General features: G+C 45.0%; 1 long non-coding RNA gene across 2 annotated transcripts; it reads left to right on the top strand.

The window, feature by feature from the left end:
• The first annotated feature begins 22373 nt into the window (after positions 1-22373).
• Positions 22374-43362, top strand: LOC106840797 (uncharacterized). 2 transcript variants are annotated; one of them, XR_006521989.2, is made up of 4 exons: positions 22374-22468; positions 38295-38377; positions 38612-38706; positions 38831-43362. It is a non-coding gene; the product is annotated as an uncharacterized lncRNA (long non-coding RNA). The 2 variants fall into 2 exon arrangements; XR_011499235.1 differs by lacking the exon at positions 22374-22468 and adding an exon at positions 24113-24349.
• Positions 43363-72089: the final 28727 nt, after the last annotated feature.

The raw sequence follows: 72089 nt of genomic DNA, 5'->3' as shown, positions 1-72089 counted from the left end.
TGAGTTGCCCCTTTGAAAATAGAGATGGAGCTCGACTGAGGCGGACAAAGGCTGCAGTGGTTTGAACTTGAACGGGATGCAAGTTGACGCCCCCATTTCATTCTCCCCATCCCTTAAAAGGGTTGAGAAGTCTAACATCTGGAAGCAGGAAGACAAGCCTTTCAAAAATAAGTGGAAGGGGCTGGCCCCGTGGCCGAGTGGTTGAGTTTGTGCGCTCCGCTGCAGGCTGCCCAGTGTTTCGTTGGTTCGAATCCTGGGCGCGGACATGGCACTGCTCATCAAACCACGCTGAGGCAGCATCCCACATGCCACAACTGGAAGGACCCACAATGAAGAATATACAACTATGTACTGGGGGGCTTTGGGGAGAAAAAGGAAAAAAATAAAATCTTTAAAAAAATTAAAAAAAAAATATAAATGGAAATCTCTTACCCTCAAATATTGAGATTCGTTCTTATGAAGGTCAAGACCAGTGGTCCTCGTGTTGTTACGTCCTTAACCCTGTTGCCATGTGTTCTGATGTGGAGAGAGGTGGTTTGGACACCATTAAAATGACAACCTGTTCACCAAGGGACTCTGAGATGTCTCAAAGCAGTGTTTGCCCAAATAGTTTTATGGAACTGATCGCTCATTACTTTATTTCTGTTCTGATGCTAATTCTGAATTTCAAGTCAGCAAGCCCAGAAAACACTTCCCTTGGATGTGGGAGAAGTGCCCGGAGCCGTGTTGGCCGTGTGTGACCATATGTGTTTGTGTGAGTGCATGCATGTGCATTTCTCTGTATGTGTGTGTCTGTACGTGCATGTGTGCCTGTGTGCCTGTGTGTGTGTTGGGGAGGGAGGTGGTCCCTGAACTTATAAAGCAAAATAAATTTTTCCTAGAATGAAAACTTAGGGTTGCTCCAACACAGGAGGGGTGGGAGGAAGTGGGTGGGCCTGCGAGGCCCCCAGCAGCCCGGGTGGGACTGGAGACCCCAGGTTCCATGCTGTTGCAAACAAGCCCCTTCAGAGGCCAGAGTTTGGGTCAAACACAGGTCCTTGTAACAGAAATCTGTCTGATTTGCAAAACTAACATCATGCCCAGATTTTAATATATCAAGACTGACCATTTTTTCAATCTTTTTCCCCCAAAAGAAATGCTTCAGTTAAGAAAAAAGTGAAAATTGATTTTTCAAAGAGGTTTTGAAGATATTTTGTGGAATAATTGTCTATGGTTATAATTCTACCAAGATGCATCAATTTTAGTGAGGACTTTCACTGACATTTTTGCAAAACAGAGTTTTGTTCCCTTAGCAAAATGAAAAGAGCAAATATGGTTGAAATTCATGCTGTATTTACTTTCTTTGTGTAATTTTACTCTTTTCCTCACTGAAATGAGACACTGAAAAGTCTTGAATGTGATAAAGAGATTTCTATAATTTCTCTTTACCAAAATCGTTTATGAAGAGTGTTTATTATCTTTGCCAAATTGGCAAAATGAGATCAGGAATGCATCAATCCTGAAACATAACTGTCATTTATTCCATTGGTGTTGGGGTTGCTTCTTCATGAGATGTGGTGGGATGCAATGAAATAATTTGAGATTCCTTCGAAACTCAGATGCCCATGGTCAAGAAATAAGCAATCAGTGAATGGAGAAAATTATTCCCATTTCCATGAGAATTAAAGAAACATAAAAATAATTCTCAGTACAGTCGATCCTACTTTCTCCTCCAGAGAGAATCATAAATGTGGCCCCACTCTCCACTGGCTGGAGAGACAATGCAGGAATGGCAAATTCTCTACTATCTACAAACGCTGCTAGTTCAAAACCTAACGATTTAGTCACCCAATCAATTATTTGAATTTAATGTGATAGCAATCAAATGGTTTGGTAACTTAGTGTGTGTGCATGATATTTATTTCTAAATAATATTTTTATTCTAAAACAAATAATGCTTTGATCCTCGTAATGAATCTTTAGATGCATCTCTGACATGTCTTTAGAATAAATTTCTAGAAGAGTACTAGGCAGGCAGTACAAACATTTGAAGATTTTTGGCATCAATTTCAGATTTCCAATCAGAATCCTGCAAAGTTGTAAGTGCATTATGAATGTTTAATAAATCAACGATGAGTGTAAATGACTGATATTGTGCTCCTTAAGCTTATTTAAAATGGGATCAATTTACAGAATCTGAATTTACACAAGATGGCCGGGACTCCCCCATTGCCGACGATGGGCAATGTTTGCGCTGCCTCCTACTGGACGGGAGGACAGCAGGCCTGGAAGCCCAGGGTCCCAGACGCCCCTCCAGCAAGTACCCCCAGCAGGTGCCTTCTGTGAGTCTGTCTGTCTCTCTGAGGGTGATATTTCAAGATGGAATAGTCCTTTAAGCTCTTTATTTAGGGCAGTGTCAGCACACAGACTGAGAGAGAAATCCCGAATAAATATTAACTTACACGAAAAGGCAGAATCCGCATGATTGTCTCTGGAACGCAGTGCTTGAGCCTGAACGTTGAGCATCCGAACTCTGCCTTTGGAAAGGAAGAGGGAAATAATAGCGAATGCAGTCATTTGACCACACTGGTCACGGTTCTCCTTTCTTCTCCGGTGTGTCCCTGTGTTCTTAGGGCCAGAACCCGGGTGTGGGCAGCCTGATGTCTGCACCGCTCCAGGGCACCTGGTTCTCCGGTGCTCGGAGGCCATTAGAGACCTCATTTCAAAGTCCCAAAAACTCAGTCAGAGCTCCTCCATACACCATGAAATCTTCCCTGGTGATTTTATGTGTTTTTAATTCCCGGTACAAAATAAAAATAACGTCAGAATCTGTCCTGGAAGGATTCAGGACTCTATGCTTACATCACACACGGCTGCTTCTCACTCTTCCAGCTCTTGCTGTGGAACATGCATTTCCGTGGACAAGGGTGAGGAGTGAAGACAGACGAGATCCTTTAGATGAAGTTTGCAGAATGGGATTCTGGAGATGGTGGGAGCAGTGCTTGTAGGCTGTCCTGGAAGCCCTTTCCTGGCCACTTGGGTGCTTGTGGTTGAGCTTACGATGATGAGCAAGTGACTGAGAGCCTGGGCCCTGGAGCCCACGAAACCAGATTTGAACCTTGGCTCCGCGACGGGCTAGTTGCACAACTCTGGACAAGCTGAGTGACCTTGCTACCCTCCACGTCCTCACTGAAAGAAAGGATAATGTGTGTTGCACGGAGTCTTAAATAGCGGGTGCAGGTAGGGCACGCAGCGCCCTCCTCACAGGAACGTTCAATAAATAGCCGTTGTTAGCAGAGTCACCATATGGCTAATGCTTCTGCGTGATTTTGTACTTAACGTTCTTACTCAATGATGTTTACTGAACATTTTTATGTCTTTTTCTCTTTAAGCCCACACATTCCCTGTGGGAAAGACAAGGCCAATTTGATTATCGCCACGTTAAAGAACCAGTAGCTGAAACAAAAGGGTTAACATCAAAATTATTAATGTAAATGGGCTTATTTAATGAAGATAAAAAAGCAAAATAACCCATTAGAAAAAATAAGGATAGGGCCTAGAAGAGCAATTAACGAAAGAAGTGAAAGTGGCCAACACATATGTGATAAAAAATGCAACCTGATTCATCATCAAAAACTAAATTACGGGCTGGCCCCGTGGCCAAGTGGTTAAGTTTGCATGCTCTGCTTTGGCAGCCCGGGGTTTGCTGGTTTGGATCCTGGGTGCGGACCTAGACACTGCTCACTAAGCCACTCAGAGGCGATGTCCTACATAGAAGAATTAGAATAACCTACAACTAGAATATACAACTACATACTGGGGGGATTTAGGGAGGAAAAAAAAGAGGAAGATTGGCAACAAATGTTAGCTGAGGGCCAGTCTTCCTCACCAAAAAAAAGGCACTTAAAAAAAAGTTTTAAAAAACTAAATTAAAATAAGACAATGCTATATTAGATTATTTTAAAAGACAAGATTTGTAAGAAAATTACAGTGCTGTATTTGGGATTTTCTGGAGTAATTTGGCAATATAAATAAAGAATATTAAACCTAGCTATGCCTTTCACACTACTGTTACAATTCTAGGTGTGTCTTCAGAAAAAACGATCAGAGATGGACACAAAATTAATTTATAAAGATGTTTCCTACAGCAATGTATAGAATACTGGGAAATAGAAATTTCTTAAATAGCCAAAACAGGGAAATGACTCAATACTATGGGGTGTTAGCTGTTTGGCGTTTGATCCTACTATTAAAGTTTAATATCATATTTTCAAGGAACAGTTAATGAAACGGAAATATAATTTGTATTTTAACGTTAAGTAAAACATATGAGACAAGATGACAACATTATGTAAGTCCCAATCTTTTAAAAATATATGCATGTATACTTATATAGATGCAGACAACTATACACGAATAAAGAGATGTGCACCAAAATGTTGAGTATTTTATCTGGTTTATTTTCCTTATAGTTGTTAATAATTTCAAATTTATCACAATAAATATGTGTTCATTTTTATGGTCAGAAAACAAATCAGGAGAAAGAGAGAAGGAAGGTGACGTGGCGTGGGGAGTCGTTGGTGTAGACAAACCCATACCCTACCCAACGTGGGGCTTGCGAGTGACCTCACTGAGAATAGATGATGCTTCTCTGCCCTCAGTTTCAACTCTAACCATCAAATAAAGTATGTCCGAGCTTACATATTACTTAACTGATAACCAAGTCGGTTCTTAAAAACAGCGTTTAAAGCCACAGTTCTTATTAGCGGTTGTATTCCTTAGTTCACGTTAATGCTGGCAAACTAAAAGCATTAATTGTTTGCCAGGCTTGTCCTGTTGCATCTAAAACAAGTAGTCACTCTGCACAACACCGATGGGTGACAGGTGAATGTGCATAAATCCATCATGCCAGAGCATCCAACGTAAGGCTGCCGGTCACCCAGGGAACACGTTCCCACGCGAATACCTGGATGCGCAAATACCTGGATACACACATTGCTGTAGACCGAGCTCGGGGCTGGAGTCTGACATCCGGCCCAGCACTGCTACCACCTCACCTGTAACTCACTGATGCCAGACAGTCCTGTGAGCTCACCAATAGTTCATGTTTTCCTTCTTAGGTGCACACAACACAGACTTCTTAGGCCCCGTGCAGTAAGGGGCTCTGTAACCAGGTCTGGCCCGGGAAGTGTGGGCAGATGTGCAGGGCCATCCCTGCTGGGGAATAAAGAGGCCCAAGGCCACAGGCCTATCTCCTCCTTACCCGGTGCTACCTGGGGAGGCTGGCCTTGAGACACAGGCCACGAGAAGAGGCCGGAGTGGCGACTCGCATGGCAGAGACCCACAGCCTGGACCGCCACCTGTACCTGGAGTGGGTGCCCTCTGAGGAAGAAGCCAGTGTCAGCTGTGAAGAGCCGCTGGGGTTCAGAACTGACCTGCTATTTCAGCACAACCTTGCTCGTCCTGAAAGATACACCCCAGAAAGTCTGCTCCCCTCTGGAACCCTTATTACCGTGTCTCTGAAACAGGACGGCCCCATGCAGTCACTTGAAAAATGTGGCTCACAAAGTCCTTAGAGAGACGAAAAGGAACATGCATCGGGAGCAGCTGAGGTGCAGAACATGAAAAAAGAGTTTTTCTGGATGGAAAAAAAAAAGAAAAATTAAAAATAATCGGATAAAGTAATACTAAAGACCGCTTCTAGCTCTGGAATTGTAGTCTACAGTCTGTAAGTGTAACTGCTGAGTAAAACTTAAGAAGCACAAATTTCTGTAAATCCTGCCAGCTTTTGCTGAGGAGCCCACATCAGTTGCCAGAACTCTCCATCCTGGTGCCCCGGGTCACCCCCGCTGGCTTACTGTGCTGAGCAAAACCTGAAAGTGTCTCCAGCATGGGAAAAAAAAGCCCTTTTGTTTTGTTTTGAACTACAACTCATTGGAATCTGTTGAGTAATTACGAACTAGGGAATGGGGGAGGGGTGGAATGAGAACACACTCGGTGCTGAATAGTTTTTTGTGTGTTTGTGGTTTTTCCAGCCCTATTTCCTGCCCTTGGCGGACAGGATCCCCATGGAAGGCACCGGAGAACTGCCAATCCCATGAGGAGTCAGCCTTCTTGATGGGAGGGGGACAATGGGTGTGTGCTGTTTGGTCCTCTTCCAACATTTCTGTTAAATCAACCTGATATTTTCTGTGAAGTCCATCTGGAATGTTTGCCGAAGACACTTGCTCTTTACTGAGTGATTACTGAAAAGGCAGGTTGACACCATCACAGTAAGTGGGTTTATGACCAAGCGTGGTCGTGTTTTTCTCAGAGCTTTGGCCGTCTGAAGGCTACATATTCACAGACGTGTTTGCTGCTAACGTTAAAATAGCCTGAAATTCTTTCCTATCGGGGAACTTGAGCATTTTACCCTCACATGAGCCAGCATGTCGTAAGAGGACCCCAAAGGATGGTGGCTATCGACTTGAGTCGGCCGTCAGAGCTTCACCTGATGAAAACTGGCTTCCAGGCCACTCATACCTAAATGGGCATTTTTAGAAGCCAAAAATGCTTGTGTTTTTCAAACAGTATTATAACAGCGTTAGAAATGTAAAGTCTTTAATTCTGCAGCTCAAGGGCACTCAGAACAGTAACGTGCGTGCCGTTTAAGCCAGCGAGCGGGGGAGAGAGCTTTTTTTAAAATATCTTTAAAATGTTTGCATGTCTGACAAATTCAAAATGAATTCAGACCTTCTTTCCCAGAAAGACAAACTTGAAATGTTATTTCACAATAGGAGTAGGTAGTCACACTATTTTTACAACTCAGGCTAAAATAGCACAGAAATGAAGAGCAGCAGGCCATAATGACTAAATACGTAAACTGAGTAAAAACACAGTAAAATTCTTTACCTCCCCTGGAAGTCAGATCAGATAAAAGAGAGCAAGAGAGACAGAAACTAGCAGGTAATTTCCTTGGTTGAAGACATCACTGGCTCCTCTCCCACAGATGGACACAGACGTGGAGCAGCCGAACACCGAAGGGCCCGGAGCTGTGCGTGGGGATATTTGGGAGAGTGGCAAAGGAAGAACGCCTGCCAGGAGGGAAGACACGCTCAGGCGCACTCACCCTGAAAGATGCTCCCTTTCTGCCCGAAGCTGAGAACAGGCTGCACACACCGCCCTTCCTTCCTTGGAAAACTTGAAACCCCGCTCAGCTAACGACGACAAGAGAAGCTGGCGTTTTGTGGCGCACAGACTGGAGGAGGGACCCTTTCGAAGTTCCAGCATTTTACAGGACAGGTAGCAATAGAATTGGAGGGACTCTGGTTGCCGTGGCTACGCCCTGTCCGTCATTCATTCTGTGCTAAGTCCCGGGAGGACGGCTGAACCACTGGGTGGTGGCCTCTGCATCAGAAAACCTCACAGGAGCCAGAATTCACCAGTTCAAATGCCAAGAGGGGTCAGGAGGAAAAGAAGAGTAAAGTGACAGCCAGTGGTCTCCTGCAGGCGAGGGGACAAGCCTGGGACCCCCGCCTTCTGCACAGAGGAGGGCTGCTGTTCAGCATCTGCCCACGTTGCTCCAGGAAACGCTGCCCTAGATTTCCCAAGTTTAAAAAAAAAAAAAAAAATGGAAATTTCCATCTTAGGTGAAATACTTTGCTTTTTCACTGTTGACAAATAACTCACATTTTTAAAATAAAGTATTGTGTGGGACCAAAAAAAAGATACGTGTTCAGGCATCCTTAGCCTGAGACGCCCCCACGCCCCCTGCGTCTGATCTCTGACTTCAGAGATAAAGACCCAGGGGCAGAAAAGCAGCCGGAGTCTGTGCAGTCACCAGAAAGGCCATAAAAAGAAGAGGGTAATTCTGTGAACGTGGCCCAAAACAGGGCCCGGGGAAGACAGAGTGCATGCAACGAATAAAGAGAAATCAGCAGGACCAAGGCGCACGGGGTTCCTGCAGCCACACCTGAACCCGTGGTGACCAGCCCCCTGGGGAAAACATGCAAACACGTGGAGCCTCTATGGGGCCTGGGTTCACCCGTGAAATAGGTACAAATACCTCATGGTAGACAATTCACAGTCCACCCAATAACTTGCATTCGTAAATCCCGACTAATCCTTTCTGCTGTCCTCATAAAACCACGAATTAATAGGGAAAGTAGCTTTGTGTCTTTTTAAAGACAGGAATACGATCCAGCTGAGAAGCCCATAAACAGCTGCAACCAAGAGTAGGTGTCTGGAGGGGGCTGAGGAGATAAGTCCACTCCTCCTGGAACCCTGGGAAAGTAAGGCTGGATCCGAGTGATTGTCCCAAACACTTCACACTCAAGGGAGACATTATTGAATTTAGGAACAATGGGAAAAGATGCATGACTTTTTTTCTTTCTTTCTTTTTTTTTTTTTTGGTGAGGAAGATTGGCCCTGAGTTAACAGATGTTGCTAATCTTCCTCTTTTTGCTTGAGGAAGATTGTCACTGAGCTAACATCTGTGCCAGTCTTCCTCTATTTTGTATATGGGATGCCACCACAGCATGGTTTGATGAACAGTGTGTAGGTCCACACCTGGGATCCAAAGCTACAAACCCAGGGCTACCAAAGGGGAACACGAGAACTCAACCACTATGCCACTGGGCCTGCCCCCATAAAGATGCATGACTTTTGATATCCAAAGTCATTTTTCCTAAATTGCTATTCTATAATATTCAAGACAATTCCACATGCTTAGGGGAAATTTATCTTTATAAAATAAACAATCATATTTATTTTCATTTTAATGAAGAAAATCTAACGCTGGGTTTTTATTTTAAACACAGTATAAAGTTAGATAATGTGGAGATAGAAATGTGTAAGGCTGTGGGAATATAAGAAAAATACAAGAAAGTATCAGAAGTTTGCAACCTTGGGTGAGAACCAAGACTCCTTCTCTGGCACGAGGCATGCATGTGGATGTCCTCGTGATCACACCCTGACATCCTTCAGCGCAGGCCTCCAAAGCCAGGGTCAGGTCGCTTCCCAGAATGCAGAGAATGCTCTTCAGGCCTCACAGAGGGAGTCACCAGACCACTGCGCTGTAACCGCTGGGGAAGGTTTACTAATAAGGAGCCTGGAGTCCCTGCTGGAGACACTGAATGTGCGAGGTGGGCTGTGCTTGGGGACGAGGGCCTCCTCCCCGCTGGTGAGCAACGCCGGGCTCAGACTGCGCATCTCGGTGAACGCAGGCAAGGCCTTCCTGGGGGAGCTCCTAGCAGTCACCCCCTTAGCTCCGGTCCGCCTCCACGGAAAGTCCTGTTCGTCAGTAGCAATCACATTCTCTTTCTCAAGTCCTATGTACCAACGCAAGGTCAGTCTTATTATTATTAAAGAGGTAATATGGTTAAAAAAAACAAAAAAGGAGAGAGAGGACTTTGAAATATCACAGTGTCCTATTCCATGCGCATCACCTGCTGACGGCCTCCACGAGCACGCTGACCGCCCTCCCAGGCAATCAGAGCCTCTTTTTGGAGGAACGGCTCTAAGCACCTGTCCCTCACGAATAGGAGTTTTCCTCGTCTTCTATCACCTCTACCTGTCAGCGGAAAATTGACAAATTTGTTTGGAGAAAAGTCCTTTTTGAATTTTAAATACAGTGTAACATTAAAGAAAGAAGATTCATATCTCACCATGAACACACTTCAAAATGTAAGCAATTCATGGGCTAATTTAAAAGAGTCAAACACATTTTGAATAGGGCATAAAATAGAAATGCAAGACTGTTCCCCCATTCCAGTGGCAGTTTCTGTCCCCAGGGGATAAGACATTGCTTGTAGCTTCTTGTTTTTTTAAATGTAAAAATGCCAGGGGAGGGGAATAATAGATAAAGTTGTATAGGCATCTGTTCATATATTATTTCGTTATATCAAAATAATTATTGATCTTTTAAATAAGAATATATTTGTTGGAAGAACAAATTTGCAAGACTCAAACGACTTGATTTCAAGACTTGTGAAGCGCCCATAATCAATGCAGTGTGGTGTTGGCATAAAGATACAAAGGAGATCACAGTAATATAGTAGAAATTCCAGAAAGGCACTTGGCAAAGTGGAAACAAAATGTCTCTCAGCAAAGAGTGCTGAAGAGCCGGATCAAGAAGACCACGGGAAAGACGAACCTCAGACGCTACTTCGCACCACAAGAGAACAACGTAAATGCCAAAATCGTCACGCTTCTGGAAGAAAACGTAAGGAATATCTTCACGACTTTGAGGTAGGCAATGATTTCTTAGGACACAGAAAGCACGAACTATAAAAGGAAAAAAAAAAAAAACCACAATGAAACGAACTCCATCAGAATTAAGTTTTCTGTGAGTCAAAGTTAAGAAAATGAAAAGGGAACCCACAGACCAGGATCGTGTATTACGATTTGTAAATCTACAAAGAGAGTCGCGCCCAGAGTACATAGAGGACTGCTACGTACCAGCAATAAAAATATAGAAAAAATACAAAAATGGGCAAAAGGCCTGAAAAATTGAAGGTAAATATCAGTAAACCCATGAAAAGGTGTTCCACATCGTTAGCCATCAGAGAAATGCAAAATAAAAACGTAACGAGTGACGACCTCGCTAAGGTAGAAAGGACAATATGCAGCGCTGCCGAGGGCGTGGAGCGGGCGGAAACTTTCTTACATTAACAGTGAGTGTGTAAAATGGTACAGCCACTGTGGAAAACTGGCAGTTTCTTACTAAGTTAAACACGTTCCTACTCTATGATCCTGAAATTTCATTTCTAGTTATTTACTCAACAGAAAGGGAAACAAATGTTCACAAAAAACACTTGTACAAGACTCTTTATGGTATTTTTATTCATAATAGCCCAAAACTGAGAACCATCTAAATTTTCGTCAACATCGGAATGGATAACTGTGTTTGTACTGTGAGGCACTGACCAGCAATAAAAAAGAATGAATTGCGGATACATGCAACACTACCGATAAGTCACAAAGATTTGATCTAAGAAGCTGGACACAAGCGGAGATGTTCTGTGTGATCTCATTTATAGGAACTTCAAAAATAGACAAAATTAATTTTGATGACATAAATAAAAACAGTTGTTGCCAATAGGAATTTACTGGAAGGAACTGGGAATGAGTTTCTGGGGTCTCAGAAATGTGCTGCGTCTTGATTGGGTTGAATATGGGCATACATATTCATCAAAATACATGGAATTATACATTTAAGATCTGTGCATTTCTTTGTATGTAAATTTAAAAAATATGTCAGATAAAGCTTTCTGTATCAAGGCAAACCCATCAACCCCGTTGGTGAAAGCGCTTTTTAAAACACCCTCTAATATTAATAATCAGAAGTTAATTTAGAATCACGACAGTTAGAATCCGCTCCAAATCCAATTCTGTGTTTCTACATTAAACTCCGTTTGACTCTTTCAAGGCATATCAGGTTTTCTCATTGCTCTGACTGTGGAGTAATATGTCTTGTAAAAACGTACCTCAGTTCTTCACTCAGTTGTCTCCTTAGAATCTGGCAAACAGACAAAAGGGAAATACGTAAATTTGCTTTGTTTGGACATCCTTCATCTTGTTTGATCTGTCTGACCCGGCCTCAGGACGGCACCGGAAGATTGGTTCCATTGTACATTAGTGCTATTTTTAGAGGACTGTGGTGGGACCCCAGGGAAGCAATACACACAGCACAACAAAATTAATTCCTTAAATAAGTCAGAAACCCAACTAAAAGCTTTTGTGGGGAGGGTGGCTGCTGGCATGCTTTTTATGCTATATTTTAAGAGTAAAGATTTATTCAATTTCAGGTGGTTGAGGTGAAGAAAGGCATGAGAGAGAATTAATAAAAGTGGGACCAAAACAGAAACTGCAAAGTCAGGGCCAGCTGCTTGCCAATGTGAATGGAATTCCAGTAACCATTTGGATGAGTTGGAGGTCAAAGAAAAAAGCACAATAAATTCCCAGAAAACTAGATTACAGAGAGTGCCATTCAAAATTACAAAGCTACAGAAATCACAAATTTGAAATAAAGGGTATTTGTTTTTTATTAAACTTATACATTTAATTTTCATTTATTTTAAGGCCGTCATTAAAAAAAGAAATTCTATAGATAAATTATATATTTTATGTACCATTTATAATAATTATATGTTATATATACTTTTATAATTATATATAAATTTATAATAATTATATAATACATATTACATATATTTATATAAAATATATATAAAGTTATGTATATATAGAACTTTCTTATTCTGTCTATATTTTTTAATATCTTTGTTGACTGTATCCGTATTCAAGATCCTAAAGTTATACTCAACCTTTGATTTTTCTAAGCATTTTATCTCCCAGTAAGCTTAGTATTTTTGTTACCATGACAACATCTTGCATGACAATTCCTTTCTTTTTTTCTTTTGACAGTGCATACTAAGGATTGGTGGAGAAGCTGTAGTAAAAACTACTTTCCATTTCATTATACAGACCCATCTTCTTTTAGATCTAAGGAATTTTTCAAAGCCGTCGATCATAGGTTACCCGGATTCCAAGGACAGGAAGTCAGTGTGGTGTGATGGGTTTCTGAATGTGGGAATTTTACTCTGAAACATTTCCTGAGCGAATGGATGACAGGGCATGAGCTGCTAGAGAATTAAAAAGGAAATGTTGTAACTCCCTCCTTGATGACAGCGTTGTACCAGAAGAGGAGGCATAACCAGCAGATCGGCTTTTGGTACCAGTTGAGGACATTTTTAAAAAATTCTATTATCCGTGTGGATGACAAAGACGTCGGTTGAATACAATGAGAGAAATGTGACATTCTTACATCTCAATAACTTCCCCCTGGATTTGAGATATGATTCAATAGAGGGGTGAAAAGTAGGTTATTAAGCAGGAGACAGCTCTTTGCCAGTTCATCCTGAGAAAAGCATTTTTCTGCCCAAGGCTGTTATTTTTCATAAGCACTGATAATGAGTCAGAAGGCTGCCACTGTACTCCCTGCATAACTGACCAGGGATTATAAAATCAAGATGGCTAAAACTTAAGCTGTTTTGGGTGTCTTTTTATAGAGAAACCTTTGGAAAATAATAAATGAAACAGTAAGAGATACCGTGATTGCAACAAATAGTATGCCAGAAAAACTCCAGTAGAAATGCAAACATCACTTACTCTGGACTTTTCTCGTGCTCCGTAGGATAAAGATCATGCGGAATGTCTTGAGAGATTGGAAAGCTTCCAAATTTGCCTTGGTAAAGTGCAATGTTAGGGAACTCATAATAATCATCTGCATTTGAACATTTTCCAAACTTGAAAATGTGGTTTGTTTTATTATAAAAAAGAACATATCACAGTTTATAGTACATCTCTTTTCCTAAAATTCTGCTCCATGGTAATGAATCAAAACAGACGATCTGTTCTGAAATTTGAAGTGCCAAGCTGCTGTGTAATATTCCCAAGTTTCACAGACAGAAAAAAAAAATAAGTAAACACTAAACTCTAGTTTGTGTATAGAGCTTGTTTTTAACTTCCTATTGCCATAGTTGAACAAATCAGATCTTCTGATGGATAAAAATATTTTTATACTTCCATACATTGTTTTCAGTGGGAAATGCAACCATTGAATGACAGCTATGAGAAGAAAGAAAGCGTGCTGCAGAGCCAGGCTTGCACGCATCGTGATAGTGATGTTCCGGAAGTGCAAGCACGTCCCATTGGGTCACCTGCCTCTGTCTGAGCACAGGACACGAGGAGGGGCAGCTTAAGAGGAGGACGAAGGCAATGCAATCCTAGTGGTGCCAGAGAAAAGAAAGTAGAACAGAAGGAGAAAAAGCCAGGACCTGTGATGACTAGTTTTCTTCACATTTAGGACCAGCTCTGCCTTTGGATGACACCTAAGAGTCAACCATCCCTTCCCAGCGGTAATGTTGGTAACCTCCAGGTGTCATCAATCACCGTATATTCATGCCCTTAAAATCCACCGAACATTCAGGTGCCCTCCTTAAACATTCCCCTGGTCTGCCCGCTCCCATTTCTTCTAACCCAGAGCTCTCAAACAACTATGTAACTTCTAGGAAATGTTTCTTAACCTGGTTTTAAGGAAAGCGATCATATCCGTGATAGTTGTGCTTAAACCACGGGCATACGCCAATAAATCTTTGGGGTCCGAGAGCTCTGAAGTACTTATTCCTTATCTAGACTTTTCTATGTACAGATTTTAAACACCAACATGCAGTACTCAATTTAACCCCTTCTGGGGAGCCTGATTTCCAACAAATGGTAGAAACTTAATCTTGGCCCATTCAGGATGATCTCAGTCAACTTTAGCTGGGTTTGTGTCCACCATTCAAAGACGCATGGATAGCCAAGGTGTACAGTGGGGAGAGAGGAATCTGGTCCCTGGTCCTATCCGTGCTGATGCTCTGTAAGACACTCCACTTCCGCTTTGTGTCCAGCCACCGAGTCACACAGACTGCTGTCACAAATGCAGTGTCTCCTTTACAAGTATTTGCTGGTCCCTCCTGGACTCCTAGGGAACGCTGGCTGCTCTCTGCACATCGCTGAGTGCAACTGTATGGTGTCGCATCTCGCTGTCTCGTCACCTTAGACAACACCCACCCTAGACACAGGCCAAGATGGGGTGTTAGGGAGGCAGGGTGAAGACCCCATCTCTGAAACACACACTGACGTCTAATCTAACTCACCTCCCTCCCCCCCTCGCCTCCTCTGTCCTCTTCTCTCCTTCCCTATTCTCCTCTCCTCCCCTCTTCTCCTCTCCTCCCCTGCTCTCCTCTCTTTTTCTCTTCTTTCTTTTTCTCCAGGGAAAAGTATTTTTAGCTTCTCTACTGATGGGAAACCAGCTCTTAATAAGCAAATACTCGTCTATCTTTACTGAAATGCCTGACTCTTTTTTAATGTTTTCTTCTTTGTTAAATCTTACTAAGATTCTTTAAAGGATAAATACACAGATAAGTGAGCTACCATGAGGAAACTTTACTTTTATAAGAGAACTAAGAAGCCACCGAGCTCCATCCAGGTACTACCTTCCATGATACTCCTCATCTTTATTCCAGGACTCCAGGTATTATTCAGCCCCTACGGCTACCACAAATGCAGCAAATCCCCGCTGAATCCTTTTAATAATGCCCCAACAAAGGAGCATTGTCTGCACAGCTCTGATGGGTCCAAGCTTTGCTGCGGCCCCAGGGAACCCTCATGCATTCCCTTCCCCTGCGCAGTCTCTAATGGCGCCCCTTCTGTCTTCCCCGGTGTGGAATCTGGAAGTCTTGTGTTGCTCTGGCCATGTGCACATTCAGGGCCACGTCCATGCCTGGCTGCAATCTGACCTCTCAGGACTGTATCTCAACTTTTTAAAGTCAGAAGCCAATCTTGCTTCCTTCAGGTCAGTGAACGTTAAATGTCCAGCTGCAGCCTGAGTAGAGCCATGCTTCTTCCCCATAAAGTTTCGTGTCCTCTAAGTGTGTCGCACTCAAGTCCCCACGCTCTAAGAAGGTGGGAAGCAGGTCTCCGTCCCACAGTGGGCTCTCTGAGATGGTTAGGCTGACACACGAAACAGCCTAAGGCTGTGCGGGTGTGTTCCCATCAGGAGCTCCGAGCCTTGGTGGGTAACCCAGACGCTCCAGGTTCTCCCCACCCGGCGCTGGGCTCATGATCCTTCTCCCCAGATGCTTTGCCATTTGCAGGAAGCACTCCATGCCCCCTCGCAGAGCCCCCAGCCCACAAAGGGCTCATTCGGGAGCCAGTTCTTCTGCGCTGGAAGTCAGTAATGACATGTGCTGGGTTACAACCTGGACTTCCAATCCCAGAGGGGAGGCCTTGCTGCTCTGGCGGTGCCCCCACCTCTGCGCCTTGACTGGGTCATCTGAGAAAGGACAGACTGTCAGCTGAGCACGGGACTGTGAACACCTGTCAGGCTGTCTCTAGGTTCAGGGGTCCCCAAGCTCTCCTTACCACCCGTGGGGCCTCTGCAGGGGCAAATTTCTCCTGGGAAAAGTTTTCATTCTCTCCGGGTGGTGCAAAGAGAAGGGCGCCTATGCCCTTGGTCCAATGTCATCCCCTCCATCCTGGGCAAGCCAGGGTCCTCTCCTAAACCCAGGCTCCTTGAGGGTGCCCCAGGTCTGCAATTCTGGGGAAGAGTCAGGCTATCAGCAGTTCAATAGCTGACAGAGGCCCCTCTGCTTCAGCGGTCACATTCTTCTCTTGAGGAAATCTCTTTGCAACAAAAACTCACTAGCACAGCTTACTCTCTCGTGTGCAAACTCTGAAAGGGAGTCCGGGTTCCTCTGCAGAAAGTCCTTCAAATCTCCCAGAAGTGCAAAGCATACAGCAGTATTTTTAAACTCAGCTCATGCTGGTCCCCCAGCCTTCTTAGTGTCCTCAACTGTGCCCTGGGGTCATGGGCGTTGCATCAACAACAGTCCTAATTCTAGTCGAGGATTTTTGCCAGCGAAGGAGAGGCACACGTTCCACAAAGAATCTGAGAGATCCCCAGCACAGCTAGCACAGGTACCAGGCCATCAAATTCAGCTGCAGGAGAAATGTCTTTATTTTTCTATAATTAAGTCTAATTTCTATTTAGGGTCCCCGTGGTAGGACCACCCCAAATCATGACATTCCTTAAGTCTCCTGTAACTTAGATGCAGCACGAGGGGATGTTTTTGGCTCCAACTTCCACTATCTGTGCATAAAATGGACAAAACTCTTGGAGAAGAGTATCAAGAAAAAATCTGTTTTCATTCTCTTGACATGTGGTGAGCTATGTGCCATATTTTATAAACAAAATGGGGATTGGGGGTGAGGGGGTTTTGGGAACATTAATTTCCATGCACACTGAACAATGTGAAAGCCATGTATGGGAAAATCACAGAATATATTAAATACGTAAGATATGTGAAGCATTTTGACCTCCCGGGCGAGTGGTTATTAATAGGAAAATAGTAAATCATGACCAAAATAATTAGAATAGATTACTGCTATAACATGGATCATTATTGCATTGACAAATTCATACTGCAGCTCAAATCATAGAGCCTGAAGGATACCGACTATAAATAGAAATAACCAAATGTAATTAATTGAAGCTGGAAGGCGAGCATTCTGCTACCACAGTGCTGTAAACGTCTTCTCAGTGTGCATTTGCTGATGGGATTGAGCTCAGGAATCCTGGAGGAAGAAAGCTGGACACAGCCAGTGCCTGCAGGAAATCTGTAAATCCATGTGCACGGCTCTCCCCAGAGGAGGTGCAGGCTAAAGTTAGTGACATTGCAAGGCGGTCTGGCCATCAGGCTGTTGAACACGAAGGGAGATGCTGAACCCAGGATTGCCCTCAGCACACTTCCCACTGACCACACTGTATACTTCTCCCCACAGTCTTTTCTGTGGAAAACAAAGCCCCATGAGATTCTCCTTGAAATGAGGCTACATGGCCAAACCTGCCTAGGAAGTACTGGTGACAATGTCCCTGTAGGACCAGGTGGAGCTGTGTCTTAGGAAACCCCGATCCATGTCATTCCCCCCGGCATCTGCCGGGCTTATGTGAGCACACAGTCCAATGTTAGTTTTTCTCGTTTCCTTTTATTCACATTTCGTTGAATGGATCTCCTGAGCGCCACATCGGAAATGCCGGTTAGATCTACACCTCAAGAAGTATAGGCAAATGTTTTTCTTTGTTCCGTGAATTTACAGATTTGACCTATAACCTCTGCAGTTTTATTTATAAAATTTCAAGCAGCGTGAGGTCCAGAGGTTAGATGTTATGAAGGATATCTTGGTTGCTTCCAAGTTTTGGCCGTTATGAGTAAAGCTGCTGTAACCATCCATGTGCAGGTTTTTGTGTGAACACAAGTTTTCAACTCCTTTGGGTGAATACCCAAAAGCACCATTGCTGATCGTATGATAAGAGCGTGTTTCGTTTTGTAAGAAACCTCCAAACTGCCATCCAAAGTGGCTGCGCCATTTTGCATTCCCACCAGCAAGGAAGGAGAGTTCCTGTTGCTCTACGTCCTCATCGGCATTTAGTGCTATTGGTGCCCTGGACTTTGGCTGTTCTAATAGATGTGTAGGAGGAGATATTTGCAAGGATAATATCCAGCATGGGTGCAAATAGGGGGTAGGAAAGGAAAGAGGGTTTTCCCTACTTGCCTTGTGAAAAGGGTAAATGGGACAGCCTTTCAATAAGGAATTTGGCGATTGTGTGTCAAAAAATGTAACCTATTCATGTGCGTTAACTTAGGAATTCTATCCCTGGGAAATTAGCTACAGGAACAGAGATTCATTGAAAATGTGTGGAAATCTAAGTCTTTTACAGAATTATTTACAGAGGCAAACATTGAATAGAATATAAATGTTTAATTAAGGAGATTGACTAAAATATTTATTATACAATAACACACTAAAAGCTGGACCACATTCTAAGACATATTGTGGAATATTTAATTGTTAAGTTAAAAAGACAGATTATATTCCAGAATGGACCTGTAATATATTATAGCATGTGATTATCTCCAGATGATGAGATTATGGAAGATTTTTGTTTTCTGTGTCTTTTTTCTCTGTATTTTCTAGCTTTTCAACAATTAACATGTGTTAACCTTTCTATTCATACAGGAATTAAGCACATCAGACTAGGGCACAAAGAGAATTTAGAACACTATTATTGCTCTTACTTTTTTGATAGCTTAAGAAAAACTCTTTTGATGTTTCGGTCATGTTTAAAGGTCCATTTTTGATTCATAGTTCGAGGAATGAGTACTAAGCTGGAAAGAGAATTGACGTTTGGGTGGTCCAATACAAGATTCACTCAAACTCAGCTTTTTAGCTCATCTGTAACATTTCAGGATAGCTTACAATTTCAAAAAACAACAATACAAGAATAATGTAAGTGAAATCTACTGTTGACATATTTTCTATTCCAAATATAACATGTTTTGACCACACTAGCAGGCTGTATAAAAAGAAGAAGAAATATTTTGATATAAAGTCATCTTTATTTTTCATCATCAAAAGAATCTCCATTTCATTGCAGCCTGGCCTCACCTACAGTTATAATGTACAGCTTCCTAAGGAAACTCTGGAGAAAGGAGGAGAGAAGAAATAACAGCTGCCTTGGGATTAAAAAGCAAAGAAAATAAAGGCAGAAATGCCTCTTCTTACACAGGCAGCGTTTCCTTCAGCCATCGACAATGTCTAAATAAAAGTACTGAGAGGCAATTGATCTCATTTTATTCTGCCTTCTCTCTGCAAAACGGTTTTTCTTCTGAAATCTCATTAAGTCGCATGAACAGCTACACCAAGTTGTTATGGCAACAGGAATTTTAAAAGTAAATTAATTTCGCTACAAGGAGTTGTTAAGACCAGGTGAGGGTGGCCTTGAATGGTGACGGCCCCTCTGTGGTATGAGCCTGCAGCTCCCACTGACTTTCGGGAGGTGCAACTGGGAGGAAGCATCTGGATTCAGGCTCATCTCTTAACCGTCCTTATAGGAAAAGGGACCACCAATTGTGTTGGCTTTACTACAAATTTCTATAGTCCATTTTAATCCTCCATCAAATGATAAATGAGGGAGTTACTCAGCTCACTGGTCCATTGGTCTCCGATGAACTTGGACAACAAAAGGAGCTGTGATTTAGACAGATTCCCTCTTGGCGTGACGACCTATTCCTCAAGAGTTTGACATTACAGACAACTTTTACCTTTTTATTTCACAGAGAGGAGTTGGAAAAAGTCTCAGACATCAATTCACATCAAAACTGAGCTATCCCACAGATGAACACGGAAGGCGGCACAGGGCTTCATGGGGACAGAGAGACCAGCGTGACCATTGTCCTCTCTACAAGGCCTGTCAAACTCTTAGGGGTTCTGGGTTCTCTAGGCTTGTGTTTCCAAGAGTGGCTTTTTTTAAAAAAACACTATTCCTAGAAAAGTATTCCATGGTCAAATAATTGTGGGCGACAGCCCATAATATAGGCCCCCTCTGCTTAGAGAGTCACAAAGCAGTTTAGCAGCTTGAAGCAATGCCAAGGCCTGCGGGAAAGAATCCATCCTGACTCTGTTTAACCCAGGATTTCACAAACACTTTTTTGTCATTTAACCTATTTTTAAATATTTCCTTAGTGTTTAGTAACATTTATTGACATCACGTGGACACACTTTGAGAAATGCTCCTTCGATTCAAATTCTGTGGTCGAAATTAGTGATAACTAAACACGGCTACTGCGTTCCAAAGGTCACTTCAAATTTAAGAATGTTTGTTTCCTTTTTACTAATTTCTAGTGCTGATAGAACCCTTACTTCTTCTCTTGCCCCCTTTTAAAAAAAATATTTATTATGTGTCATACACTGACCTAATTAACAGCTTTGAGCCTGCCATACCGCAGGATCTGGCTGCTCCTCTTTACTGGCACAGAATGCACACGTGTGTGCTTGAGTGCACGGGGCGCCTGCACATGCACCCACACATGCACACATACTCGCACACACACACTCCACCAGAAGTGAGAGTGGTGAGGGCAATGGCCACCATCACGTTCGTTTTCAAGCAACGCATGTCGGCATAAACAAAGACCCCTCCCCAGCCCTGGAAGACAGGTTGACGCAACAGGAGTCTGGAATTTCCAGGAGTGAAACGGAAACAGCCAAGAGAGCAACAGAGCAAATGAGACGATTGAGATGCGAAGCAGAGCCCGTGAAGTGCAGGGATAAACGGGTCTCCGCTGGCTCTCCCGGGAATCCACGGAGTGCTTGGACCAACTCTACAGGTTTGTCAGCTGCCATGAGGCGTCCCCAGCAGGAACCCAGACCCAGAAAGATGGGTGTGCTTTCAGACTTCCCTAATTAACATGCAGCTTCAGGATTTCTCATTTGCTTTTCTTAGAATTGACCCTGGTCAGCTGTCCTTGTTAAAATTTGTCCTCAGGATATTGTGAATCTGAAAGAAAAGCTCATTTGAAATGACTTGGGGGGCGCCCCTGTGGCCGAGTGGTTAAGTTCGCGTGCTCCGCTTTGGTGGCCCAGGGTTTCACTGGTTCAAATCCTGGGCGCGGACATGGCACCGCTCATCAGGCCGTGTTGAGGTGGCATCCCACATGCCACAACTAGAAGAACCCACAACTAAGATATACAACTATGCACTGGGCGGATTTGGGGAGAAAATGCAAAAAAAAAAAAGAAAGATTGGCAACAGTTGTTAGCTCAGGTGCCAATCTTAAAAAAAAGAAATGACTTGAAAAAGCACCAAACCACTAGTAGAAAGAGTTCTTTCCCATGAGTATCCATGCCCATCTAAAACAGATCAATGAAATTACATTAACAATCTTCACACCCCCACCTTTTGAGGCGTCTGGGGAAAGGACTTAAAAACGGACGGCCTTAAGACGTTTAGATGCAAGTCGTTTCCCAAGCTGAGAGACAGCAGGGTACCCAGGCCACACCATCTGGGAGCTGCCTCGAGAGTCTTTGCATGCTGCTGGAGTGAAGAAGAGTGAAGAAACGGGGCGGGGTGGGAGGGGGCGGGAGGGATGTGGGAAGCAGCCTTGGAGGAGACGAGCAGGCAGGCAGCAGTCAGGGGCTCGAGTCTGGGGCAGAGGAGCAGCCCCAGCAAGGCCAGGCCAGTGTGGACCTGGAGCCAACGCAACACAGGCAGACAGGAGCTGGGTGCGGTGCCAGCCTGCGCAGCACGTGGACTCACAGAACAGCAATGTTTATGGGCTTGCTATCTACAAGGCACTCTGCCTGGGGGAAGAGGATATGGAGAAGCCGAAGGATGAAATTCCTAACTTACAGGAAGAATACAGTCCAGCCGAACAGATCGTTTAACAAAACGGAGCTGCAAATGGCAGAGGCAACGGCTTCCATGCGAGTTGTGGTGAAAGAGCTCCCTGGCTGGGGTGGTCTGCGAAGATGCTGCTATGGGACCTCCAACACTCTCAGTTCATCTGTAGCAATGCACTTAAGAAACAGAGAAAGTGTACTATATTCTGTCTCTCCGATATTTTTTTCCATTCTCTGGTTAGTTCGACAAAACGCATTTTAGAATTTAAAATAATGGGCGTATGTTGAGTACCTTGCCTACAGAGCATTGGGACAAATGAGTCTCTGTCTTCAGGGTTAGCAGACCTAGCAGACCTATAGGAAGGGACTGCTGAGAGCTGGGATCAAAGGAGGTGGGTTATGGCCCTCAGAGCGGTTCCCGAGCGTGGGCAACGTCACGTAGGTGGGTGTGGGGGAGTGCTGGGAAGTTCTTGGTGGAAGACTGCGTCTTTAGAGGAGCCTTTTGGGGGCTATCGTGGGAGGAGAGGAGGGCTGGGGACGTGCCCCATGTGTAGACAACACCGGGAGCCAAGGCCAGGGGCCAGGAAGGCGGATGGCGGACAGCAGTAGTCACTCCGTGAGTCAGAGCTCGGAAGCTCTCATCCAGAACAGGCCACAGGACCAGGTCGGGGAAGCAGAATGTGGAAAAGCTCCACACCAGCCAGGGTGAGCTGCTCTTCAGAAGGTAAAACCGACTGATGGGGAATTTTTGAGCCAGAAAGGGGCAAGATCAGTTGTGTCCGCACCAAACGAGTTTTAATTAAGTCCCGGATAAATGGCAGGTGGATGACTGGAGTCAGAGGGAGAAGCCGGAAGGCATCGGGATGGTGGGGCTGAGAGGTGCTGGCCCAGCATGGCGCGAGTGGACACGACTCTTTCATCCTTGTTTATTTTACCCATAAAAGAGACTTATTGCTATTACCGCTGCCTACACTCTAATTTTTCTTTTAAATCTCTGCTTGGGTTAGACAGTCTACGGCTTGTAATGCGAGCAGTAAAATGCCTTGTTCTTATTATGGTAATTTGAATAACAAATACGGAACAACACAACAAAACAGCCCAGACAGTAAAAATAATTGTTAACCCATTTTACTGGCTCTGCGGCCAAATTATATTTTTATAAATTACAGTGCCGACGGAGGGAAATGTGCTCACAGGTTCCTCGTTAACAAGGTCACCAGTTTAATTTGAATATTTTCTGCAGCTGTTGCTCTCACACCTAAAGAGGGAAACAGCTCCAGCTATGTAGGGCAAGGGGCCGGGAATGCTAATGAGTCTAACAGATTGGTTCAAAATAGAAGCATAAACCTTCAATTCATGAGGACACGACAGTTACGAAACCAAGGCCGAGGAGAAGTGATCTGTGTTCAGGAATTCAAGGCTACAACATTGTTTGAATTTTTGACATAGTTCTTGACCCAGGCTTGGCAAACGTGTATGCTATAAATAGAGGGACAGGGAAAAGGTTACAAGAGCCCAAATAATTCCATGAACATGAATTTCGCTTTTAGAAGAATCAACAAAGAATGCATTGAAAACACGCTTCCTTTCCTCTCGTTAACAGAATTCTTATATGGAGAACCTATCGGTAGCAATATCATGTGCAGTAGGATAAATTTAAAATTTAGAATTCACAATGATACAAGGGGTGTTGAGCAATGAAGGCGACAAAATTTTAATCTGAGGATAAGAATGAGTTGTGGTTTACTCTTTTCTGTGAGTTGAAGTAGAGATGAGGTGAACTTTCATAACACGCGTAACTGGTAAATCTTCATTTTGGACACTCTTTCTTGTTCCCTGTGCCCTGAGGCATTATCGGAACTCTCTGTAGGTTACAAACCGCAGTCACAGGGGCCTTCAGCTGGGAACAGCTGTCCCCCCCAGCACAGGAAAACATGGTTTGCACAAGGACGATGTCCTCATGTGGGTCCTGGCATGGCATGAAAGGTCAGGAGCTTTCAGACTAAAACTTTGAATGACACGTTACGGCATGATGAAAATGTCACCAAACTCCTACAAATGTGCCGTTTGAATGTGTGCCTTCAACTAGAGGAGGCGCTGAACAGAGGACAAGGACTCTCAGGAACTACGAATCCAGCCAAGTCTAACCCTTGGGAAATGTCATCCAGATGTTGACTCTCAAACCGAATTCCCAGTATTCAGGGTTGGGGGTGGGGAGGGTTAAAAAAAAAAAAAAACAGAGAAGTAAAAACCCAATGCTTTTACCTACTCCAGGTAGCAGATTTGAGATGGTGAGCTTCTCGGAGCCAGACCTAACTGATCCTTTGGCAGGTTTCATGGTACGTGGCTTGTTTGTAAGTCTCCACGACTTGTCCCAAGTTCACTGGAAAAAAGGCAACCACGTGAAGAAGTCTTGTAACTCTCTGAGCACTAGTTTTGCACAAAAAGAAATTAGCCTAGAAGCTTGTGGAAGAGAAGGAAAGGGACAGATGCAGATTATCACTCAGCGACTAAGAGAAGAATAGAGAGATCAATTATTGTAAAATGCTAGGGATGGTTTACCTCATTAGTCTCGCACAGCTTGAAATGTGTCCTGAAGAAAAAGGTAAGGGGGCAATCTGGGAGGAGTTTGTGCTTAAGAAAAGCTACATTAATGAATTGTAGATACAAAAATAGCATCCAGTTGGATTACATCATTCGCCCTGAGTGATTTTAATTACTTGCTCTCTCAGGACCTTCAAAAAATCTCTTAGAGCTAAAATTTATTTTATTTTTAAGAAAACTTACCTTGAGTTTTGCATCATGCTAAGTATTTTACTTATAGGGGACTTTTCTTTTTGTATTATAAGGCCCTTTCTTTTGATTTAGTTGCAGGGGAAAGTAAGCTAAAGGAACATGGAGAAATTCTGTAACGATTTGCTTCGATTTAACGTTCAGTGAGGGAGAGATTTGTTTCCTCTACAGATTTTAAGAGACTTAAATAGGGCCGTTTATGTTCAGCTCAATTAAGCTACTGATCATTCCATTCTTTTAGCACTAAAGTGTCCTCAACCCATCCTGACTTTAGAACAATAAGAGGCTCTGGGCTGCCCAGCCTTCTGTCTAAGCTGCGTAGCCCTGAGTAACATGTGCCTCCAATTCTCCCTCTATTGGGGAGTAGGAAGCAGGCCGGGACATCTAGGCGTGCTCCTGGAGAGAGAAAAAGAGAAAGCTAGTTCACCGTGACAGGATGGAGAAAATCTGTTTCTTTAAAATAGAAGTCAAGAACTCAACAATTGCAAGTCTTGGGACATTTAGGGGAAAGAAAAACAGACACATTGCTCAGAGGCATCCCAGGAGAACTCTTCTATTGACTTTAAGACAGTAGTTGATGCTCGTAACTTCTCATGAAGGTTAGTCGTGTCAGGATGAGAGCAGAACTTTGGTGAACGGCAGTGTGAGTGGGGCGTGCATATCTGTATGAGGTGCATCTCTTAATTCGTTCCCCTCTGACTAGCATTCGCTGTGGGTTCTCAGTCTGCCAGGCATGAAGGACACAGGGTGACAGAGTTTCGATTAAAATGTTATCATTTTAGAGTATTTTTAAAGTTCTTAAAAGAAGGAGCTTTACTTATCTGTAAAAAATCCACTTAGAGAGGCAGGAATTCCGAGGTGTTACGGCTCATAGATACATACAGATCTATACATATATACACACAGATATAGATATATGTATCTCCCATGTATTTTTTACGTGATTTATTATACATATGATCGATTATAAGGAATTGACTCATGGAATTATGGGGGCAGCTAAGTCTAAATCTGCAGTGTGGGCCGGCAGATACAGACCCAGGAGAGTCCGTGGTACAGATGTCGTCCGAAGGCCACCTGCAGGTAGAGTTCCCTCTTGCTCAGGGAGGCTGATCTTTTTAGTCTATTCTGGCCTTCAACTGATCGGATGAAGCCCACCCACCTTAGGGAGGGCAATCTGGTTTACTAGAGTCCATCTGGTAACATCTGAATGTTAATCTCACCATGCAGCAACATCCTGCAAATTGACACATAAAGTTAACCATCACAGCAGCCCACAGTCAATAAAGAAGCAGAATAACTCGATGGCATGGTGGGCATTGTAAAGCGCTGATTCCTGTGGACGGTAAGATGAACTTCAGCAATCCTACCTCCAAACTGAGTCATTCTTCGAGATGCAAAGCTTTTATGCAGGAATTCAGAGTCACTTAGATGTGTTACCAAAGCTCATGTAATTATTAACCCCCGTTTATCCATACGCAGTGTAGAAATAATAGCTTTCATCTGTTTTTAAAAAGTATATATGCAGCATTGCATCTCTCCTGTATTCTGGCTTAATCCTGCCTGTTTTGCTCTTTTTGACATCGGTCCATTAAACGCATAGTAATCAGAGAGGTATTTTCAAATCCAAGTCCACATTTGTTCACTCAGTTGTGAGTTCAAAGTCCCTCCTTGGTTCTCCACTGCCTGCCCATAGAAAAGCCCCAACTCAGTGGGACATCCGAGTTTCTCCTTCTCCTCGCCACCTTCCTCCACACCCGCCTCCGCTGCATTCTGGGCTCACATCTCTTCCTATTTTCATTTCTTTGACACATTATGCTACCTGCTTTTTCCAGCCACCAGGTCCCTGAATGTGCTCTGTGTTTTCCAATCTCCCTGTTTTTGGTCACACTTTTTCGGTTGTTTTCTAATCCAGGAATTAGACTTTCCTACTCTGCCCTGCTCTGTGTTTGAAGCTCCATGTGGGGTAGAGGGCTGGGCCACTGGAGTCCAGTTTCTGAGCTGCCTGCCCCGAGCAATCCACGTCGCCTCCCAAGCTCTTCATACCGGGGCTCGAAACCAGGCAATGGGCTAGAGACGTCGTGTCAAACACTCTACTTTCCGTCTGCTTCATATGGCTCTTTTGTATTTTTTAAAATGCAAATGTGTATAAAGACACACAGTAAAAACCCCCTTCTCAACCCCATTCTCCTCTCCAGAGGCAACCGACGTCATCAGATTCTCATTTCATATTCCCAAGATATGTTACCTGTATACAAGAAGACAGAGTATTTCCTTCTTGTTTGTACAAAATATTTGCTATGTTGCATATTGCCTTTTTTGTTCACTTAACAATATAAAATAAGAGACAATTCCATATTCTACAAAAAGAGTCTCACTGTTGTTTATAGCTACATAGTATTTCACCGTATGGATTTTCATAATTTATGTAACTATTGACCTAGTGACGGGCATTTAGATCTTTTCCAGCCTTGCTATCACCTACAATCCTGTAATAAGTAACCCACTAAATAATGTATGTCATATGTGTGTGGCACACATCTATTGGGTAAATTCTTAGAAGTGGAAATGCTAGGTAAAGGGTATTCATACTTGTAACTTTTACACTATTGCTGGCTTTCATTTGCTAGAGGGGTATCCAGTTATACTCTGTCAGTGATGTCTGAGAGTTTCTATTTCCTTCATATATTTGCCAACAGAATGTACAAAAAATCGTTTATTCTCTGACAGTATGATGGGCAGAAAAAAATCTCCTTGAGGTTTTAGTTTGCACTTCTATTATTCTAAATGAGCTTAAGCATGTTTTCACTTATTTAAGATCTTATTTGTACTTCCTGACTCTAAACCACGTGATCACAAAATTCGCCCTTTTGTCTATTGAGCTGTTGGCATTTTCTAATTGATTTTAGGAGCTCTTTATGTATTGATGAAAAGAGTCCCTTGTAATATAGGTCACAATGTTTCTCCATTTGTGTTTTGACTGTGGTAGTTTTTAACATATAAATAGATTTTGTTTTATGTAGCACAGCTCAGCAATCTTTTTCTTTTTCATAGCTTTTGGGTTTTATCCACTTTAAAAAGTCTTCCTCACTCCAAGATTACAAAAAGTCCTCAACTTACGATTTTTTGACTTTACAGTGGTTCAAAAGCAATACGCATTCAGTAGAAACTGTACTTTGAATTTTGAATATTTGTGTGCGTGTGTGAGGAAGATTGGCCCTGAGCTAACATCAGTTACCAATCTTCCTCTATTTGCTTGGGGAAGATTGTTGCTGAGTATGTGCCAATCTTCCTCTATTTTGTGTGGGACGCCTCCACAGTGTGGCTTGATGAGCAGTGCGTAGTCTACACCCAGGATCCAAACCTGTGAATCCTGGGCCGTTGAAACAGAGAGCGTGAACCCAACCACTATGCCACCGGGTTGGCCTCCCGAATTTTGAATTTTGGCCTCTCCCCAGGTTAGCAATATGCACTACACTACTCTTTCCTGATGCTGGGCAGCAGCAGCCAGCCGCAGCTCCCACACAAGGGTAAACAACAGACACACTTACAACCATTCTCTACCCACACAGCCATTCTGTTGTTCACTTTCAGTACCATATTCAATAAATTACCTGAGATATTCAAGACTTGATTATAAAATAAGCCTCACATGAGATGATTTTGCCCAACTGTAGACTAATGTACGTGTTCTGAGCAGGTTTAAGGAAGTCTAGACTAAACTAGGATGTTGAGTAGGTTAGATGTATTAAATATATTTTTGACTTATGATGTTTTCAACTTAAGATGGGTTTATCGGATGTAACCCCATCCCAAATCAAGGAAGATCTGTATTTTAAAAATGTCTTCCTGTGTTTTCCTCTTAGAGATTTACTTGTATGCTAGATGTATGTCTTGGATTCATTCAAAATTTATTCTGCTCTATGTCATGAGGTATGAATTCAAATTTATCTCTCCAGGACATTGAAGAATCTCACGAACCAGCTCACGAAAGCAGTTACCGTTTCGTGCAATGATTTAGTAACCATCATCTGAAAAACTACAGAATTTCCAAATTCAGCTGTAAACTTGGTAGCCCTTTTCAATGCAAAGGAAAAGAGCAATACCCATCTGTGAGATAATTTACCTCACATATGGATTTGTGGTCTCCTGTTTACAACACCATGCACCCCGTCTCCCACAGACACATTCCCTTAGAGCCACCAGGCATTTGAACCCACAGGTTGGCAATCACTGTCACAGCTTCTTCTGTGCCAAAGTGTGCGTGATTCTAAATCCTCCCTTCCCTGCCATTATCCTATCATCTTTGAATATGATTTATGGTGATGGAAAAGGCAACCCTCATTGTTATTTTATCTCGCATTTAGAATGAAAAGGGGAAAAGGTATGTGAAGCCAGGTTATTAAAGAAAAGCATTGACCCGGTGGCATCATCAAAGCTCCAGGAAGAAACTTAATTACATCCCATTAAAAAGCTCAATGCTCTCTTGTGACTTGAGCATATTAATGCAACTCAAGGTGCAGTTCAAGGTTCTTTTCTTTATGCAAAACCCACCTCTGAAAACCTAAATGGAGCCTGTGGCAAGGTTTTTTCACTTGGAAGGCCCAACTGGCACAAGTCACCACTTGTTATTTTTGGATATGGGCTCCCACGGCAGTATTTTTTACTCTCTTAATTTGATATGAATTGTCAGCAGTGTACCTTTTCCGCTTCCATCGCCGTGTATAATAGCTTTGTGAGTTTTCATATGATTCTGCTTTAGTTTGACGTAAATTTTTTTTCTGAGAATTTCTAACACATTTATTGTATAAAATCTTATTTTTCCCTTAAAACTATGTGTGCGATGGGGGAAAGAAGATGTGAAATCGAGAAGGACACTTTAGTTTTTCTCATAGATGACAAAAATGGAGAAAACTGTGAAAGTGGTTTTGGGACACGGGGACAGAAACCGAGAGCTCCACTGTGGAATGTTATTTCTGAGATGTCTGTCGGTCACACAGAGGAGTTGTCAAGAAGAAAGCCAGGGCTGTCTGGGCTAGAGAGAGAGATTTGGGGATCATCAGCATAGAGAGAAGAGGACAAATCACTTAGAAAGAAGTGAAGCTAGGGAAGAGAGGAGGGCCCAAGACCAGGCTCTCGGGTGGGTAGAGGAAAAAGAGCCTGCAGGACAGACTGAGAAATCAGCTAACGCAGCAGAGGAGAGAGAAGAGCCGGGTTCCAGCTGCCCGGAGACAGGGAGGCGGTGGGAGAGTGGGCAACCCTGCTGATTGCTGCAGAGAGAGCAGGGCAGGGAGGGGGCCCTGTGAGTAGGGAGAAGGTGTCAGCGATGATGAGGATGCAGGGCCGGTTGCACTGGAAAGTGATCTCAAGGTGGCAACGAGAAATTGGAGGCAGTAAGAATAGACAGCTCATTCTAAAATAGAGTGATGGGGTGGGGAGAAGGGATAGGTTGGAGGGGAAAGACAACCAAGGAAGCGTCATATGATTTGTAAGATCTTACAGACTGTGAAGACAACCAATAGGAAGGCAAACCAGGACTGGCGGACGGTGGAAAGTTTCACTTGAGATTTATGGGTCTCAGTTTACGTGGAGGTCTTGGGTGGCTTTGCCCAGCAGTGATCTGCTGCTGGGAGGCGGATAAGGAGAAAGGAGGTGGTTTAGCCTTAACCAAAAATAGGAACTTTCCAGGTGCGGAGCTGGTCTTCAGTGAAAGGGCGATATGCTAGGGAGCATAGGAGATGGTGTCATGTACCTCAAAGAAGCAGAGGGTTTTGGAGGAAAGGAAGAGAAATGGTTTAGGAATATAGACTCACGCCTTCCTCTTTCTATGAACAGGAGCACATCCACATAGGTCTATGGTTCGACAATAGAAGGTGTTAGTCCACAACTCAGAGGAGGGGTCTTCCAGATGTCCCCTAAGCTTCCATACTCCACCACACTCAAGTTTCCCCCCTGCCTGTTCGGACAGTCTCTCAAATGTGAGGAACATAAAGGGAGACTTTATCGCCGGAGGAAAATGAAATGGCAAATCCTGTAAGCCGACTGACGGTAAAAATTTCCATTCTGAGTTTTCTAGACAGTATTCTAAGTAAATTCTAATTTGGGAACTAGAACCAGATCAGCTGACGTAAATTTCCCATTCATTCAGTGTCGCATTTTTGTGTTTGAACTGTGACATACTATTCCAATAGGTCAGGCCTGGGTGGGCATGCCTGGGAGGACCTTCTGAGATTTTGATTTATGAAATACCTGATTTACTTGGTAACCTGCACACTTTATAAGTGAGTGGTTGGACTCTTGGCCAAATTTCAGTCTTCAATCAGGATTCGATGACTCAGTTGTGCACTTCGATGACTCAGTTGTACACTTATGAAAGTGATGGAAGACGGAATGATACACTAGAGCTAAGAGCCTGCTTGCTGGAGCGGCCTTCGAGCGCAGGAGAGCACAGAGGAGGAAACGAAAAGCCGTCAGAGAGGCTGCGAAGCTTCTGAGCCAGAGCATCGCTTGGAATACGCCGGCTGCAGAGGAAACGTCTTACAGCAAAAAAACAAAAACAGAAAACACACACGCCTCATCGTAGGACTTCTAAATCACAGCTAATTTAGTCAAGTGTCCTTTCCTGCATTTTGGCCAGAGTGTTGCCTCCTGAATTTTGACCCCACCCTCCAAACCTTGAGCAGGATATTCTCAAAAGTTTTAGCCAATGTTTCCCCAATCCTGGTCCAAGGAACAAAGTCAGGTTGGCTGCCTCAAAGTCTCCTCAGAAGCTTTGGAAAAACAGAGATTCCAGGGTCCTGTCCCAGAAATTCTTATTCAGTAGGTCTTGGGGGGAGCCCAGGAGTCTGCAAATAAAAATAGATTTGCCCAGCTGACTGTAATACCCAGGGTAGACTGGAGAATCAGCACACTAAGACACTCTAATACACAATTTTAAATTACTTTTATAATACAATATCAGATATAGTAAAATTAGAAATTTTAATTTCTAAATATTGACGCTCCTCTGGGCTCTACTATTTCAAGGGTGATGCATCAGGAGCAACTGCTGTGACGAGCGCTGCCCCCTCTGATAGCACCGCGGAAGGCCGCACGCCCAGCTGGTCTCAGGGCGCCTCTCTTTATACAGCAAGACACGACGAAACAGACCACCAGCATCCTTTCTTTTTTCAGAGTGACGATGGCACGTGGCTGCTCGAACGAATTCATTTTCTGATCACCAGTGACTCTTGATTCACTCAGCAAGATCAAGAACTCATGTGTCGGTTCATCATCTGAACCACATAGAACTTAAATAGATAGAATCGCCATGTTGATTGAGGTCGCTGATTGTGGGGCGGAGGCAAGCAATTGACAACGACAATTCCACTGATGATTCAAAAGCCAACTTCACAGAGACTGTTAGGAACTCCAGCTCAAGGCTGATGTCAAGTACACTTGTGAACAGTTTGATTATTAATAACTATATTATAAAATATAAGGGAAAAATAATATTTCTTAAATGAATAGATTACCTTATATAATAAGCTATTTTAAATACAAATGAGTAACCAAATTTATTAATCATGAATTATAAGTCTACGTCTGAATATATTATCTAAAGCTCTAAAAGTTTATATTTTTCATCTCTTACAGGGAGAATGGGTGGATTGCTTCCCATTAGGGATGCATCATATTCAGGCCCCTGTGCTCAGCGAGGGGTCTTCATGGGTTGATACCCTGGTTAATGGGCGTCTATACTCAACCAGTTGGGGGAGTTTTAGGGTCCTGTTGATGGTATAGTTAGTTACTCCTCAATATCCATACCCTCTTTCTTAGTAGTAGAGCTTCTAATTTTCAAGAAGCTACGTAGCCACTCAGAGCAAAGACCATGTTCACCAGCCTCCTTCCAGCCAGGTGTAGCCAGGTGACAAAGTTCCACCACACAGGTGAGTGGGAGAGTCAGTGCAGCTTCTGATAACCTCCCTCAAGGCAGTGGGCATCCCATCCTCCCCGACCCCTGGCTGCAGGAGTGTGGGTGTGAGGATGGAGGAGCTCGGCCGTCTTCGTGAGCAAGTGGAGGCCACCTGTGAGGTGTGGCAGTGCTGCAAGACTGGAGAGTCACAGGCACTTCGTGTCAGTCCTAAACGACTCCCTCTACTTTGTAAGCCAGAAATAAACCCCACCTTCCTGAAGTCACTGTTATTTTGTTATTTGCCATCAAACCTAATCTTAACTGAGTTGGTCTCTTGTGGTCAACCCTCCAGGCTGTTGGCACTTTAATCTGGCGCCCGTCATATGATTTCCCTCAACTCTAGCCAAATGAAAAAGAAAAAACCTAAGGACAGATTGCCATTGCACCAGTAACCGTTTCTCCCTCCATGTCCACTCAAGGCCAAGAAGAAAGCAAGGGGTGGTGAGCCGGGTGTCCAGCCAGCAGGTGACTTGAAGAGGGCTCCTGGTGTCCTGTGGTCCATCTGTAGATAATTAACAGTTGGCTGGAACAGGTGATTGAAGCCCCTTGCTTTCGATTAGGCCAGAGGTGAGTTCCTTCCACGGTGAATGTCTGCTGAAGCGTGAGACAGAGTGGAAACCCCGATGGGCCAGCCGACACCCTCTCCATGGATGTCCGACGTTACTGAACGCCATTACTCGTGGAAACAGTTCCTGGCAAAGACAGATTCTGAGGCAACTGGCTATAGTCTTGTTTTTAATAACATACGCATCAGCCAAACAGACATATGCCTTAACAGCTTTTAATTATTTCTACCGTTTGCTTACTTCTTTGCATTAAACATGACTTTGATCGTTTGCATATTCATCTGAATCTCCATTCCCTTATCCTCCGTAATCACTTCTTTAATAATTGCTGCCAGGTCTGTGGGGATTTTTGTGAAAACAATCAGCCTTTCTTCAAGGCGAAACCTTTCCATTTACCTCGAAGTTCTTTTTTTTTTTTTTTTTTCTATTCATAGTTTCTGCTGATCTTTCCTGGCAGGGGGGAAGTTTCGATTGCTCCCGCACTGACTTGTTTTCCTACCTGTGTTTCAAGTACAGCCCTGTTTTACAGCTGTCCCCTGGCAGCCCCAAGTGTGAGGCGTGTCCTGGGCAGAGGGAGCCATCCCGGGGCTTGAGCACTAACTCCATTTATTTCATAGGGGATTTTGAAAAGGGCTTGTCGCATATTACATGACTCTGCTGGTTGGACTTAAAGGAAAGCGTGTGTCAGCGGGGAAGAACAAAGAGATGTGTTTATGTGGTTACCCACTGAGCTTCATCCGGGTGACTCGAAAGGTCGGCTCTGAAGCCGCTCCACAGCATCCACGCTCTTGGCCCGTTGCTGCCTGTGGAGCAAGCATGGATCTGAACAGCGAGGGAAAAAGCTGGCCTTGCCACCTCGTCTGTGAAACACCATATATACAACGTACAGCAGTCTCCGTAAATAATCCGGACCAAGGCTGAGATGTATAATGCCTGCGCCTGATAACACAGGCCCAGAGCCAAAGGAAAGCTGAGATGACGGACGAGGCAGGCTCCCCTGAGAGCTCCGTTTTTCATGACACCTGAGAGAATGCAGGCAGGCACCCACTAGTCAGGGAACGAGCAATTGGTTGCATATTCTTCAGAGTATGTCCAGTGCTCTTCTCCTCCGAGCACATCACTCTCTGTCTGGCAGGGCTGTCGTATTTCCGTAGGGTTTCAGGGCACAAGCCAGCTGCTCTGTGAGCCTCGGCCCGGGGTTCTTGACCACGTAGACATGTGTATATGTGCATCTGGGTCTCCCTCTCGCCGCTCTCCCACCCCACCGGGCTCCCACTACTCCGACTTCTCACCACTGTCCTTCTTTAGAGAAGGATGATCAACTGGAAAGAGTCCTGGACTCTGACACAGAGCATTTTTGTAGAAATTGGAGCTGTCAGTTGACATGCGGGATGCTCGGGGATAGCTGAATTTCAGATAGGCAACAGTGTTTTTAGTGTTATGTCCCAAATATTCATCATTGCTTGTTTATCTGAAGCTTAAGTTGAATTGGGCATCCTGTGTGTTTGTTTGCTAAGTTTGGCAACCTTAGTTCAAATTCAATTTCTGCCCCTACCTCAAACTCGCCATTTAACATCGAGGGTTCTCGTTTCTTCAGAGAGGAAGGAGGTGAGGTTGCTGGGAGAAGGGAAATAGACGGGTACTAGTTCTTACCTGCCAATGTCTGGCTCTGCATTAACCGATTCAATGTACCTTATTAATCTGACAGATTCTTACAGAAAATCTCCTGTGTGCGAAGCGACGTCTTCTGTACAAGTCATCAAAGATGCGTAAGACGTGGACCTCGGGAATGAAAGGCGTAGTTCCAGTTTCCCTCTATAGGAAGCCTGTGACAGAATAGTTACTTCTATTTTATACATAAGAAAAATGAAACCCAGAGGATTTGTCACAGAACTGGTCACTAAGGGAGCTGGATATTGGTATGATCGCAAAGCTGAACTCTTTCCCTTAAACGATTCTGCTTCTAAACGGCTCTCGAACGCCAAGGCAGAGCAGAGTCTTAGCACCAGAAGTCCTACGACTCTGGGACTGGGAGAGTCCCTGTTTGTTTTTCTTTCCTTCTGGGAGCTCGAAGCCTCACTGGTATCCCAGAATAACAGGGTGTTGTTAGTAAGGCCAGCTCTTGTGACATGATCAGTTTGACCCAGTCATTCTCTGGTCTGGGCCATTTTGAGAGAGTCCCTTTTCATGATGTCATGCCCAAATTCTGCGTTACAAAATGCCAGCCCAGAATGCATTATTGATGAGACGACTGGGTTTTTTCTTCTGTTGCTGCCCTTCCGCCTGCAACCATCCTCAGATGGGATTCGGGGAGATTTCGGAAAAGCTGAGGCCCGGGGGAGAGGGGAGGACGTCCGTTAAGCACTTTACTTGGAATAAAAATAGCCGAAAGCTTAATGATATCTTTTGTAAGTTGCGTCAAAATGTCCCTGGAGTCAAAGCAGAGGTCGCCAAAGAGTTTCATGAAAATGTTGTGCTGTCCCAGCTGGAGAAAGGATGGGTTTATTCCTCCTTGTTCAGGTACACCTGCCGGAGAGGGGCCCCACCTTCCAGAGGGCGTGACCAGGAGCTGCGTGAGGGGTTTCTGTGATGGTGTGTAGTTTTAAAAGTTGTCTCTATGATGCAAACATTTTGTCGATTTGTTGGTTTTTATTTCCATATAAAAAAATACCTGCTTAGGGTTCAAAAATGTAAAGATTTCTACAAAGTTTATTTAGAAAATAGCAGTACCCCACTCTCTTCCCCTATGTCTCAGAGCAGTCAATTTCAAATTATTTGGCCGATTCTTTTGTGTAGTTGCTTCTATTTTTTTTAAGTAAAATGATCATCTTGCTAGGTTTTTTTTTTTTTTTTTTTGGTAAAGAAGAGTGGCCCTGAGCTAATATCCATTGCCAATCTTCCTCCATCTGGTATGTGGGATGCTGCCACAGCATGGCTTGATGAGCAGTGTGTATGTCCGTACCCAGGATCCGAACCTGTGAACCCTGGGCTCACAGGCGAATGCCGAAGCGGAACATGTGAACATAACCACTACACCACCGGGCCGGCCCTGGTCATATTGCTACCTTTTGATTTTTCAGATTAAGGCAGAATCTATGAAGTAGCCACTCTGAAGAGAGGGGACCAGCTCTCTTGTACTTTGGTGCTAACCCATCCACAAGCACCATAATGGTCGTCCTTCCTCCTCCCACAGTGAACTTTGGTTTTATCAGCTTTGGTTTCTGTTGCTATGACCATGTAAACACTGTCCACAGGAGAGGCAAGCAGAAAATGTGATTTTTCCTCTCCTGTACATTTTATTATCCCTGTTTTTAGTAATGATCTCCTTTTGGATTGCTTAGCTATCTATGTATTTTCTATAAATTTAACCCCAAACACTTTGCCCATGGTCTAAATCTCCTCTCCACTGTGTCGGACATCTGAACTTGTCCGTGTGGTCTTTTGGAAGGACGCCTCCTGGAGCCCTGACTGCCCCAACACATGTTGGCCTGCTCTGTCCCCATTCGCCCTCCAGCTCCCCCCAGCATCCTAAGAACCCTACCTCGCTGGTGCATTGGGAACCCCTATTTTTGATCCATGTGTCTTTTTTTTTTTGGAGAAATATATTCTTCAGTACTTCCTGAGAGAGGGTTCTTGAAGGTAAATACTGAGCACTTGCACGTTTATTCTAGTCTCATTCTTCATCAACACTTGGGCTGGGTATGGAATTCCAGATTCGAGGTCACTTTCCTTTGGGATTTTGAAGGTATTTTCCTATCGACTTCCATCTTCCACCGTTTTGTGTGATAACTCTGAACACTTGCACCTCTGCTGCTTTGTGTAGCCCTGTTGTTTTCTCTCTGGAAGTTAGTGCATTTTCACTTTGCTCCCAGTGTGATGTCCATATTAATATTACAGACGCATTTAAGCCTTACTCAATACCTATGCAGTCATGTCCCTGCTTTCGGGTTGTGCTAGAAGCTGGCATTCCTGGAAGTCAGGACAGACTCCAGGCAGCTCCCTGACCTCAAAGAGGTGCAGTCTAGCGAGAATCAGAGAAGCTGCTTTCTAACAGACGTTTTTTGTAGATTTAGACAAATACTCCAGAGGACGAACTAGGAATCTACAGAGCTCTTTGGCCTCTTTAGCTGCACACTTTGCATCTGCAAAGACCAGTTCCTGCTCAACACATAGACTAGGGCAAAAAAAACAATGCCAAAATCTGAAATAGGTAAATACAGGTCCACTGTGCCAGCCGTGCCGCAAGTGTTGGCAAGCGGATCCTAACAGGAGAGTTTCCTAACCTCAAGGAGGAAAATGACACAAAGTGCCTTTGCCCTTACCTTATGACAACGAACTAAGACATGAATTTGATACTGGTGAGAGAAAATAGACAGTAGGATCCAATCCTGGAAGGTTGCTCCCCTTTATCAGTCGTTCGCTGATACTTTCTTCCCCAGTTAAATACTACTCTCAGTAATAATCAGAAAGGCTGCCTCTTCACCACTTCATTATTAGAGTAAGCAGCTGCTGATGCCGATCGGAAGCAAGGTCATAAACACTCAGTCACATAGAACAGAACCTATAGTCATCGAGGTCCCCATTGCCAAAGCTTCCAGCCACGTTAATAAACCCAGCGAGGGAAGGAATGCCAGAACGTTTAGCCCACCTGTGACTCATCCACCAGTAGTAATTTTTTTCCAAGTTAAAAATAGAAGACCGGGCTGGAGAAATAGGAAATTCAGAATTAATGTGATGGCGGAAGAGTTGTTGGTGGAAATAAAAATGTAAAAGAGAAAAGTCTGGGGCTGACCTGAGACATTCCACCTTTGCTTGGGATGAGGGGAGACCAAAAGGCAGGATAGCCGAGGGCCAGGGATCCAGACAATCACATGGCCCCGGGCTTTTAAGGCTATTCAGAGGGTCCCACATATCTGAATCCCCAAAAAGGCTTGTTTAGGGAGACAAATGCGTGGGCCCTATCCTGGACATACTCTATCAGAAATCACGTTTCAATGAGCTCCCCAGATGAACCAGGTGTGTACAAACGTTTGGGAACCACTGCTTCATACTGACTTTGGAGAAGGAACAGAGACTGCAGTGCACTGCCTGTGTGGAGGAGAATGGCACACAGAGGGAGTTTCCACCCGGCATATATTCAGCATAATATTCATATTATGCTCATATTCAGCATAAAGTGAGTAACCAGCATCTAGTTTCTTCCTCCTTGACTCTTCTCTCTCTTTGTCCACGGGTAGACTTCAGGATGCCATGCTGCTGTTTCTTCCCAATTTAAGGCTGCTCTCGAAATTCATCTTAATCTGGTTCTACTGTTACAAAGGTGAGTGTGTCCACGTATGTTTCTGTGCGTGCCTACGTGTGTGTGTGTGTTTGGTGAGGTCCCATAGCAACTGGGAGAAAATCCTCTTTGTCTGTGGTGAATAAGAAAAGGACTTTTAGTTAACGACAGGAGGTACACTTACAACTTCCTATTCGTTTTTATAATTGGAAAACTTGGAAGATCTGTGCTGGGGGTCTGATGGCAGGACAGGGTTGACCAACAACTATTTCACAGGTGGAAGACACTCCCTGCGGCCACTGGGCCCCTCTCTGACAGATGGCAGGCAGACCACGGTCCTCCTTCCACAAAGCCCACGAACGGAGATGCAGGTGGGGCTGTAGCCCACCAGACGGGCTGAGTGTGCTGGGTGGGGGCTGGCCCTGGAATTGGATCCATGGGGAGAAATTCCACAACGACAATAGCTCTGACGTGTACTCCCTCCTCTCGTTGCAGAACTGGGTGTAGGAACAGAGGAGAGTCCGAAGGTCGCCTCCCAGCTCTGCCCACAGTCTGGTCAGTACCCTGGTTGGAAGTGACTGAGATCCAGCGCAGACTAGCTTAACTGTAAAAGAGAATGGATCTTGATGTAGCTGGGAAGGCTGGGGACGGAGCTGGCCTGGCTATTTTGAGAAACGAGGGCATCGAGGGCCTCTTTCTCCCTTTCTCTTTTTTCCATGTGGTCTCATTCCCTCTTGAGGCCGAAGTAGAAGGTTTCCTTTCCTGCTGGTGCTGGCGGTGGGACTGAGGCTGCAGACAGAGGCTGGCTTACTTCACCTCCGAAAGAAAGAAAGAGCGAACACATACTTTCTCAATGGCCACTTATGCAACCCCAGGGAAGGCCTCTGATTGGCTAGACTGGGGTCACCTGCTCATCTTTGGACCAACCATTATGGCCAGAAGCAACAGAACTGGCCAGTCCTTGAGGGTGTGGTTGGGGTGGGGATGGGGTGGCTGCTTTAAACAGAAGCCCCACAGGGTAAGGAGAGGCAATTCCCCAAATTAAGAGGTGACATTAGCAGAAGAAGAGGGAAAGAAACACTAAGCGGATATAAATATCCATTACTGTCATTGGCTGGCTTTGTGACTTCAGCAAATTAATTCCTTTACCGCATGTGGGCTTGTTAAGAGAATTAAATAAGACATATGAGGGCAAGCCCTTAGCACATAGTAGATAATCAATGCATAGTTATTATTACTGCTGACCAGTTTCCTTCCCAAGAATTTACAAACCCTACAAGTATATAAACATAATTAAACCCAACTTTATTCCCATGACTGAAAATCCCAGGGATTCTAATTTAAGCACTTTATGAGATGGTGTTGGTGACAGGACTAACACCTACCTTGCAAGTAAATTGGCCAAATTGGCCTCTTGTCCGATAAAATTGTTACATATCATAGGCACAATGCAAATTAAAAAAATTAAAGCTGGAGAAGTCTCCTTGCTCTAATGTAGTCCAGTAATCCTACATCACAGACCAGGGCACTGGCTGGAGAGATGGAGATGGGTGTTCAGGAGCCCAGACTTTGCTAGAGGCGAACGGATCCCCAGGATCAGGCTTGATCCCCAAACAGGAATGCTGGCTGCCGGCTGCTCCCCTTTCAACCCCCTGAGCCCCATGGGCAGGACAGGGCAGGAGAGTGGACACGGGGCATCTGAAGGGCAGCCACTCAGGCCATTTCATAGAAGCTGTCTCATCAGGATGCTGACCAGACGGTCAGCCGGACGAGATCACATCTGCAGGTTCCAGAAATCTCTGTGGCTGCCAGCCTCAGGGCAGCCCGTTTCCACTGCAGCCAACGACTGCCTGACCAGCTCCCCCTCTGCCCCTCACACCCTCCAGGATGCAGGCCTGCAGCAGCGGAGCGAGCAGGTGCCCACGGACTGACTCATGCTTTGAATGATGTTATCTCCGCCGGCCCCTCCTCCGAGGGCTCCACCCTGCGGGGCCCCCCATGGCTCCCTCCCTCCTGAAAGAACGCTAACAGTGCAGGTCTGGGGTCTCCTGCCGGCTTCATCCACCTGCCAGGCTCTCCCTAAAGTCTTGTCAACTTCAGCCCTGTTCCCTAAATTTACTAACCTCGCTCGTGTCATTCCTACTAACCTCTTCCTCCCAAAAAAGAGAGTCCCTTCTCATTTCCCTCTGGAATCAATACAACCCACACAACAAAAACTTTTACTGTGTGGGCACAGTGCGAGGACCCTGTGTGAGACTCCTGCACACAGACAAGGAGACTGGTTTGGGTTAAGTGGCTCTACAAATGTGTGACCGGCGCACTGCCCTCCAAAACAACACTGACCTTCTGCTAACGTTTGGGACTCCTGATTGTTGAAGGGCCCCCTGCGTGCAGTTGGAGCTAACATAGAGTCCCGTGGCTTCTCCCAGCCCCACAGCTCCAACAGCAGCATTCTCTCGGGTGAGAGTCGCCTGGAACACCCCAACGCCGGGTGAGGAATTTCCTGGATGCTCAGGTGTTCCCGTGCGCAGCCCAGAGTGGGAACCACCGCCTTAGACACACGCCGACTCAGCTCCTGATTATTAAAGACGATGTTTCACGCATGGTTTGCACTGCTTCCCTCTCCAGCTCAGGGCTTCTCAAACAGGAGCACATACCAGACGCCCTGGAGGCCTCTCCGAATAGATCCGGGGCCCCACGCCCGGGGTTCTGGTCTTCTGGGTGTGAAGTGGGGCTGGGAATTCGCCATCTTGCAGGTTCCCAGAGGATGAGAAGCTGCTGGTTGGGACTCGGTTTTGGGAACCCCAGCTCCAGTGGGCCCTCTGCTCTCCATCTGTGCATGTAACAGCCTAGGAGGAAAGGCCCCAATCCTGAAAAAGAGACGAGGTGGATCCGGATATTTCCCTGGGGACCTTCAGCACAGTCAGCGTCACTCTGCTAACATTGTAGCCATCGAGTTGGCTGAATCAGATAAGGAATGTGTTGGAGAACATCATTCATTATTTTCATGGATTTTAGAATCAGAGCTACCTGCATTTGGATCCTGGTTCGGGAACTCACTAGCTGTGTAACCTGGGGAAAACTGAGCACGTCCCCCATAAAACCTCAAGTTCTGATTTATAGCGTAGGGATAGTACTGTGGCCCAGAGACGTTCTTGCATAAAATTAAATGAGACAAACAGTGCAATGCATGGCACACAGGAGGTACTTTGTAAATGTGGGGACGTAACTCTAATCAGTGAGAGAAAGGATGTGCCAGATGCCACGGGGCATGGCAGAGAGCCGGCGAACACCACATGGGGCAATGCTGAATCAAGAATCCTCAGGATCTTAAAGTGTGAGGGCTTCAGGGGCCTGGCCCAGTGGCCTAGTGGTTAAGCATGCTGTGCTCCATGCTGTGGCAGCAACCCACATACCAAAAAATAGAGGGAACGGCCCCCTGCTTTGTGACGTTATGGAGACTCATGTTCAGGGAACAGAACTCGGGGCAGGAAACATTTGAGGGTGGGATGGGTAGATGTCAGCGTGGAGGTCAGAGGACATCAGACCCTAGAGGAACCGTGGAGTCCTGGAGGAAGTTTCAGGGGATGAAGGAGACAAAAGAAGGAGAGATGAGCTGGGGGGTGGCATGAAGAGAAAAATTCTCATCACAGGGGGCTGAGGCTTTCCTGGAGGCCTGGAGTCACAGCCCAGTTCTGGGACAGTCAGACAAGCAGGGCCTGTGGGACACAGGGATGGGTAAAGACGGAAAGGAGTGATTCCTCCACACCTGCCCGTCCATCCCAGCGGAGGGCCAGCCACCCTCCAAACCACCTCTGTTCTTCTCTTCTTCCTGGAGGAGGGAGCAGCCTCATTGTTGCCAGAGCTTCTGTTTTATGCTGACAAGTCCTAAACTTCCACACATTTACGGTATTGACGGGGAGACGGGACATGCTGTAGCTGAGTGGAGCTGTGGCACTTATCTTTCTAAGTATGGAGGGTGCTAAGTAAGATATTATAAAGCCAGGGTTGAATTATTGGCTATTCTTCAGGAAAGAAGGAAGTCGTAAAATAATTTGCAGTGTGAAAGAACATGTATTTCCTAGAATGAATAGTGTTTTGGGATTCCCAGAAAGGTTAATGATATTGCTGGGGATGGAGAGAATCCACAATACACAGGTTTGCTGATACATGCACTTTTTTGTAAGTTAAGCTATATTTTTATAAAAAGTTTACATAAAAACTATCTAGATGTCTCATAATCCTAGTATGAACTACCAGCATTTTCTGTTACAAGACAAGAGAATTCTTGCTGAGCCACAAGCAGCTCACAGACTGAACTATTTTAGGGACCCCTCTAATTCAGACGTGAAGCTGAGGCATAGATAAAAATAAGCTTGGCAAATATAATTTCACTAAGTGGTTTCTGTAGCAGAAGCTTTACCTGGTCTTTCAAGTCGCCTGTCCACAAGAAGTCATCTAAGTAAATCTCAGGTTGCTCTGGAAATAAAGCATCCTGCGGAGAGCGATTATCTCTGAGGTGTGGAACATTCTCCCAGCTTGGGGCCCGTGTCCTATTTAATCACCCTGTTTCAGATGCCATTAAAAAGAAACCCAAGTTTAGTAGCTGCTATGCTTAGCCAAGAAGAAAGGCTGGAGAAAGTGCCAAGAAGGTCTTAGAAAACACACTAGTGGCAATCGTTTGCCTGAGTACAAAAAGCCAGGTGGAGCCATTTTCGATTGTAATTCAGGAAACTCAGCCTCTGGGAGTAAAGCCTGCCTGTGGAGTTAGTCCCAGCGTGCACACACACACACACGCACACACAAGCGTGCATGCACGACACACACTCTTGAGTGCACACACACACACAGAGGCATCAAGTGTCCATTGAGGGAAACTATATGATGCCAGGTCTGGAGGGGGAACTGCTGCTCACGCCAATGTCAGAGCTGTGATCCTCAGGACACATGAGCCCGGATGAAACTAGATCAGCCCAGGTCTTAGGGGATTAACACTGTGTCACCACAAAAAATGTCTCCAGAATTAAATCTACGGGATATTAGAGCCATTCAAGCTTCTGTCTTTTCTCTATTTTATTTGCTGCAATTGACCACTTTAAGAGGATAACTTGTGTATTTCTACATATAGCTATTTATTTTTATTTTTAAATTTTATTTTAAATTTTATTATACATCACACGTTTAACTATTATAGGACCCCCAAACCAGTGGACTTAAATCCCAGGTGGTGGTTTAAATAAAAGAGCAGTTTGTCTAAGAAATAGGACCCTTTTCACACTTTCTGCTATCTTATTTTTTCCCTAAATCTTGCCTTTCCCCATTTTCTGTTTTATTCAAATCTACTTTGCCCCTAAAGGATGCCATTACACACACACACTGCCTCTTTGCTGAGAGCAAGGTGGAGGAGGGATGCAAGCTGGGCAGCTGCTATGGGCTTCCAGAAGGAAGGGTCATCAAGGTCCAAGGCAGAGGCCAAGGGATAGGAGACAAAACAGAGCCCCGTCATTGGTGTCCTTGGAACAGAGTCAAAGTAGGCACGACACAGGTGGATCGTGCACACCACTGGGTACTTTCTCTTGCAATTCCCTCTGACAGGTGTGCTCTGAGTCCACAGGTGTGCTCTGAGTCTACAAGTTTTAATCTCCTCTGGGAAAGAAAAGGCTAGGAAGTCAAGCAGGTAGCTGCAATACTGCTATTCTTAATCAAGACATCCTGTTGCCTGCTGCTTTTCTGGCTTATATTTTCCCCAAAGTAGGAAATGTAATGAAGGGCTTTGCTTTAAAACTTCTTTCCTTTTACATTCTGTGAGCCTGAAAACCATATATGAATAAACCTAAATGGTGGCAACGTCCACAATAAAATAAGTTCCCAAAACTTATTTTCAGCTGGAAGGTGGAAATGAGATTTGCTACAATAAGCTGCACCCCGGGTACTGTCTGGAGCTGTTATAAGACTCCATTCTCAAGACGGTCCACATGCTGCTGGGGGGGTAGAGATGCAGAATGAGGTACGTTTTCCTCTGAAATATTCCTTCCCCTCTACGATGATGTTTGCAAGGAAGACGTGCAAAGAGATTTCCATTTTTCGTTTGCCACCTAGAATTTGTTTCCAATTCTAACTTCAACGTTTCCAAGTGAAGCGTTCATTAAGAATAGTATTTGCCATAAAGAGGAATCCTTGAATTATAAGGGAAATTTAAGGAAGGGGAATACAAATTTCCTTCCACCTGTTATTAATTTTTGCTTATTCATCCAGACTTCTCTCTGCTGTGGAAGAAGTGACATTTCCATTGAGGCGTAAGGACCCCACTGTGTAGAGCCCCGAATCTAATTGTGATAGATTGTTTTTTATGGCTATTGATCATTGTTTTCCCACCTTTTCTGCTGAGTTTATCATGGTGAAATACTCCACTCCAGAATTCTTTCCCCCATACCTTTGCAACGTGTATTATGTTTGGATAATTTCCCTTTGCTACGAGTACTGCCAAATTCTCAGAGATCATCTAGATGTTTTGGCAATGGCAGAAGGGCAGAAACTGCCCTTGTTTTTGCCCGAACTGGCCTGAGTCAGCTGATGGGAATACTGATTATATGCTCTTAGGCCAAGATGTGAAGCTGGTTTGGAAAACTGTTGGAAATATCAATCCAAGAACATTTCTTTCCTATTTATGTGTATCAGTCATCTTATTTCCTACTGAGAATTACTTATATCATTCAGAATTTCCAAGTACAGAACATGACTTTGAAATCCCATGGTTTCTGGAAATCTTTCAGAAAGGAAAAGGAGATGAAATGAACCAGTAATCAGGCAGAATTTCATTCTTTGTTTTCTGAAAGCAAGCATTTTCTGTCTTTTTTTTTCTTACAACCCTTCCTTCTCACTCTAACCTGTTAATATGTCACATAGTACGATTCTTCTCTCATAAATTTACACACGATCAGGACATTGGCTGGAAGACTATGGTCTTAACATACTGTGTACTCAATACAGCACAGAAAGTTATCAAAAATACACATACATATGTGTGTGTGGATGAATATAAAGAGCGAGAGTGAGTGAGAGAGAGAGAGAGAGATGAAAATGGGGTTGAGTTGGGACTGAATGTCCCTCAGATGAAAACAGAACTTTGGTGAAAATCATCCTCCTTTCCTATGTTTATCCAACTCTGGATTCCACTTGTACTGAAGGGGTTGTCGTTAATTTACTCTCTCATTCTCTACACACCGATGGAGCCCCTAGTCAGTGCGAGATACTCTTCTAGAATCAAGAGCTGCCGTGATGAATCAGCAGACAAGTCCATGTCATGGAGTTTCTCCATGAAGGGAGAAAGATGGACGATACACAAACGGAAACTTTCATATCAGAAGGAGAGCGGTGACACGATTAAAACAAACTGGAGCAGGCGTCCTGGGGGTGCAGCGATTAAGTTCTCACGCTCTGCTTCGATGGCCTGGGGTTCACCTGTTTGGATTCCGGGTATGGACCTATGCACTGCTTTTCAAGCCATGTGGCAGGTGTCCCACATATAAATTAAAGGGAGATGGGCACAGATGTTAGCTCAGTGCCAGTCTTCCTCAGCAAAAAAAAAGAAGAGCATTGGCAGCAGATGTTAGCTCAGGGCTAATTTTCCTCAAAAAAATAATAAATTAAGAAAATTAAATTAACAAAAAACAGAGTGGTATGATTATGAAGATTCGGCAGGCTACATTAGATTGTGTAGGCAGGAAGCACCTCTCTGAGAGGTGACATATAAGCTGAGACACACATGACAAGGGTCAGCTGTGTGAAGATATGTAGGAAAACCACTTAAGGAAGAGGACAGGACTCATTGAAAGGCCCTAAACCAGGAACGAGCTTGAGTTTTGTGAGAACCATCAAGAAGTCCAGTGCAAATGGGGCGGGAGTGGATACTAAGGTGGGGGTGGTGGTGGAAGGAGAACACAGATGGGGGAAGGGGGCACCCCAGCATATGGGACCTCTTAGGTCAGGGTAAGTAGAAGCCATTGCAGGTATGAGAAGAGCGTGAGACCACCTGCTTATAATGTCTCACAGCTCCCTCCCTGCTGTGTGGAGAACAGTATCAGAAGGGATCAGGATGGAGAGGGAAGACCACACAGAAAGCTAATGTGACGACTCAGGCAAAGATGGTGGCGTCACAGCAGGAAAGATGGAAGGAAGTAGGGTTTGGATGTCCTGGAAGCAGCTTGCTTCCAACTTAAGGTTTTAAGCTTCAGTTACGGTAGATATTGGTGCGTTTCCTGAGATGGGGAAGATTGAGAGAGGAAATTGCATTCTGTTAAGTTTGAGATGCACCAAAAGACATCTAAGTGGATTTGCAAGATAGGCAATTGGATAAAAGAGTTTGGGGAGAGGTTAGGAAATCCAGATAGAGATTTGAGAGTCACAAACTTCTGGAGTATGTAAAGCTGAAGAGCTAGATGAAATGATAAATGGTAAATGTAGACAAACAGGGATTCCAGATCCAAGACCCGGGAGCTCCAACATTTACACTCAGGGGTAGGAAATGGAGAAATGGAGGCCCAAGAGGTGGGAGGCAAGCCAGGGACGTTTGGGGAACATTGATCTCAAGGAGGGAGCAGGCAGTCATGTAGACGGAGTCAAGGATTAAGAAAAACAAGGCTGGAAAAGTGATGGTTGGCTACACACTGAAGCTTTTTGGACTTGCCACAGAAGGCAGTGGACTGGGGAAGCAGGCAGGAACAGAGTGAGGAAGAGAGGGCAGCTCAGGCACAGCGTTCAGAAACCTCATCGGAAGGCGGCTGCGAGGGGAGGGTGGAGCTGGAAGCCTTCGAGGGATCCTGGAGGCCTGCTCGGTTTCGTGTCGTAAACTGTGTGATGTTTAGCCATGCTTACTTTTAAGCCTCACCGTCAACTTTTTTCATATATGTTTGAGTCTCTTCTGCAAATCTGAATGGCCATAACACACAGTGTTGGTGATAAAGGTGGGTGTCTTAATGGACATTTTCAAACAGAAAGTGGAGATGGCCACAGCCCCACCAGAATGGGAACAGCAAATTGCAAATATATGATCATATTTTTCTCTAAAGCCTTCAGAAGGGATTGAAATTAATCTCCCCTCTTTTTCTCCACCTGGGTGGAGATCTTGAATTTTCATTTGGTTGGTTTGGTTTTCAACAAGGTGTTGCAGGCAAGAAAATTCACCTGATTAAGGTAGCAGGGTAATATATTTACAGAATGTTGGTGGGGTTGTCTTTACCCCTCTCCTAGTGAGCTAACACTTTTTCCTGTACTTAAGTTTAAAAATGTCTTGCTAGGAATGGAAGGATTGTACATCCTGCAATCTGGGGGTGGGGTTGGGGGGCCCGGAGAGGGGCGGTGAAGAGCTGGTCAGTTCTCTCGGTCTCAGGGGACACCCTGGACAAGTTGATATTTCACGTGTCCCTCTCTCGTTTCCTCTTTAAAATCCCAACGACGAATGAAAAATACAGTAGAAATTTAGACAAAAGGGAGTGGAAAACTTTGATCTTTACAATAGTCAATGGGAATAGATCTTCTTTTCCAAGAGAGACCTCAGCTTTGGGGAGACAAGCTAGGGTTTCAACAGAGTCTGAAATGACATAGGTGCTTGCAAATAGAGTTACTTGTTAATTTAACTACAGAATGATAATTCGCTTTTAAAAAAATCTATAAAACTTATTTCTTGGCAGACTTGCCTCCATGCCTGTGTTAGTCCAGAAGATTGTGCCACTGAGGATGCAGATCGGCCTGGGAAGATGCTAAGACACAAAATCTCACAGCCTGGGCCCGACGTTCGAGCACGGTCTATGTGTTTAGGACTTTCTTGGAAACCGATGTGTTCCATTCTTGGATCAAAATCTTTCAATTGCTGAATTTCATATGGAGAATTTTAAGTCTCCATAGCTGGCATAAAAATGTGGAGATTTCATGCCTCCTTACCAGTCATAATGTAGTAATCCAATAGTAATGTAATAAAATGTGTATGTAATAATCTCGAACAATTTCTAACCGCTTCTTTTTTCCTGTCAGCAAATTTTTTGCTCAGTAATACGCACCTGTGATTCATGGTACATTCGCTCTTCGGTCTTTACTTGGGGTAAATATTGAGTGCACACGACTGTGCATGTGGGATCGGGCCATGCTGTGGGGGTCCGTGCTGAATGACCAGGTCTGGAGGGATGGAGAGACCCTTATCTGTAGTGTTTGCCAATTTCCACAAGGTGAAACTTCCATCACGGCCAATTTCAGCCTCCTGATTTCACACTACCCACATGAAGGCAGATGAGCTCATAAATGTCCACAGTTGGTCCTCTGAAGTCCCTGGGGGTCAGTTCAGCCATTGGACAGGGCAGGGGCTGGGCAGATGGGGTGGTCACCAAAGAAAGGATATCCTGGCCTCACATGCTTAGCAAATCCAAGAATATCTTACTGAGCAGGCTCTAACAGTGTCTTGCTTTCTTTCAAAAGCAGGGTTTTCATAAGGACTGGTGGGCTCACAGAAATCCATCAAAAGAATGGAGAGAAGATGAGCCCACGCAGGAAAGCATTTTTAGATGTGAAAAAAAAAAAAAGCCTAGTTTGGGTTCTTTTTTTTTTTTTTTTTAAGCAAATGTAGCATAAGAGCAATTGATAGTTCCTGGAATATTTATTTTTAGTTGTTCCACTTAGACGCGAACCTGCTGCTGTATCCTTCCTCTGGCCGTGGTTCATAACCTGCTACCTCACTGATCCTCGCTTCAGAAAATGACTGTGTTAAAATCACAAATCTGGAGCATCTCGGCCTGGACAGGGTCCTTAGGAGATTTTCCGGTACCTATACCTCCAGGACATAAAAATCTAGAAGGCCAGACAAATATAAACAGAACTTATTTGCAAAGACTTCCACGGATCAGGACCCACCCCTGGGCCATTTTGAATGAGAATCCACATTGATAGACAAGAAATCCTTTCCTACATCTAACCTCTGTGTCCCATTTTGTCATGCTTTAATTAATTCCCTTTGTCTTGCCCTAAATGAGAGAATTATCCTGCCATCTTTACATATAATTAAAGATCCTGAAGAACCTTATTGCTTCAGACCCCACTAATTCACGAATTGTGATCAATCCGACAAGGCCTGGACTGCAAAAATAATTAGCTAAGCAAATGATGAGGGGGAAATAGGATTATAGGTGTATTCCTTAACCTGCTTAGGAAAATTAAGTGTTTCTAAGCACTTTCGAAGCCTTCATTATAAACCTACTAGAAGTAAGGTCTTTCTGCAAAACAAGCGCACAGTGGACATGGTGGGTAAGCGCATCTGAATGGCCCAGCCCCTCAGCATCACAGAGGAAGGCTCCTTAAAGAGCTCTGGAGAATATTTCCCAGGAAATCTGGGGGAGGACTGGGCGCTGGGGGCGAGGAGATGCTGAAGGTAATCAAAGTCTGTTTACTGCAATGGTTTATAAATCGGACCTTTTATGATTCATGCAATGACTTCTCTTTCTTGTTATTTTCATCTCTATTTTGTCAGCTTCCCTCCTTCCCGTGGCAGTTCTTCATTGACTGACCACTCGGGGCTAGGCCCTGGGGATGGGGCACACAGATGAACTACACACAGTTCTTTCCTTTAATTTTTAAACTATCTAAATCGTGTGTACCGCTTGCAGGCACCCTTCGAAGCATATTACAAATAGTGACTCGTTTAATTTACAGTCCCCAGGGAACTCACAGTACGGTGGAGGAGACAGTCTATGATAAAGGAGATCTGTGGCAACACCTACAAGGCGAGCCTGATGCAGCCTGGAGAGCGTGGGGTCCCACCCGAATTCTCCTAAAGGATGATGAAGAGTTTTTCAGGTGATGCCTGAGGCCATTTGCAAAGCAAAGGGTAGGGGCTGGGGAGCCCAGAGACCCAGGCAGAGGCTGCCCTGCAGGCCAGGCGGCAGGAAAGACTTTTACTTTTTCTCTAGCTAAGAGGCACCCACGGAGCTGGCAGGAAACACAAAGTAGGGAAGGAACGGATGGGTGCGATGCTGACATTTTAAAAAGGATGTTCAGGAAAGGTCCACAGAGAAAGAAGCCTTGGTGCAAAAAGGGAAGGAGACAGGAGGCTCTGGGCAAAAGGAAGAAGAGCCGAGAGGTGGAGCCAGTAGCGCAGGAGCCCAGCAAGGGGGAGGGCAGCAGGAGAGAGAGGCAGGAGCCCCGAGGCGGGCTTGTAGATTTCTGTGAGTATTTGACTTTGAACTGAAGTCCTTGGAGGGTTTGAATGGGTAGCGGCTTCATCTGTTATTGATTTACATTTTATGGCGTTCTTCTGCCTGCTATTCTGAGAGTTTTTACTTGAGGGGCAAGAGCAGAGGCAAGGAAGAGTCAGGAGGCGACTGCAGCCCTCTGGGTGGGAGGTGGCCGCGCGGACCAGAGCAGGGGCAGTGAAGGTGGAGGACCGTCGGGTTCTAGGCACAGTCCCAAAGGAGCATCAGCTGAATTTGCTAATGGACTTGGTGTGGGATGGAAATGAAGGAAAGTGAAGGAGAAGGCTCTGGATGTTGACCGGAGCAAATGGAAGAGTCAGGCTTCCATCCACTCAGGTGGGAAACGGGGAGAAGTGTGTCGTTCAGGTGCAATGGCCAGCTCTAGGGTGGCCTGATGATTGCAGCCTCTCGGTATTCAGTATCCACACTCTGTGCAATTCTCTCCTTTTCCGGGTGGGCAGGACCTGTAAGTTTCTTCTAACCAACAGAATATGGCAAAGGTGGAGGGCAATTATGTGCCTGTGATTATGCTATGTAAGACTGTAACTCATGCTGTTAGAAGATTCCTCTCTTTTTGGCCTTAAACATGCAAGCTGCCATGCTGGGAGCCACCGTATGGCAAGTGCCTGAGGGCGGCCACCAGCTGACAGCCAGCAAGAAACAGACCTTCAGCCGGGAAGTCTGGAAGGAACTGAATGAGGCCGATAACCAGGCGAGACAGGAAGGAGACCCTTCCCCAGCTGAGGCTCAGATGAGACCACAGCCCAGCCAACACCTGGATTAGAACCCAGCTAACCTGTGCTCAGGCTCCTGACCCACAGGCCCTCTGAGATAGTAAATGTGTGTTGTTTTAAGCCACTAAATTGGTGGTAATATCGTTGTGCAGCAACAGACAACAAAGACATCAGGAGAGAGACTGATTTTGTCTAAACCATTATCTAGTTTGAGATGCAGTAGTGCCCCTTTATCCACAGTCTCAGCTACCTGCAGTCAACCAAGGTCCGAAAATAATGCTGGGTCTCAATGCCTGTATCATTCATCTCTCTCCATTGCATCACACAGGTGCTGAACCCCATCTCAGATTATCCCAAGAAGAAGGGTGAGTACTGGACAATAAGACATTTTGAAAGAGAGAGAGAGACCACATTCACATAACTTTAATTACAGTATATTGTTATAATTGTTCTGTTTTATTATTAGTTAGTGTTGTTCATCTCTTTTTGTGCCTAATTTATAAATTAAACTTTATCATAGGTATGTATATATAGGAAAAAACATAGTATATATAGGATTCAGTAGTGTTTGCAATTTTAGGCATCTAAGATTGGGGTCTTGGAACATATCCCCCCCAGAGGCCAGGGGGAACCCCTGCCTGCAAGCTTCAAGCGGAAATGTGAGTAAGCAAATGGACATAGACGGTGGATTCAGGAGAGCGGTCCAGGCCGGATGTTTACAGGCAGGACTCGTCAGCCATGGCTGATGTGAACGTGTGCCTTCTCCTTTGTCTTCATGTGGCCTTTGCTGTGTGTATCTGTGTCCTATTCTCTTCTCATAAACACACCAATCACATTGGACTAGGACCCACTCACATGACCTCATTTTAACTCAATTACCTCTTTGAAGACTCTTTCTCCAGATAAGGTCATATTCTGAGGTCCTGGGCGTTAGGACTTCAACATATGAATTTGGTGGTGACACTGCCCATGACAGCCACCAACAGCCCAGCTGAGGTGCCAGCCGACAGCCAGCATCAGACGCAGCCTGTGAGCGAGGAGCAAAGCTGCCTCCAGAGAACTCCAGCCCTGGCATCGGGCTGCCACCCCCAGACCCACTGAGGACCGCTCTGCCCATGTCAACTCCCTGCCCACAGAATCCATGAGCACAAGGAGACGTGTGTGTTACCCGCTAAGTTCTGGGATCCTGGGTGGCTTGTTCCTCAGCAGTACTAACTGAAGTAGACTTGGGGAGGCACTCACATCCCGTCTCACTTCATTTTTACATCTACTGGACGCACATTTTACGGTGAGGAAACTGAGGCACGCGAGATTCCCAGCTGCTAAGTGGTGACTGGGGATTTGAACCCAGGCCAGCTGACTCCCCTGGAGTGGGTCTGGGATGACACAGGGAAGCTCAATACGGACGACCGTGCCTATTTGCCCAGGCCAGCCCTGTCTTCCCCGGAGTCGCCCACATGACGCCCGGCGAGGACGCGTCCCACAGCTGTCACAGTGCACGCGGCACACGCTTCAGCAGTACCAGAGCCCCAGCACAGCAATGGCTTGGCATCCGCAAGGTTTCTGCATATGGCCTGGCTCTCCACAGCAGCTCGTACATGTGGCGAGATCTCGGGGGCCCTGAGTGCCGACGGTGGAGGACACGCTTAGGGGCACGTGCAGGTGGGTTTGGGCATGCTCCCACTCTGCACACCCCCAAGACCCTGTCTGCTGTCCCCTGACCTTGTTTTCCAGCCAGATGAGCTACTCCAAGTCTTATTTGTCAAGGGAGCAGATGCTTCTCCCCGAGCACTTCATTCCCAGGGCTGGTTCCTGCTGACACGGGCAGGCAGCAGCACCCGAGGGGAAATCCAGCTGAAGTGTCCTTTCAACCGCACTAGCCTGCTGGCTTTTTTTTTTCTACCAAGCAAAATGGATTATGCATTCTTCCCCTATCCTCTCTCCCTCTCAAAAACATCTGAAGGATACACTACTTCTAATCTGGTGCTCCCTCCTGGGGGAAAAAAAAGATCTTAATTTTCACCTCTTGCAGCATCAAAACTGAGCGAGACCCATGGTGCCTCATGTCCATTAGCCTCACTGGCTGGTATCTTCTTCCGGACAGGAATAGCAGCAACGGGGCAGGTGCTGAGTATTTTAAGGTCCTCCTTAGGGACACTACTCATGCTCCAGTAACCGTGATTGTGATGTCTGTTAAGCAGGAGGGTCCACTCCACGGTGGCCTCTCCCACTGCAGTGGCCTCTCCAGGCTTCCTACTGGGAACTCTTACTCTGCAGGCACAGGAGAAATTCACCGTCCATCGTTATGTTCATATATTCCATCCTATGTCTGTGGTTTCAGTGCATCCGATCCAAGATTGACCTACATTACAGAGCGAGGCGGCCACCAGCACACACGGGACTGGGACAAATTGATTTTTCTGGCTTTGTTAATGTCAAAGGAGATACAGCGCAATGATTAATAATTTATCTGATAGATAAAAGCTTTCGTTGCTGTTTTTGTTACCCTGGAGATTGCAAGATTTTATTGTCCCAGGTTTGAACACCAACTGGGGAGGTATTCACACATAGAACCTGGACAAAAACCCACAATAAAAGATTCATGGTCGTCTTTCTCTCTACGTGTCCCCAAAACCGAGCAGAGGAGGCAGCGACAGAAGCGTACGGCACAGCACATTTTGGGGGGAGTTGCATTTCTCTGTTCTCAGAAGTCCCCCTGCTCTACCCACGCGAAGGGTGGCTTTGGGCATAGTAAGTACAACAGGGCTCGTTCTCTTTCATTGCATCGAGCGGGTATTTTAAACTATTTTTCTCTTGTTCTTTTCTTATCTATTTTCCCACTGGTTCCCTACCTCTGCCACCTTTCTCACTCCAGTTTCCATTACACGATTAGGCAATTAGATCTTGAGCTGTTTTTCTGGAATGCAGGGACCTGCAGAATCAGAGGAAAGTGGACATATCGTCACCAGCTTCTGGATCAGAGGGCTGGGGTTTAGCTGGGATGCTGTGCAGTTGTGTTCCCTTATCTGGAGCCAGCATTGGTCCAGGAAGACAAACGACGGTGAATAAGACGAGCACACCACATGCACCCACTCTAGGGAAACCTCTAGAACGCATCAAGAAAATTAGAGAAGAAAGGATAGCTTCACATGGCAAGATCTTATTTGTGTCCACTGAGGCTTGTTGAATGTGGGTTTCTCAGAAAGTTGCACAAGAAGTGCAGAAATACACTGTTTAGCATTTAGATAACGTGGGAGCAGGGCCTGTGTGCTTTGCAAATCTGCCTCCCTGAGCGTGTTGTGCATTCTGGAAGCACAGAGCCAGGACAACGAGGAGAGAGGGACTGAGATGCTCTATGTGGCTGCACGTAGCACACTCAGCAGCCTGGTGCAAACCAGCAGGAAAGCCAGGATGTACCGTAAGTAGTCTGATTCTCAGGTCACAGGTCGTTGTCCAACTGCAGCCTAGGAAAATAGCATTATTGATTTTCAGAGTTAAAAAATGTTATGTCAATGTAAAATTAAATAGGTAGCCACACACTTGTAACATCTCCAAAGACGGAAATAATACATATTTTGGTGCAGGTATGTCAGATGTAGGTGCAGTCTCTTTTTTATCTGCTCCTTCCTGTTCTTACACTATCAGAGAAACACGGCGAGTATTGCTAAATTACAGCTTGAGAAACTACCGTGCTGTGTAAATAACATATTTGTGTATCAACACTGGCTGTCAAACCCTAATGTCACTTGTATTCTTTATTAGCAGGTCACAACAACTTTGCGAGGTAGAGTTCAGATCCTGGCTTTATGGTGTCCTTTATGATGTGACCTCAGGCAGATTACTTCACCTCTCTGTGCTCCAGTTTCTTCACCTCTAAATTGGGAAAATAATACGATGTTCTTCAAAACATCAAAGTGGGGAATAAATCAGGCAACATATGTATAGTCTAAGACCCATATTCAGCACACAGGTCGTGCTATGTACCTGCTTGCTGTTGTCCCCATTATTTAATAGGCGAAGACACTGAGAGTCGCTCGGAAGTCCATTTCAATCCTTGAATGTTTACCTCTATCACAGAGAAGCCGTATGATCTGGTCGTGGTCACATGGTCAGTCGGTGACTGAGGCTGTTCTGGAGCACAATGCTCTTCTTCTCTGTCCTGTCTCCTTTCCACTGCGCTCATTCAATTTGCAGATTGTGCTGGATCTGCATTCAAAGGAGATGTAGAGCCCAATGACTTGGTGCCTTCACTGCCGCCCTGGGGACAAGCCGCAGTCACCTGTCACCTGGTGCATTTCAATGACCTCTTCCTCCTTGTGCTTCCACAGACACCCCCGGCCCACTTCTCACAGCTTTTCCACGGCTTCTGTCTGCCTGGAACCTTCTCTGAGTAAAGCTGAGCAGCCCCCTCCTCTCTCTCTCCTCCTCCCCTCTCACTCATGTTCCCACCCTTTCCCTGCATCTGTGTTCCCCCACAGCCACCACCTTCCAACGGGCTATCTACTCACTTGCTTTGCTTTGTGTTGGTCTCCCCAACAGGACGTAAGCCCCCCGTGGGCAGAGATGGGTGTTTGCTTTGTTCCTGCTAGATCCCTGAGCCTTAGAACAGTGCAGAGCAGTATTCAATAAGGGTTTGTTGAATGAATGAATAAATGAAGGAAGGAAGGAAGGAATGAACAAGTGAAATTTGTTACAGCCACAAAAATGTGAGAAAAGACAACGCAACCTTGGCCCCGCAGAGAGAATAGACTCTAACGTGAGATGAAGGGTCGGCTTCCTCTTCCCTAGTGGAAGGCGGTTTTACAAATGAACCAATATCAGAATTTGCTCGCAGTGAGGGACCCACCATGGGTCTGAGAAAAAGAAAAAGTGCACACCTCACTTTAAGAGGGAGCAGGAATATCAGGGCATCAATGGGGAGTCCAAGAACTTGCAAAAAAAGAAAGAAAAGAAGTCTCTGAAAGAAGATATATGAAACCAAGGAGCTACAACTGCAGCAAGAATGAAGGGTGGTTTTCAGGGGAGTACAGAGGTCATGGGACTCAGAAAGCGAAATCTGGCAGGACCTGGAAGGGTGTTGTCTCTACCGCTGGTGTTCCTCCTTCTTCCCGCTGGCCTGACTTTCCAGCCAAATCAATCCACGTTGTGAATGAAATTGCCCATCACCCAGCTCCCAGTTGAACACAGTGAGGTCTAGACACTTACATCAACAAGGGACTGATTCATTCAATCCTAATTCCAAATTTCTAGGAGAGAAACTCTGGGTCAAGAAGTGTCCGGAAGGCAGAGGCCCACAATAAAGTCCATCTCGGAGGGTTTATCTCATGGGTCATGGGGTTTTAAGGGCTGATAGGCTCGCCCCAAACACGCACATCAGAGGCCTGGATGGAAATACTCCTACCGTTGTTAGCCACCACAAGCAAAGTGATGGCCTTTGAAGGTAGAAAGTAGACAGCATCCCATGTGGTGGGCATCTCGCTTGGGATGATGGAGATGGTGGAGTGTTGGCAGAGAAATCAGCTTCCTATTGCAGCCATGTACAAGGAGGTGGTTATATATAATTTGGTTTACCTAACACGACTCTGAGCGACTCTGTGCCAAGAGCACTTGAAAGGAGAGAGGAAAGGAGTGGTTCAGTAGAGGCTCCAGGGGTGCCGTTTACCGAGTGATGGGCAGAATTTACAATCTGGGCCCTCGAAGACAGGGATCATTGCCATAGAGGTTACAGTAGACAGCATAGGAAGGGAATAAAGACAAACTGGCTAATTGATTTCCCTCTAATAAAGCCCCACACATCAGGCAAGCTCTGTAGACGAGAGCTTTGTGGACTGAAAGACTCAGGAGAGGGTAGACCCTAGCCAAAGGGGAGGCAGAGGGACCGCGGGAGGGTTGACTTCACTCCAGTTAAACACATATTTAATTGATTGCCTCTGGGCAGTCCCAGCTCCATGAGCACTACTGCATAAAGCGTAGCCTCGTGGCCTCGGGGTTCACAGTCCAGTTCTGCCACTTCCTACCCAAGTGACTTTGGGCATTTACCTCCCTCTCTGCTCCATAGCATCCTCGTCTGTAAAATGATAACGATAGTATTACCAAGCAGATTGTGACGAGGATTAAAATAAATGCAGTAAATAGGAAAGTCTCCAATAGATAGCAGGTGTAATACAAATATTAGCTATTGTTATCCTTGTTGTAATTACTGAGAAGTCTCTGAAAAATGCTACAATGAAGCCCTTAAACTGTCATCTTCTTATCACCTTCATGATTTTTTATCTTTGCCGTATCTGTTCATTACTATTACTAGTACAAGAATTTATTCAGTTCTTCAAATGTCATGATTGGTGTGTTAATTATATGTTTATTATACCCATTAATGTGAACACATAAATATTAAGTAAAGAGAAGCATTTGTGTTCCCTCAAATGCGCCTCTTCTACCGTGTCTGTGTAAACACGGAACAAGTGATTGCTATCTCTGAAGCGTAACCCAGGCTTCAGAGGTCCCCGTTGACTCCTGGAGCCGTTCCTGAAGCTTTGGCCTGGAATTTGCAGCTTTCAAGGTCTGACTCAGATCTACCTTTATATTGTCTCCCGTTGGTCCTCTGCCAAATTCCCTTCATTCAACTAAAGTGGAGACACATCTCGCTTCAGGGTCTTGTCGCGCTCTTCCCTCTACTGCAGTGCCCTCGCCAACGTTGGTCTGTATCACAAAAGTTCTTGCAAATCCAATCCTATTTATCTAACTGCTTTACATAAAAATTTTCAAAAACAAAGACCTTTGACTTTTAACTGGTAATTTCCTTTATGTCTGAATCTAAAAGTTTATTTACCCTTTCTCCTTGTCAAGAAGTTAGTCATTTGTTGCAAATGACAATCACGTAACTATTTAAATATACTATAGAACAAGTACAAAGGGATACTATGAAAAAATGTATGCCAATAAATTCAAAAACTTAAATAAAATGGACAAATTCCTTGAAAGACACAGTTATTTTAAAAAATGACTCAAGGGGAAATAGAAACTATGACTAGCTCTATATCTATTTTAAAAACTGGATTTGCAATTAAAATTTTTCCACAAAAGTCTAGGCTCAGATGGATTTACTGGTGAGTTGCATGACAATTTTGAGAAGAAATAATACCAATTCTATGCAAATTCTTTCAAGAAATTGTGTAAAGTAGTATACAGGGGAATTACCTCCCAACGAATCTAATGAATCCAGTATTACCTTGATACAAAAGCCAGATACAGACGATAAAAGAAAATAAAACATAGATCAATACTCCTCATGAACATAGCTGCAAATATCTTTATAAAATATTTTCAAGTCAAATCCATAAATACATAAAAAAGACAACACATCATGACCAAGTGGGATTAATCTCAATAATGCAAGGTTGATTCATCATTCAAAAATCAATCAATGTAATTCACCCATATTGATAGGAAAAAAAGATAAACGTCGTATGATCAGCTCAACAGAGGTGGAAAAAGCATTTGACAAGATTTAACACGCATTTATGATAAATACAATCAACAAACTAGGAATGAAATGGAACTTCCTCAGTATGATCAAGGACATCTGTAGAAAACTTTGAGGTAATACCATCATTACAGTCTAATATGGAACTACTTCCCCATATGATCAAGAGAAAGTCAAGGAAAACTGCTTTCAGCTCTTTTATTTGACATATTATTGAAGGTCTCAACTTGTGCAGAGAGAGAAGTAAAAGAAATAAGTGAAAAAAGTTACAAGGTATAGGATAGAAGGTTAATATTCAAAAATTATTTGTATTTCTATGAACAATTGGAATAAATTTGTTCTAAAGCCATTAACAATAACATCCAAAAAGCAAAACATTTAAGGACACATTTAACAAAAATTCACGAGAACTGCCCACTGAAAACTATAAAACATTGCTTATGAAAATTAAAGGTGACAAATAAATGAAGAGTTATACCAGGCTTGTAGATTGGAGGACTCAACATTTCAAAGATGTCCATTCTCCCCAAAACTGATCTGTAAATTCAATGCAATTCCAGTGAAATTCCCAGCAGGAATTTTTGTGGAAATGGACGGGCATAATGCAAAATTTCTATGGAAACCAAAAGATCCTGGAACAACCAAAACACTTTTGAAAAAGAAAAGCAAAGTTGAAGGGCTTAACTTGAGTAATTTCAATACTTCCTATGAAGCTGCAATAATCAAGGCAGTGCGACACTGAAGGAAATCTGGATAACGAAACAGAATACAGCCCCGTATGTATATACGGCCAGTTGATTTTGGATGACAGTGCTACATTAATTCAATGGGGAAGGATGGTATCTTCAACAAGTCATGCTGGAAAAGCTGTATTATCAAATAGAGGAAAAAGAAAAGAAGAAACAACAACCGTTACCTCACATTCTACACAAATGAACCATAGAACTAAACAGAAAATCTAAAATTGTTAACTTTTTTCTAAAGATTGGCACCTGAGCTAACAACTATTGCCAATCTTCTTTTTTATTTCTTCCTTTTCTCCCCAAATCCCCCCAGTACATAACTGAATATTTTTTTCAGTTATGGGTCCAAAATCTAAAATTATTACACCTCAAAAAGCAAACATAAGAGAAAATCTTTGTTCTGACTCAGTCTGACTCAACCACAGGCAAAGATCACATGGGTAGGAGACAGAATAAATCATAAAATTTAAAAATTCATAAGCTGGACTTCATCAAAATGTAAAAACCTCTACCTATTAAGACAGTGAAACCACAAGCACAGATTGGGAGAAAATATTTGTAATATGGAGATTACAAATAGAGAGGTTACAAATATTTAAAGAAGGTAAGAGATTTGATCAAACGTTTCAGCCCAGAAAGACACAAGAACGGTCAGAAGCATGAGAAGTTGCTCAACACCATGAGTCATTAGACAAATGCAAATTAAAACCGCAGTGGGATACCTCTCAGATATTAAGAGTGTCTCCAAAGGAACAAACCAGCAAAAATTCGACTGTATGTGTGCAGGTGGGGGTGGGGAGCCACCGGGACTCGCCCACATTCGGAATGTAAACGATGCAGCCACTTTGGATCCAGTTTGGAAGTTTCTTATAAAACTAAACATACACTTATCATATTAAGTTAAAGATACACTTAAACATAATAGCCTCAAATTGGAAACCACCCAAATATTCATCAATTTGTGAAGGCATGAACAAATTGTGATATATCCTTGTACTGGGATACCACTCATTCATTGAAATAAGCAACCAACAAACAAAAACACTGCTGATAGCATGCAAAATGTGGATAGACCCCAATACATTTAAATATGGGAAAGAAGCTAGACACAAAGGCCATGAATGTAGGCTTCATTTATATGAAATTCCAGCTGAGGCCAGACTCATCTAAAATGACAGACAGCACATGGGTGGTTGCCAGAAACCAGGCAGGGGATGCATGAACTGCAAACGAGCACAGGGCACCTCGAGGGGCAATGGGAAAGTTCTAGATCTTGATAGGACTGGAGTCCTAAAATGTATGCATTTTATTGTACATAAATTACACCTCAATAAATTGATTATAAAATTCTAGGGGCAACTCAGGCCAGAATGGAGTTAGTGCACCTCCAGCCTTGACCGCAGAGGAAGTCAGGCCATAGGACAGGGTAGAGTGGAAGCGTTGGAGGACATCCTAACCTGTGTGCCACCCATCCCTACCGTACTTGCTAAAGTTACAGCAAAAGGTACAGCGAAGGAGGCCAGGTGTGAGGGATGCCTTATCGGAGAGGATTCAGGTTCAAGCAGAGAAACAGGACCATTGGGATACAATATGTAAGGGAATATTTGCATAAGCATTTACGCAGTTGTCATAGGTTTGGCCCTTTCACATTGTGGGACCTGGTTAAGCCATCTCTGTCATGCTGTTGTCTTCGCCTCTGAGACCGGAGCTTGAAGTTCACAGCTCAGGCATCAGGAAGGGCAGACAGAGGTAGCTGGCGAAGATGGGGGTAAAAGGAGAAGACGGAGAAGGTTGAGAACAGCTTAGAACCCTCGAGCAGGACCTGGAGCCGAGACGGGGATTGAAACCCACGTCTGTCCCTGTGTCTGATACGGGTGGTGCAGGTGTCCTCCAGAAGCTGGGGCCTGGTGTCATGGAGTTGAACACACACCTGGCCCAGGAGCAGGAGGAGCAAGGGAGGAGCTGGGGGATGGCCAGGGGGACCCTGTGCTGCCCCGCACCGCAGAGATGAGCCCTCAGATCAGTGGCAACATCTGGGAGCTGCACACTGGCTGCTGCTTCCCTCCCCTCTGGATCCCACACAGGCATCTCCCTGGTGGCCCACCCTAACCAGAAACAGACAGGGAAGGGAAATCTGGAGAGTGGAGCTGAGGCTGGACTAGTGGATGCATTAGAAAGCCACCAGAGTTGACCCTAGTCAACCCATGAAAGTAGCAGGCGAGTGTGCATTGGCAGCAGGGTAAAGAGAAGGGCACCTAGGTGTGGAATAACTACCCTATAGCTGTCCAAGAGTGATCAGCCCTGAGCTTTCTGCTCTACCGTACTTAGTCCCAGGAGTTAATAATCCTCAATGCCACTCTGTGGTCTGAAAAGGCTGCTGGAGCACCAACCTTCATTTCTATATTCCTGCAGGGTGGAGGAGGAAGGGGGTGGTATGTACACAAAGGTGCATATCCCAGTTGAATGGGACACCTTTAGTGAGTTTTCCAGAAGCCACTCCTCAAATGATTTCCTCTTACATCTCTGGGGTCACTGCTTTTTAGGGTGACTATACTTTAATTGTCTAAACTGGGACACTTTTGAAAAGGAAAGTGGGTATTCTCGATAATCATGACAGCTCATCAGGCTGAAAAATACACTATTGAAGGCAAACCAGAAACTATGGTTAACACGACCTCCAGGAAGTTGGGAAGGGTAGTCTTTGAGTTCAGCACTTTGGTGCCCCAAATAAATATGCTCGATGAGTAAAGGAGGAGGGAAAATGGCCATGGGTGGGTGACAAGTGGTCCTGCCACAAAGCCCACCTCCAACAAGATGTTTCCTACAGATGAATGAAAATCGTTTACGTAATAGCATTCATTTCTGCCTTCTCTATTTCCCTGTTAGGGGAAGAGCACAGTCAATCCCTCACACTTTAGTCTGAATGATGACAGCAGAGCATTGTCTTCTGCCTGGTGGCATGAATGAGGCTATCCTGAAAGCACAGCCTTTCCAGGGATCAGAGAAATGGGGAGCCTTCCTCTGCTGCAAATGCGAGATGGCAGTAGAAGGAGGTCTTGGCAAAGGGTGTCCCAATGGAGGGGAGGTCAGCGGGCTCATCTCACATTCACTTACAAACCTCCCAGCTGATTTCGGGGGCGGAGACAGGCCGCCAGCTTGGGACTAAGTGAATCTGACAGCTACAGCAGTTCAGACGTTTAGGGTATTAGACTAACAGGAGTGCCGTGTGGAACATGGACTGCCAAACTCGGAAATGATGGATCAATCTGCTGGATCTGCGTCCAATTAGGAATGGTGATTATCCAGCTCGTCCTCTCGCCTGCTCGTCAGGATGAGCGGATGCCCTCCCGAGTGGACAGCTCGGGGTGAAGAGCGTGGACGGCAGCGTGTGAGGTGCTCTTGGCAAGGATGCGACCTCACATTTCCGGGCGGTGGGGATCCTCGGCTCCCAGGACCCGCAGTCCCTCCGAGAGCAGGGGAGGCCCCTGAGGGCCTGACCTCTCGGTGGTCGGGTCCTCTCTTGGAGCAGGCACAGTCAGCTAAGACGAGTTCTAACTAGTCAAATATTGAAATGACAGATGGGGACAATTGGACTACAGCTCCTGATGAGGTCAGTACAAAGCACCCAGCCCAGGTATAAACATTCTGGCCGAGACTGTGAACCTGGATGTAACTAAGGCCTTCGAGTGACCTCCAGGTCACGGGAATGTTCGGGTAAAGGGACAACTGACGTCCCCCACGAGGAAACAGACAGACATATTGAGAATGTGGGGTTTTTCCAGGACAACTGACCTGGTTTCTTCAACACATCAGTGCCGTGAGAAGAAGGAAAGAGGCAGGAGGCACTGGTCTAAGTTAAAAGAAACTGGAGAACCACATCAACCAGTTAATGTGCGGGCTTTGTTGGACCTTGATTTGAAAAAAAAAAATAAACTCTTAAAAAAAATTTTTGAGACCTTTGAAATCCGAATATGGATTCTATGTTAGATCTTACCGAGGAATTGTTGTTAATTTTATTAGGTATACGAATAGCGTTGTGTTTATACTGGAAAGTTCTTTTTTTTTTTTTTGAGGAAGACTGGCCCTGAGCTAATATCCGTGCCCATCTTCCTCACCTTTATATGTGGGACACCTGCCACAGCATGGCTTGATGAGCAGTGGGTACGTCCATGCCCAGGATCCGAAGCGGCGAACCCCGGGCTGCCGAAGTGGACCACGTGAACTTAACCACTGCGCCACCAGACTGGCCCTTAAAAAGTCCTCTTTTTAAGAGATGCATACTAAAGTGTATAAGAATTAAATACGATATCTGTGACTTGCTTTAAAATGCATCAGAAAAGAAGAAAAAAGACACAAAAGGGTAGATTAAACAAACGTGGCAGCACTTTGAGAAGGGGTGAATCTGGCTAACGGGCCTATGCAGATTCATTATGCTATGTGTTCAACTTTTGTATACTTTTGAAAATTTTCAGTAAAAATTCAAAAAATCAAAACTTTAACAAGCGTTACTTGTCAACCATCTAGATTATGTGTTTTATTAGCAGCTTTGAAGAAGCGTCTAGATTACTGCTGGGTTCCTCATACTGATGGTTGTTTCTGGTCAAAACAAAGGAGATGAACTAGACGGTGGAAGGCAACTTTGTCAAGCAGATGCATTTTCAAAAATGCAAAATGACAGGCTTATACTATATCCCCAAGGAGTATTTAAGTTCCAAGAGCCTACATCTGTGATTTAAGTACCGCTTGTTCTGCTGAACCGGGACCAGGACTGGCTATGCAGCTAGAGGTTCGCCTTAAAGCAGGGAGATCCGAAAAGTCCCACGAGAAAACTGAGTAGTTGGAGATAGCAATTTGCTTCATAAACAAGACTTGAATGATGGTGGCCTGACTCCATGAAATAATGGCACATATATTTATATCATATATATGCACCAGTACCTAGAGACACACATGCACACACACTAATGCTCTCAGAAACCAGGGGGTGACATCTGATACTCAGGTAACTTGACACCTACCTGAGCTTCAGCCTCTGTGCTTTTGCAAAGACCAGCAGAAAATCACCCCTGCTCAGCGCGGGGGAGCTTGAAAGTCAGAACCCAGCAAATGAAAATCTCCGTTCCACTGCTGTGTCCTGGCCCGTGGCCCCGGACAGGCTCTGTACGCAGTGGGCCTCAATCTGCTTCTCTATGGGATGAATATGTTAACACCTACTGTGAGCAGTGGCGGTTTAACATGTAGAACACCCAAGTGGGTGCCGGCCTAGGAGTGAGAGTTCTGTGCTCCTAAGAGCTCTCAGGTCCCCCGCCTCCTGCTCAGGGCTGGGATGGCAGCCCGTTCATTGTCGGGCGGGTTCTGTGGTGATATTCTGGGGATTGTACCTGGGTGCTCAGCCTGGAGTCTCCTCCGTCTGTCTTGCCGACAGTCTTGCAGCTCAGCTGACTCCTGACCACCGGATCCCCTTCTGCTCCACCCAGCGGGTGTGTGACCTGCCACCGAGCGCTAACAGGGGAGCTCGCATTAAAGAGAAGAACGTGGTCTGGAGTCAGGTGGAATATAAATATTTCTTTCTATCTCCTGGTTCCACTTTCTCCTTCCTTCAGAGAAAATGTTTTATTTCCTCTCTTTCAGATTCTTTTTCATTTTTCTCTACTTCTTATTGTGAAATTTCCAAACCTTCAGAAATATTGAAGGAAGAATGTAATGAAAACCCGTTCACTAGATTCACCACGAGCTAACATTTTCCACATTTGCTTTCTCTCTCTATATATAGATCTCTGCTCTTCATTTACAAGTAAGGAGGGTGGTGAGAGTTTGAGATCCCATGGCTATCTTCTTTCACAGCTGCCCTTCCAGCCATGCATCCACGATGGTCACCGCCTGAACTGCTGCTACGTCAGTTGCCGCAAAATATCTTCCCATGGTTCTCGATTCTGCTTTAACCCGGACATGGCTCCTCGTTTGCATCCTTGCCTCTCTCCTTGACGTCCTCAGTCTCTCCCTCTCTTCTGACAAGTTCACTTCTGATGTTCATGAATCCCCGTGTCCATTTCCACCCACGCCTAACACCTTGACGTCTTATGTTGATGTCTTTCCTCCCTTTCACTACCTTACTCCTTGTGAGAGTGGCCCCTGCACGCTGTCCTCACCTCCTCCCACTGACCAGCTCTCCTGCAGCCTCTCTGCTGCCCCCTCCACACTTGCGAAGCCCTCTGTGCTCTCGGAGCAAAGGAAATCATCCTTACACTCATGTCTTCCTTCTGCTTTTCCTTTTGCTTAAAATTTCCTATAATGAGAAGAGTTATTTTAATTAATTTTTTTTAAGATTAGCACCTAAACTAACAAGTGTTGCCAATCTTCTTTTTTTTTAAATTGCTTTTTTCCCCCAAATCCACCCATTACATAGTTGCACATTCTAGTTATGGCATATGGGATCAAATCTAAACATGGTCTGACGAGCAGTGCCATGTCCGCACCCAGGATCCGAACCAGCAAAATCCTGGGCCGCCGAAGCGAAGGGTGCGAACTTAACCACTCGACCAAAAGGCCGGCCCCGAGAAGGTGTTATTTTTATTGTAAAATTATACATATAAAATGTAACTTTATATTTTATAGAATTTACATAATTTTATGTTTGTACATAATTTTATTTATTTAAATAAATATATAATATATAAATTATAAATTTATTTATATATATAAAATAACTCTTTCTTTCCTAGTCGATCATTCAAACTTGGTTTCTCTTCAAACTTCCTCCTCTTTGAAGCTCCTTCAGCGTGTGGTAATTTTGGTGAACTTTTCAGTCTTCAACGTCTCCTCATTTTTGTTCATTATGAAGCTGCTCGACACGAGCCTCCCTCTGTCTTCTGGTCTGTCACATCTTTTTCTGTTGAGGTTGGGGCCTTTTATGCATCCATGTTTGGACAGTGATGCTGACATCCTCATTCATTCGAGAACACTCATTCCTTCCTGTAGCCTCTTCCTTCAGGAAGCCCCTGTCTGGTCTCAGGGTCACAACTTGTGGCCAACAGGCCAAACTATTTCACAGACAGGGCTGCTTTACCCAGCGCTGTGGCTTCCTTTTGGCCTGTGGTTTGTTTTTCTAATTTGGTTCTGTGAAAAAGACATGGATTCTATCAAGTCCAGCACAGTTTTTCTCCCTCTCTTTAGTCCTGCACCCGCAGGTTTTGCAGATCGAAGTCACCTGCCCGGCCCCTGTGCTGGGTGGGGATCAGCAGCAGCCAGACACTAGTACAGCCAGTGGGAAAAGCGCTTTGCCAAAACACCAACCTGCACAAGAGAAACCTAACTCACTCATGAGGAAAGCTTCCTGGAAGAGGTGACAATTCTCAGGGTACTGAGGTATGTAGCGTGGTTACCCGGGTGAAGAGGGGAGAATGCCCCCTCAACAGGGAGCATCAGTACATACCAGCTGGAAAGTTAGGGAGGATGAGCAGGTCAGCGGGCAGGAGGTTGGAGGATGAGCAAGCCAGTGGTAGAGAGTCACGGAGAGCCTCTGATGGCTGGGGGAAACATCGCCAGATGATGTAGAGAGGTCATTTTGGCAGCAGAGTGGAGAATGACTGCAGCAAGGATGAGTCTGGGGACAGAGAGACCACTCACACGTCCATTACAGTAATACTGGAAGACAGGACGAGGCTGTGAACTAGACCGATGGCACTGGGCACGGACAGGTCAGCAGGGGTCTAAGGTGGAGGGTAACCGCTGGAAGTAGGGAAGCCTGGCAAGTCCATCCAGTGTCCGGACTTCACGTCTGCGCACAGATTTCTGTCTGTTCAGTTGACCCCAGCCTCTTGTGAGAGATCCAAGCCTAAATTTCCAGAAGCATCCCAAACACAGTCTATCTGAAATTATACTATGATAGCCGCATGCAACCCTGCTCCACTGCTTGGCACCCTGATTTGTGCTAATGTAGCCAGTGTCCTCCTGATTCCCCAGGCTCTGTGACAAGGTCATGGCAGGATTAGTTAGGCAAGAACAACATAGAGGATTCTACTGAAAACAGGACGTTTCACTGGCTGAGAGCTGCTAGTTATAGGCAGAGTAGAGTTGTCGCGACCTTGTCAAGGTGAGTGACTTTGACGCTGGCCTCTCGCCTGGTTCCCGGCCCCTTATCCAGTTGAGGGTCATGTCATGTAATGGCTTCCTTCTTTCACCACATCCTCCCTTCCAACTTTACCATTCCTTCCTGGATTAGGGCTTGGTTATCGCCTCTTAACCGTTCAAATTGTCTTCTAAAAGTCTTTCCTCTTCACCTCTGGGTTTAGTTGCTTGGGTACCATAGGTTGATAGAGTGCCTACTGTGTGCCTGGCAGTCTGCAGTAGGAGAGCCCAGCCTGCCGGCGCTCATCCATCTATTGTACAAGTGTGCATCTGGGGGCCACTTTGATGCTGACAAACGTAATCCCCATGGGCGAGCCCAGGTGGGTTTTGTAGTCTCGCTTATGGATGGAGGAACAGAGACTCAGAGTGACTAAGAACTGCCCTGGGCACCCAGGATGTAAATCCTGGTACTTTATGATTTCCTGTCACGTGTGCTTCCTCCGTACCCTAATTACCAGCATCACCATCACCGCCCTGCTAATGTAACACTTACTCAAGGCGCTCAGCTGTGCAAAGCCCGAGGGAACTCCTGATGACCTTCAATAGGTCCCATACTCCTCACTCTGAGCAGAGCCTGGAGCCTGTCCCAGCTCCTCAGATGCTCGGGCACATGTGGGCCTGTATGCCCGCATGATTCCCCAGCTCAGCACCTTTGCTAAGATCCTTTGCCCCGTCTGGGATGCACCTGAGCCACTTTTCTGCTTGTGTAACCCTACCCCTCCTTTGCATCAGTGAAATCCTTTCTCCTCTGTGAGGAATCCACTCTTTGGTCTCCCACCTTGCGGAGTAATCTCTTCACCTGCTCCCGAACTCCTCCTGACCTCCTGCCTTGTCTGGTGTTATTTACTGAGTGGACACAGAGGGGCACCCCCTGAAGGTCCCCTCCAGACAAAAGCAGAGTCATCAGGCAGCTGCCAGCTCGCCATCCTGTTCTGATGCAGGACACGTGGCTGTTGGACTCCTTGCTCCTGTTTTGGCAGAGTGCCAGGCACACAGTAGGCGCTCAGTCGACCTATAGTACCTGAGCAACTAAACCGAGAGGTGAAGAGGAAAGACTTTTGGGAGACGATTTGAACGGTTAAGAGGCGATAACCAAGCCCTAATCCAGGAGGGAATGGTAAAGTTGGAAGGGAGGATGTGGTGAAAGAAGGAAGCCATTACATGACATGACCGTCAACTGGATAAGGGGCCGGGAGCCAGGGGAGAGGCCAGAGTAGAGATCACTCACCCTGAGACACCCCGCACTCCAAATGCCGACTCAGCATTGGCTTCCAGGGAACCCAACCTGGGACAGTCAGGGACAATCCCCTGTGTAAGTCCTGGGCAGCCACACAATGCCCAGGCAGCTCCTCACACACAGCATGTCACTGTAGGTGCTCAAAACTGCATTCTGAACAATGAATTTCTTTGAATGAGGTCTAAGATAGACCTGTCTTCTACTAAATTCTATTCTTTAGTGAATGGAGGTGTGGACTACGTGTTTGTGCCCCCCAAAATTCATATGTTGAAGGCTTAACCCCCAAGGTGATGGATTAGGAGGTGGGCCCTGTGGGAGGTGATGAGGTCATGAGGGTGGAGCCCCCATGAAGGCATTAGTACTCCTACAAAACAAACAGAGAGGGGCTGGCCCCGTGGCCGAGTGGTTAAGTTCGCGCGCTCCGCTGCAAGTGGCCCAGGTTTCGTTGGTTCGAATCCTGGGTGCGGACATGGCACTGCTCATCAAACCACGCTGAGGCAGCGTCCCACATGCCACAACTAGAAGGACGCACAACGAAGAATATACAACTATGTACTGGGGGGCTTTGGGGAGAAAAAGGAAAAAAAATAAAATCTTTAAAAAAAAAAAAAAAAACAGACAGAGAGCTCCCTCGCTCCTTCCACCATGTGAGGACATGGAGAGAAGACATCATCTATGAACCAGGACACGGGTTCTCATCAGACAATCTGCCAGTGCCTTAAACTTGGACTTCCAGCCTCCAGACTGTGAGAAACAAATGTCTGTTATCTATAAGCCACCCAGTCTTTGGTACTTTGTTATGTCAGCCTGAATGGACCAGAAGAATAAGTAAGTCAATATGAATAGTAATTTATGATTACCCATTCAATGCCCTGCCTTACAGATTCAGGTCTGAGTGGTGACACACGTGAAAACATCACGAAATATCTTCAAGCCAACAACATGTGCATTCTCAGGAATAAATGAAAGTCATATTCAATGCCCTATTTTTGGCATCCACAATGAAATCTTAATTTTGTCACAAAGTACCACCCCCCCGCCCTCTCGCCATAGCCCGCCCTTCTAGAACTGTTATTCAAGGTTAACTGGAAATGTTAGTACTTTAAGGACTAAATTTGAGAAGCTATTGGGAATTTATCAACAGGCAGAGTTCAGAAACCACTTACAGATTTCCGTGAACGCATGATAGCTCTCAGGCTGTGAGCACAGCTCTCAATTTATTTGCGAAGAATTCTGAGTGGCTCCAAATTCTGTATCTCTGTCACCGTCAGTGGTAACTTTGCTGAAGTGTGATCCAGCCCATGCTAACATGTTAGAGCCATGAGAGGGCCACATCCTCGACTGTCTGGTAACCTGACTGCCTTTTGATGCAATGTCCTGGACCGGAATTCTGATCTGTATGCACACACTTTTCTATCACCGTCCCTGGAGACTGCACTCTGAAAACTGTAGCTCACCCGGACTGGCCTTGCCCCATGCGATCAAAATCACGTCAGGGCAGGAAAAGAATGTTCTTAAAAGTCACATTTACATTTCCTGCCTTTACTTAAAAAAGATATATATATATATATATATATATATAGAAGACCATCCACAAGCTTTTTACACTAACACGACAGATTTAGAAGGGTTTCCACACGAGCAGGCTAAAAGTGCTTTAGTCTGGACCACAGATGCGTCTGCACGCCACTGACAGTCCTCGTGGAAATGGCTATCAAGGATGAGAGTGGAGGAGGAGGGGCTGGACACCACAGCCTCCACCGATGGCCGTCCTCTTGATGGTATTTCCTCTCAGCGTTAAACCAGGACAATAAATCACGGGAGAAGAATCACTGGGTGGTTTCCATTTGTAACCTTTACATGGGAAGGATCTTAACGTGTGGAAAATTTTAGGAAAACTGTAATTAAAGAGGCATGGTTTCGAAAAGAAAGAGAAATAAAGAGCACCCTGTCGGTGGTGAAATGTCAAGCGTGTTGGTTCTGCAGTGAAACAAGCTTTTGTCTCTGAAAGGCTTGGTGTATAATTAAGAGATCGGGGTGCCAGCTGAGGCCGGCCGCTGCCCTTAGCCGGCTTGTCCCCATTGCTGTCACCCCGAACGTCGCAGGCCTGCATCTAGACAAAGCGAGAAGGGGCTAATCTTATTAGAGGAATAACAGTGACAGAGTCGGAAAGAAACAGATGGAGACGAATGCTCCCTCCTTGCCCTTCACAGGGCCTCTCCGTCCTCTTTCTTCTTCCTGGCTCCAAGTCTGGGACACGGCCCTTCATTTTCATGGTAGCATCCACAATCAGCTGCTGTGAGGTGGTGACCCTGGCAGCTCTGCTCTGTCTTCCGCCTAAACCAGCCCTTCTGCAAGTAGTGCAGTCAAAACAATGAAGCATTTTGATCTTTTCCATGTCTTTCATTTGCAAAAGTGGCAGGGAAAACAAAAGGAAAAGCCTATCTTGGAGCATGATGCCCTGTCGTGTGGAATACGGAACTGAGAAGCCCGCAGGGTGACACAGCAGGTGGGGCTGCAGGTTTCCTCAAGGGCAGGCAGGGCTGACATGCACGAACACTGATCGATCCTCAGTGGCCTGTCTCATCGGCAAGGTGGCGATGTCTGCATATTAACACGGAGCCCGAGACACTGCGCACGCAGAGTGGACAGGGGCCTCTGGGTCCAAGAACCCCGAAAGCAAGTGTTCAATTCCAGCTTAGACAGAGAAAGCCACACAGAATGCAAATAGTGAGGCCACTGCGGAAGGCAGTGTGGTAGTTTATCACTAAACCAAAGACACTTACCATGAGGCCTGTCCCTCACACTCCTTGGTATTGACCCAAAGGAGTTGAAAACTTATGTCCACAAAAATCTTGCACACAATGTTTATAGCAGCTTTATTCATAATTGCCAAAACTTGGAAGCAACAAAGATGCCCTTCAGTAGGTGAATGGATAAACAAACATGGTCTATCCAGACGACAGAATATTATTTATTGCTAAAAAGAAATGAGCTTTCCAGTCATTAAGACATAGAGGAAGTTTAAATGCATATTGCTAAGTGAAAGAAGCCAGTCTGAAAAGGCTCCATCCTGTATGATTCCAACCACATGACATTCTGGAAAAGGCAAAACTATGGAGACAGTAAAAGATCTGTGGTTGCCAGGGGTTGGGGAAAGAGAGAAGAATGGATAGAGCACAGAGGATTTTTAGGTC

Source organism: Equus asinus, chromosome 29 (genome assembly GCF_041296235.1).
Source record: "Equus asinus isolate D_3611 breed Donkey chromosome 29, EquAss-T2T_v2, whole genome shotgun sequence".
Taxonomy (NCBI): Eukaryota; Metazoa; Chordata; class Mammalia; order Perissodactyla; family Equidae; genus Equus; species Equus asinus.
This window is presented reverse-complemented; position numbering and strand designations above follow the sequence as displayed.